The sequence below is a fragment of the Dendropsophus ebraccatus genome, chromosome 7, assembly GCF_027789765.1.
Source record: "Dendropsophus ebraccatus isolate aDenEbr1 chromosome 7, aDenEbr1.pat, whole genome shotgun sequence".
Lineage (NCBI taxonomy): Eukaryota > Metazoa > Chordata > Amphibia > Anura > Hylidae > Dendropsophus > Dendropsophus ebraccatus.
In genome coordinates this window covers 9063886-9135974 of record NC_091460.1, presented here as the reverse complement: position 1 = coordinate 9135974, position 72089 = coordinate 9063886, and the positions used below count along the sequence as shown (strand labels likewise).

At 45.9% G+C, this 72089-nt stretch overlaps 1 protein-coding gene across 1 annotated transcript; it reads left to right on the top strand.

Annotated features, from left to right (window-relative positions):
• The first annotated feature begins 35018 nt into the window (after positions 1-35018).
• LOC138796423 (vomeronasal type-2 receptor 26-like) lies at positions 35019-57685 on the top strand. Its single transcript, XM_069976023.1, has 6 exons — positions 35019-35170; positions 35453-35460; positions 41040-41095; positions 46071-47111; positions 51920-52043; positions 56778-57685. The coding sequence occupies exons 1-6, from the start codon at positions 35019-35021 to the stop codon at positions 57683-57685; spliced, it is 2289 nt and encodes a 762-aa protein (XP_069832124.1).
• The last annotated feature ends 14404 nt before the right edge of the window (positions 57686-72089 follow it).

Sequence of the window (72089 nt, the reverse complement as noted above, 5' to 3'; positions counted from 1 at the left end):
ACACTTTTTATCCCCTGTCACCAATCATTCATGGTGACAGGGGATAAAAAGTTGCTGGGGAGAACATGGTACAAGCGATCAGCGGTAAATAGTATATACCGCTGATCGCTTGTATCGGGACCCCACAGGGGGGGTCCCGATGACTGCCCCATGCTCTCCGCTACCTCCGGTGTCGGAGAGCATGGGGCTTTCATTCATTTTTAGTACTAGATCACTGTGAACAGATATACTCTGTTCACAGTGATGGCGGCGGCCATCTTGGATCCGATGGCCGCCGCGGGAGGGGGGATTAGTGACTGGGGCACTAGGGGGGCTGGTCTGGGGTCTGATTTTACTTATTTCATCTCCCCCCACCGTGGATTCACGGTGGGGGGAGATGAAATACAGCGGCGGCATCGGACCATTAGTGACCGCCGTTTCGGCGGTCACTAAGGGGTTAATGGGGGTCAGCTGCAGGATCGCAGCTGATACTCATTATCTCCGGTGCTGTGCTTAGATGAGAGCGGGATCGCTGTCCCTGCAGCGATCCCACTCTCATCGTAAAGCCCCCTAAAGTCAGGAACGTATATGTACATTCCTACTGCACGGGGCATGTGCAATCGGAACGTATATATACAGATGGCTGACGTGAAGGGGTTAAAGATGGAGCTCAAAATGACCTGAAGGACCCGTAGCCAATTTTTTAGTTTTGCATTTTGGTATTTCCCTCCTCACCTTCTTAGAGCTATAACTTATTTTTTCAGCTACAGGGCCATGTGACGGCTTTTTTTTTTTTTCAGGAACAGGTGTACTTTGTAATGGCGTCTTTCAATCTACCATTAAATTAATGATGAAACCCCAAAATATAATTTATGATGTGAAACCGGGGGAAAAATACAATTCTTCAAAAAAAATTTTTTGTGGGGGTTCCGTGTTTACGTAATGCATTTTACGGTAAAACGGCCATAATAACATTATTCTATAGGTCAGTCTGAATACAGTGATATGCAGTTTATAGCTTTTCTAATGTTTTACAATTTTTTTTTTTTAACAGTAGAAACTTTTTTTTGCAAATAAGTGTGATTACAACGGCCCTATTGTGACTCCTGATTGTAACAATTTTACTTTACTTTTTATACATTTTTTTTTAATATGTAACCCTGGTGTTTTGTACTGCTTTTTGTTTACCGTTCACCGTGTGTGAATGATATTGTGTTATTTTAACAGATCAAACAATTGCGCACACTACAGTATATAATATGTTTATTTATTTATTTTTATATGTTTTATTTTTAAAATGGGAAAATTTAAACTTAATTAATTTTAGGTCATTTAAACTTTTATTAAGGGAGGGGCTATTGTCAGGATTGTGCAGTAACCTGGTGTGAACTGGGCCTGTGCTTTTGTGTGACACGCCCACTTGCTTCTCAGCTTCCTGGGAATGCAAGAGTTAAGCTGAGAAGCTGTTAGACTTGATTTATACAGCTGAGTGGTCTGTTTGATTGACTTGTTCCTCTGCCTGTCTGGAGCCTGGAGGATCAGAGCGCCTGTCCAATGAGGATCTGAACTAGGCTCTAGGTCAGCATAAAAACAAAGCTGAGGCGGTCTTTCCCTGCTCACTATTCAGGTTTCATACCCTGGTCCCAGCTCCCCTGTCTATTCCTGCAATCTTCGTCCTTACCCCCTCCGTTTGTTCGACTTCGTAACCTGACCTCTGCCTGACTTTTGACTATCCGATTGTGTCTTCATTTTGTACTGCCTGTTTGGTTCTGACATTTGCTAGTTTACTATCCGTAATTGTGTTTGTCTGTCTGTCTTGTTCTGTGTGCACATACCCAGTGCAGGGAACGACTTCGTGGTTGTCCGCGGCTGCCTAGGGCCGTGTGTGGCAGGTAGGTAGGGACAGTTGGTCCACCGGGGCATGTGCGATGACATTGTGTAAGGCCCCGTTCCCACTGAGCAAAGCTAGCGGAATTCCGCGACGGAATTGTCCGCCGCGGAATGCCGTTAGCCTCCCGCTCATAATGGGACTCTATGGGAGGCGCGCGCTCCTGCCCTGTCCGCGCTGAAGAATGAACATGTTCATTCTTCAGCGCGTATAGAGCAGCAGCGCGCGCCTCCCATAGAGTCCCATTATGAGCGGGAGGCTAACGGCATTTCGCGGCGGACAATTCCGTCGTGGAATTCTGCTAGCTTTGCTCAGTGGGAACGGGGCCTAATTGTGTGCCACTGGTAGAAGACCTGCTCTGCTTTGACTTACAGGAGAAGGAAGAGGACTGGGCCAGCACTGAAGCGAAGGAAAGGGGGGTAGGATGTTTTTTTTAATTATTATTATTATTATTATTATTATTTGATACAGACCAGAGCCACCACTGGAAAGTAACTCAAGAACCAGGGCACCATTGGGGATTAGCTCAAGGACCAGGGCACCATTGGGAATTAACTCAAGGACAACCCCCCACTGGGGGTTAACTACAGGACCATGGGTATTGTTGGGGGTTAACTACAGGACCAGGGGTGTCTTTGGGGGTTAACTATACGACCAGGGGTATTGTTGGGGGTTACCTACAGGACCAGGGGTATTGTTGGGGGTTAACTACAGGACCAGGGGTATTGTTGGGGGTTAACTACAGGACCAGGGGTGTCTTTGGGGGTTAACTATACGACCAGGGGTATTGTTGGGGGTTAACTACAGGATAAGAGTGCCACAGGAGGTTAACTACAGGACCAGTGGTGTCATTGTGCAGTGGACCGTTGTGGGCCGTAACCAGGGTAACTCTGGTGATAGTGGGGCCGCTATGTGGGTGAGGGTCACTTGGGCACTTATCACAGTAGCCTGGAGTAGTGTTGTTACCCACCCCTGGTTATTTGGCCTCTGGCTCTGCAAGTCAAGGTACAGTAGCGCAAGTATACATTGGTGTGTTGGTGTAAATAAAGTGACAGAGTCCAATGACTTAATCAAGATAACATCCGTTTACTTAAAGGGGTATTCCGGGAAAAATTTACTTTTTCCCTTTTCACAGGATAGGGGAAAAGTAGGAGATATCTGGAGGGGGGGACACCCTTGGCTCTATTATCAATCAATCCTATGGAGTGACGGAAAGAGCTGAGTACAGCGCTCTTCCAGCATACTTGGCTCTTTCAGTCACTCCATAGGAATGAATAGAGCCGCGGGTCACGTGTCGACTCGGGGCTCTATTCATAACAGAGTTGGAGGGGTCCAATACGGAAATAACCGGGGGTTCAGGGGTTGGACCCCCTGCGATCTCCTACTTTTCCCCTATCTTGTGGATAGGGGAAAAGTAATTATTTCCTGGAATAGCCCTTTAAGACTTCAGTGCAATGCACAAGAGTAAGTTTCTGCTTTAACAACAGTAGGTGAAAACAGCAGAGTGAAGAAGTGTTAAGCTGTAAACTGAAGGAATGGGAGTAGCGGAGCGTCTTGAGGGCCCTGCCCAATGTAGGAGTGTACTCTGCCTGGGATAGCGTAGCTGGGTGCAATACAATAGAAGAAGAAGAGAAGATCCTTGAACTCACATTTACTGGATGGCCTAATGCCCTACATTGTTGAGGTACCCATCCTGTGAGGGAAGTACGAGGCCCCAGGTCCCTACGCTGGGTTGAGCAGACTTCCAGGATAATCACACATTATGCAGTGGAATCTGTCGGCTAACTGCAACTTTGTTCCACTGGGGTCATTGCCTAACTGGATCCAGGTCACTGCCCTCTACTCAGGGCCGTCTTAACAGCATTATGGGCCCCTGGGCAGAGGTGCGAATTGCCCCCCCCCCCCAACCGCCGCCATCAAATCCCCCACATCTTTGCATATAGTGCCCCCCATAGTAGCCAATTCCCCCATATAGTGCCCCCATAGTAGCCAGTACCCCCCATAGTAGCCAGTGCCCCCCATAGTAGCCATTACCCCCCATAGTAGCCAGTACCCCCCATAGTAGCCAGTACCCCCCATAGTAGCCAGTGCCCCCCATAGTGGCCAGTGCCCCCCATAGTGGCCAGTGCCCCCCATAGTAGCCAGTACCCCTATAGTAGCCAGTGCCCCCCATAGAAGCCAGTACCCCTATAGTACCCAGTGCCCCCCATAGTAGCCAGCACCCCTATAGTAGCCAGTGCCCCCCATAGTAGCCAGTGCCCCCATAGTAGCCAGCGCCCCTATAGTAGCCAGTGCCCCCATAGTAGCCAGTGACCCCCAAAACAACAAACCAGTTACTCACCCGTCCGCCGGCCCCAGCAGCTGATGTCTCCCGGCAGCGCGTCACTCCCGACATCCTCCGGGCACAGGCAGCGGGGTGCAGAGAGACTGCCTGTGCCAGAAGTGTCTGGCTGCACGACACATCCAGGACACAGGCAGCGTCTCTGTACCCCGCTGCCTGTGCCGGAGGATGACGGGAGTGGCACGCTGATGGGAGACATCAGCTGCTGGGGCCGGCGGACGGGTGAGTTCCTGGACTGCCCGCCCCTTCTATCGCCACTTAGCTGAGCCGATCAGAAGCCCAGGAAAGTGCTGCTCATTGCACTTTCCTGGGCTTCTGATCGGCTCAGCTGAGAAGAGATAGAAGGGACGGGCGGAGGGGGTCGCTCTGGGCCGCTCACTATGCATATGCTTAGTGAGCGGCAATACAGGGGGCGGGCGGGACGGCTTCCTTGCGGTGCTCAGCACTGCTTGGAAGCCGTCTTCGCTTTATAGGACGCACTTAGTTTTATAAGTGCGTCTTATAAAGCAAAAAATACAAGTGTGTCCCAGAGGGCAGGGGCCCCCTAGGACGCAAGGGCCCCCGGGCAGCCGCCTACCCTGCCCAATGGGTAAGACGGCCCTGCCTCTACTGTGTGGCTAGTATCCATGGTGTGGGCAAGAATTTCCTCAGAGGATGTCTGTTTTCTCCTGAGGGGGTTCTAGCACTGCATGCTAGTGGTTGTGTGCTGCAGAGACTCCCTGTGTGTGTCTTGCTCTCTCTGGACGAACTAGATGACTCCCTCCCACCAGGAACTAGACTCCTTTTCTAGGGGCAACTAAGCCTCCCTGTGATTAGTGGTGGTTGTGTGTATGTGTTTATGTGAGAGAGATAGAGAAGGGAGAAGAAAGGATAGAAAAAGCAGGAAAACAATCTGCACTAGTGATGAGCGAACGTGCTCGTCCGAGCTTGGTACTCGATCGAGTATTAGGGTACTCGATGGTACTGGTTACTCGGACGAGCATCTTGCGATACTCGAGAAAATCTCATCATCCGTTTCCTGTAAGTTTGGGTGCTTTTTATGAGCCAATAAACATTCAGGAGACTCTTTGGTACATCCTGCGATGACGATGGACCCATACATGTCGATAGCAGCGATTGGTCGGCCAGATCAGATGACCCTGCCATATAAAACTCGGTGCTGGCAGTGCTCGCTTCAGACGCATGCTGTGAGAGATTAGGGACAGAGCTGCTGCTGGTCAGGGAGAGTGTCAGTGTAGGATTTAGCGTTCCAGTAGGCAGGGTATATACTAGCAATACAAACAAACAGACCTTTTCAGGGCTTCAAATCGTTTTTTAATAGTATTACTACAGACTGCTGGCTGGGGCTTGCAGTGCTGCTACCGCGATTACAACCAGCACACTGTGGTGATCGGCTGCTGGCAGAAAGGGGGCATTAGGTGTTGAATACAGACCCCTAAGAAGTGCTCAGTGTACTCTTTTTTGATTTAGGGGCTGGTGGTCCTGCTGTACTACACTGTATTGTTGGGATTTGTAGTACACCCGCATAGAACTTCCCTGCTCATTGGACGGGGGTATCACAGCGTGTATCTAGGTCCAGCCACTACCAGATTGTACCATACATCCCCCCCTAAACTAGTAAGTACTACACTGTATTGCTGGGATTTGTAGTACACCTTTAGAAAACTTCACTGCTCATTGGACGGGGGTATCACAGCGTGTATCTACAAGAGGTCCAGCTGCTACCAGATAGTACCGTACAAACCCCCCCCTAAACTAGTGGGAACACAAGTATTTTTCCTGATTTCTGTATTTCATACGCAAGGCCTATCTAATTTCAATCACATCACAACTGCTTTCACAGAGTAAAGGGTGTGTCAGAGAGTGTGTCTAGGTCCAGCCACTACCAGATTGTACCGTACAGCCCCCCCAAAAATTTTGAGAGCACAAGTATTTTTCCTGATTTCTGTAGTTCGATACTGTGCAGTGTCCATAAAATGGTCAACCCAGGGGTAAGGGTCGAGGACGAGGGCGTGGGGTTCCAAGTGAGGCCGTTGCCGGAGGCCATGGTTAAGGGCAGGGTGACAAAGCAGCACCTGTTGAGGAGGTAACAGTGGCACACCGCAGACGTCCACTCCCTAGCATGTTTTTCCAACTTATGGGGTCTCATGGTAGATCAATATTGAAACCGCAGCTATGTGAACAGGTGATCACGTGGATAGCGGATAATGTGTCCAGTAACTTATCCACCACCCAGTCTTTCACGCAGTCCAGCCACGCTACCCAAGGGAGTGTAACCCTTGCTCCATTAGCTCAGCCTCCTTCCCCACAGCCTGGCCCCTCCAGGGAAAGAAGTGATTCAGATCCACCACCATGCTCCCAGGAACTCTTTTCTGGACCCTTCCTTGAGTCAGAGCAATCGATCTGTCCCTATGCCAAAACTATGCAGGTCACGCAGTCAGTGGGTGATAAGAGTAGGGACTTGCAAGCGCGGTTGGAAGAGGTGTCTGATGATGACGATGAGACCCGGTTGCTAGACAGTGAGGTTGTTGTCATGGATGTAACTCAAAGTGAGGAGGAGAGTGAGGAGCTGGTGGATGAGGACGAGGTGACTGACCCGAGCTAGGTGGATAATCCTAGTGAAGACCGTGCTTCTGAGGGGGAGGCAAGTTCACAAGCAGAACCGGATGGAAGAGGGGTGGGCAGAGGAAGAGGCAGGGGCAGAGCGAGTAGATCAGCAACTGTTTCACAGAGTCAAACTCCTGTGGCCAGGGCTAGATATTCCGGAGGTTTTTTAAAGAAACCGGACGACCGACGGACTGTAGTGTGCGACCTGTGCCACGCCAGAATCAGCAGGGGAGCCACCACTACCAGCCTAACCACTACCAGCATGCGCAGGCATATGAGTGCTAAACACCCCACTCAGTGGAACCAAGGCCGTTTAGTGACTGCAAGTCGCACACCTGCTCCTTCCCCTGTGTCACGTGCTGGCTCTGTCAGTCCCCCCGCCCAGGCCCCAGGCACGAAGGCCTCCCGCCCTTCATGCACCCCTTCACCTCCACTATGCTCCACACCCTCCAGCAAGGTGTCCAAGCGCAGTGTTCAACTGTCCCTGCAGCAGCTGTCCCTTGCCTCTATGTTGGCTACTTCTGGGCCTTTACTGGCATCCATGTTGACTATTGCTGTGCCTGCCCTTACCTCCATATTTCTGGGCCGTAACTGGCATCCATGTTGACTACTGCTGGGCCTTAACTGGCATCCATGTTGACTACTGCTGGACCTTTACTGGCATCCATGTTGACTACTGCTGCGCCTTTACTGGCATCCATGTTGTCTTCTGCTGGGCCTTTACTGGTATTCATGTTGACTACTAGTGTGCCTGCCCTTGCCTCCTTGTTGCTGGGCCTTAACTGGCATCCATGTTGACTACTGGTGTGCCTGCCCTTGCCTCCATGTTACTGGGCCTTTACTGGCATCCATGTTGACTACTGCTGGGCCTTTACTGGCATCCATGTTGACTACTGCTGGGCCTTTACTGGCATCCATGTTGACTACTGCTGGGCCTTTACTGGCATCCATGTTGACTTCTGGTGTGCCTGCCCTTGCCTCCTTGTTGCTGGGCCTTAACTGGCATCCATGTTGATTACTGGTGTGCCTGCCCTTGCCTCCTTGTTGCTGTGCCTTAACTGGCATCCATGTTGACTACTGGTGGGCCTTTATCGGCATCCATTTTGACTACTGCTGGGCCTTTACTGATATGCATGTTGACTACTGGTGTGCCTGCCCTTGCCTCCTTGTTGCTAGGCCTTAACTGGCATCCATGTTGACTACTGCTGGGCCTTTACTGGCATCCATGTTGTCTACTGCTGGGACTTTACTGGCATCCATGTTGACAACTGGTGTGCCTGCCCTTGCCTCCTTGTTGCTAGGCCTTAACTGGCATCCATGTTGACTACTGCTGGGCCTTTACTGGCATCCATGTTGTCTACTGCTGGGACTTTACTGGCATCCATGTTGACGACTGGTGTGCCTGCCCTTGCCTCCTTGTTGCTGGGCCTTAACTGGCATCCATGTTGACTACTGGTGTGCCTGCCCTTGCTTCCTTGTTGCTGGGCTTTAACTGGCATCTATGTTGACTACTGGTTTGCCTGCCCTTGCCTCCTTGTTGCTGGGCCTTAACTGGCATTCATGTTGACTACTGGTGTGCCTGCCCTAGGCTCCTTGTTGCTGGGCCTTAACTGGCATCCATGTTGACTACTGGTGTGCCTGCCCTTGTCTCCATGTTGACTACTGCTGGGCCTTAACTGGCATCCATGTTGACAACTGGTGTGCCTGCCCTTGTCTCCATGTTGACTACTGCTGGGCCTTAACTGGCATCCATGTTGACAACTGGTGTGCCTGCCCTTGCCTCCTTGTTGGCTACTGCTGGGCCTTAACTGGTATCTCGGGTTTGTGTGTAATTAGCAGTGAGCTTGGTTTGCGTGTGACAAGGGGCGGAACCTGGTGGCGGCTCTGCAACTCGGCAGCCTCACACATGTACCATGCCTGGCCCACATCTTCAACCTAGTGTTGCTGCGGTTTCTTAAAACTTACCCCAATGTGGCTGACTTGTTCACAAAGGTGCACCGCATCTGTGCGCATTTCCGCAAGTCAACCAGTTAAACTAACCCCAACTGCTACAGTCAAATTCAAAGTCAAATTCAAACTCAAAACAACAGTGGGGGGAGAAGTGGGGAGTCACATGATGCAGGGAATGTTACCCCAACTGCTAGAGTCAAATTCATAGTCAAATTAAATTTACCTTCTTTGTCTTGTCCATTTCGAACCATATTATCTGTGGATGTCATCTTATTTTACCTTCTAACATTTTTCAATGTTGTAGCCGTTTTGAAGGCAGGATTGACCAGGTCTCTTTTTTAATAGACACTTGCCCTCTCTTAGAGACTCTTTAAAGGATTGAAAATGTATTCATTTGTTCAAATCAAATTCCGGGGCCTCTTAAGAAGACTGTATTGTTATTCTTCGTCCCTACTTTCAAAGAAATGCCTCTCACGCACAACTGTATGTGGGTGTGAGGCTAAATCTAGCCATAATTGTATTGTCCATCTTAGTCTGGGTCTGTGGTGTCAGGCTAAGTTTTTGGGTGGTCCATATGCTATGGTTCCATGTGTTCTCACCGCCATGCTGTGTCAGGCCTAATTTTTGGGAGGCTCACTTGCTACATCACTTTTAATGGTTCTCTGTGTCCTCACTGTCATGTTCTGACATCACACTACGTCTGCGGAGGAACGGGACTGGTTCCCAGGGGCCCGCCGATCACACCCTCGCCAACCAGCCAGCTGTTTTATTTTATTTATTTTTTTGTCTAGCCGTGGCTGGGGCCTTACCATCCACCGATCGAGAGGCATCAGGTGTACCCTTGATGGTGCCTGACAGCTGGCCTAGCCAGTTAACTGTCAGCACCTAGTTTCGTGTCCACTAAAAATCCCAGCCCCTGGACTCACTCCAATTTTTGGGTGGGCTCACTTGCTTCCTCACTCACTTTTAATGTTTCTCTGTGTGCTCAATGCCATGCAGTGTTTGGCCTCATTTTTAGGAGGCTCACTTGCTTCCACACTCACTTTTAATGGTTCTCTATATGCTCAATACCATACTGTGTCTGGCCTAATTTTTGGGAGGCTCACTTGCTTCAACACTCACTTTTAATGGTTCTCTGTCTGCTCAATGCCATGCTGTGTCTGGTATAATTTTTGGAAGGCTCACTGGATACCCCTTCTACCTCATTCACTCTGTCCTCACCGCCATGCTGTGTCAGGCTGAAATTTTTGGCTGGTTCATGATATGCTACCTCTGTTTTAATGGTTCCCTGTGTTCTCACTGCCATGCTGTGTCAGGCTGAGTTTTTGGGTGGTCCATATGCCTACCTCTGTTTTAACCAGGCTGTTGCACAGAATTAGGAATAATGGTGCCATTAGGCAGCCTCAGAGGCATGCATACATGCTGCCCCTGCTGTTTCCTGTCCATTTCCATTGTGCTTTAATCAATTTCTGAGGTTGACAGGTTTTCACACGACCTTCCCTCTACCGAACTTGAGTCTCCTGCAAAAATGCTCGAGTCTCCCATTGACTTCAATGAGGTTCATTATTCGAAACGAGCACTTGAGTATCGGGAAATACTTGTCTCGAGTAACGAGCACCCGAGCATTTTAGTACTCGCTCATCACTAGTCTGCAACTACAATTGGACAAGAGAATAGCACATGACAAGAAACAGATAACCCAATACTTTTTCAGCTGTGGACAAAATAAGTTATATAGAAAACACGGTAGTGACACCTAGTGGGAAAAACATAGAAGACACTTTAGACCATCTCCTACTCTGTAAACCTGATAGAGAACTTTACACAGGTGCAAACTAAGGAAACTAAGTTCAGCACCTTGTACTGGAAAACTTCAATTGGGGGTTAACTACAGGCCCAGGGATATCATAAGGGGTTAACTACAGGACTAGAAATATCATTGGGGGTTAACAGTACCAGAGGTACCATAGGGTGTTAACAGCACTGCCGGGGGCTTCATTGGGGGTCAACTACAACACCAGGGGCATCACTGGAGTTAACTACAACACTAGGGTAGTCGGGGGACAGAGGAGGCGCAAGTGCGTTGGGTGTATAGTGTATGGCCCTCTGATGATTTTATAAATGCCCATATGGCTCTATAGGGTCAGGGATCTCAGTGTTTAAATCTGACAAATTGCAACATGTACAGTACATAAAGTTTATATTTTCTGCTCATGTTAAAGTTTTTCTTTTTCCCAACCTCCAAAAACCTAGTGATGCATGGGTCAACAATGCTTATAACCTTGTGTCCATCTTCAGGATTTACCTGTATAACCCTGCCACTTACTCTTGAAAACCACAATTTTCTACATCAGGGTTGCCAAACTTAGGCCCCCCAGCTGTTGCTAAACCACAAGTCCCATCATGCCTGGACAACCAAAGCTTTAGCTTTGGCTGTCCAGGCATGATGGTAATTGTAGTTTTAATACAGCTGGAGGGCCTGAGTTTGACACGTCTGTTCTATATGGCTGTGGCCTACACGAGGAGGACAGAGTATATCTATGTCCCAGGGATGTAGCATGTAGACTCGATCTTACTGCTGTACCTGGAAGAGAAGAGGAGACAGGAGCTCGGCAGGTGGTGAGGTAACAGGTAACACTGACCCACAATCAGCAGCAATATCTCATCTTACTTACACAGTGTAGTGAATAAATGAAGCAGGATCTCCAGCCAATCACTCATCTATACATTTATCTTTTTTTAGGACATTTTATCAGGGATTCATACATTCCATGATATTTTTCTTTGCCATTGATGATATTAACCAGAATCCTGACATTTTACCCAACATTACCCTGGGATATCACGCCTATGATTCCTGCTTAGATGTAAGATTGGTGGTAAAACAAGTTATCCATCTTCTGTCTGGTCCGGATAAGGTGATACCGAATTACTCTTATATGAGCCGTGGCCAGCTGGCCGGTGTCATTGGAGATCACCAATCATCTACCACTATTGCTGCAGCACAGATCCTTGGACTATATGGATATCCTCAGGTACCTCATATTTATTGTATTTTATTACGATATAGAAGAGAATAAAAGGAGCAGGGAGGGGAAGACAAACAGGTGCGGTCCTGGTACGGCCATTTTACACGTCATCCCTTCCCTGCTATGTGCTTGTGTCAGATAATAAACTGAAGTAAAAGTTGACATTGGTCTTGTATCTTGTCTCCGCTGGCTGGTGAGAGGTGTGCAGGGCGTGGCTCAGTCAAGCTGCTTGGTCGTGCTTTACCTTTATTTGCCCTTGATGAACATTCTTCAATTGCAGACCCACTCACGTGGTGGGAGGAGGTCGAGAATCATGGTCTGCAGACTTTTATGTATACTCAACAAGGACTGTGGAACTGACAGGATTAAGGAATGGGGGGTGGGTTAGGGAGGGTTGGGGTCGGAGGGTATGCCCTCTGGGGAGTTTTTGTTTGTTAATGAAAAATGCAAATATTTCAATAAAAATAATTTGGATTAAAAAAAAAAAAAGTTGACATTGGTGGTGAGTGGTCGCTTCATTCTCTTCTATATCGCCCATTTGATGTCTGCTATCAGCTAATGCCGCCAGATGACATTTCACAACCCAGGTCCCTGATCAGACTAGGAAGTGGACGGGAAACGGGAACCTGGAGAGAGGGACAGCAGACCCCTACACTGGAGTCGGGGAGGTAAGTGCATGTAGTTATGTTTAGATACCTCCTCCCTCCTTTCCCCTTTAACCGGAAGCCTTCCGAAGCCTCGTGTGTAGATGGCTACTATAGTAGAACAATTAAAGTTCACTTTTTGTATTGTAGTGAACCAGAGTGCAATTCCTGCGACTGGTCTAGGATGACACCTGTTCCCAAATTGGCTGTCAGGAATGTGCAGTAGCCTGGTGTGAATTGAGCCTGTTTTCTGCTTCTGTGTGACACACCCGCTTGCGTCTCAGCATCCGGCAATGCAGCAGGTACTCTCAGAGCTCTGCAAGACTTGATTTATACAGCTGAGCAAGTCTTTTGACTGACTTGGTCCTGTCTGGAACCTGGAGGATCATAGAGCCAGTCAATGGGGATCCGGAATGGGCTCTTGGTCCTCAAAAGAAATCTGAGCCAGTCATTCAGTGCTGGCTATTAAGGTTCATACCCTGATCCCAGCTCCCCCTGTCTATTCCTGTGATCCTCGTACCTAATCCCTCTGCTCGATTTACCTGTTATCTGACGTCCCTCCTGACCTTTGACTGTCCGATAGAATATTGATTTTGTACTGCATTGCCCATTTGGTTTGGACTTTGGCTTGTCCACTCTCCCTTTGTGTTTGTTCATCTGTCTCGTTCTGTATTACACCTATACCAGAGCAGGGACCAACTTTGTGGGTGTCCGTGGCTGCCTAGGGCCGTTTGGGGCAAGTAAGTAGGGACAGTGGATGGGCTCAGCTGTAGGGCTCATTGTTTTGTCTTGTACCTACCTCCCCCGTCCTGACAGAATAGCCAGCAAGCTGTTTTTGCCTCATGGTCACAATTAATGCTATGACCAACATAGTGGACCAAATGCAGCGGCTCAACACTATGGTGCAGGAGCTGGCTGAAAGAGTCCAAAAGCAGGAGACATCCCCCTGTCAGCTTACTATTACCTCCCCGGCACCTCCTGAGCCTCCCATCCAGCTCCAAAAAAAATTAAGGGGTGACAGGAGAAGCTTCTGCACTTTCCAGGAGGGGTGTAGGCTGTTTTTTGGACTGCGTCCTTGTTCCTCTAGAGAAGAGGCTCAGAGGGTGGGTATAGTTTTGTCACTCCTTCAAGAGCCCCCTCAGGAATGGGCCTTCTCCCTGTCACCTGACTCCCCTGACCAGAAAACAGTTGACCAGTTTTTCTCCGCATTGGGCCTGCTATATGATGACCCAGATTGTGCAGCGACAACCAACCAGGTTACGGCAAGGTAAACATCCAGTAGAGGACTATTGTTCAGAGTTACTCTGCCCTCCGGTTCCAATTCCAGGCCGGGATGAGCGACCAACTGAAAGGCATGTTTTGGCCTACCCAACTCCTGAGGGACCATTAGAGGGAGAGGGGTTCCTAAGACCTGACTAGACCCTCTTTGTCCCCAACCTCCTTCCCTAAACCTTCCCCTCCTGTCTCACCCCCTCGGGAATAATCGATGCAAGTGGACGCGACCGATGCCAAGACCAGACGAGCACACCATATACAGAACAACCTATGTCTGTACTGTGTTAAAGCGGGACATAGAGTACGGCAATGTCCCTCCGGGCCGGGATCACCACCAGAAAACTCGAGCGCTTGAGGGACTATCGAAAGGGTCCCTAAGTCGCACAGGTAACCTTCAATCAGAAGAAAAAAAATATTGTTGCTTTGTTTGTTTGGTTCAGTGGGGGCCTAAGTGTGGTCTTCCTTGTGTTGCTGTGTCGCTAGAGGGATGTTCCCCCAGGGAGGGGGAGATTCCAGAATTTTTAAAAGACTATGTGGATGTATTTGATGAGAGTTCAGCAGAGGGGTTACCTTCCCATCGACCCTATGATTGTTCGATTGATTTCTTACCTGGTGCCAAATATCCTAAGGGTCGCATATTTAACTTATCCTGCCCAAAGAGGGAGGCCATGCGGGAGTACATAAAGTAGAGTTTATGCAAAGGTCACATTCGCCCCTCTTCCTCTCCTTTGAAGGCAGGATTCTTTTTTATGGGCAAAAAAGAAGGTGGGCTTGGCCTTGTACTGACTATCGTGAATTGAATAAAATTACTGCGAAAAACAACATCCTCTACCTCTTATTCCTGATTTATTTAATCAAATTGTGGGAGCTAAGTGGTTTTCCAAAATTGATTTCAATTCAATAAGGATTAAGGAGGGTGATGAATGGAAGACTGCCTTCAATACCCCTGAAGGGCACTTCGAATACCTGCCCTTTGGGTTATGCAATGCCAGGCAGTCTTCCAACACTTTGTAAATTATATATTCCGTGAGTACCTTGGTCGCTTCTTGGTTGTCTATCTTGATGATATTTAATTTTTTTCCCGTTACTGGTCTTCTCACATTTTGCCTGTCCGCACTTCATTCATGGAACTTCTAAGAGCTAATCAGTTGTGTGCCAATCTGTCTAAATACCAATTTGGAATTCAGAAGACCTCATTCTTGGGGTTTAAGATAACATCAAACTCATTTAGTATGGACCTGCTTAACACTTAGGCGACCCTGGGAGTACCTGTAAGTCCTGGGCCGCCTACGGGTGTTCAGAGCGTGGCCATGCTCTGATTAGCCACGGTATCAGGTGCCGCATGTAGCCCGGGACCGCGGCTATTAGCGGGCACAGTCCGATCGACGTGCCCGCTAATTAGGTAATTGGATGCAGCTGTCAAAGTTAATAGCTGCATCCCATTACCTTATGCAGCCCTTCCCTGATGTCTAGTGGGGTGGATCTACTGGACGTTGTCCCGGAGGAGCAATCCACACGTCCTGCTTAGGCCGGGATCTGCGCTGTAATTGCACTGATCCAAGCTCGGCACTCGATTGCTTCGGGCTGCAGCAGTCGGAAGTAATCCAGTGCCTATCTCATTGATCTATGCTGTATAACTTTATCGCATAGATCTCAATGAGAGATCAGTACATTTATACCAGAAGTCCCCCAGGGGGAATAACCCTAACCCCAAGGGGAATAACACTAACCCCATGGGGAATAACCCTAACCCCAGGGTAGAATAACCCTAACCCCAGGGGGGAATAACCCTAACCCCAGGGAGAATAACCCTAATCCCAGGGGGACTAACCCTAACCCCAGGGGGGCTTCTAGTATAAGTGTAAAAGAAAAAAAAAAGGGTTGATGTTAATTAAAAAAAAAAAAAACCTCCCCTAACAAAAGTTCAAATCACCCCCCTTTTCCCATGTTATAAATAAAAATAAATGGGGGGCGGAGCTTGACCGCAAGTGAGAGAGGACGCATGTGAGCTCAGCTCCGGCACCGAGCACAGAGTAACTGTCCTCCACAGCTTTTTCACTCCATGGCTTTAGGCAAAACAAGTCGGGGACTGCTCAGAGAACCCATGGGGACCCCCAAGTCCACAAAAACGCAAGGAGATCTAGCTAGATTTCTGACCAAGGGATGCTTCCGCACACCGGCTAAAGCATCTAAGATGGCGCCGGATCCAGCCACGCAGCAAGAAACTGGTGACGACTCCGAAAGAGACAGTGTGGCTGATAGTGAGCAAGGAGAACAACTCCCTACCTCATTCCTGAAGTCATTTATGAAGAAAACCCTGAAGGAAGCACTGAAACCAGTGCTAAAAGAACTTGCCGAAATCAAATCTGAGGTACATGCGGTGGGGTACAGGGTAGAGACTTTAGAAACATCTGTCACAGATATTGCCACACATGCTGCAGCCATGTCAGACCACACGGAGCTCCACACGGAGCAACTGAATGGAGCCATGACCCTAATTGAAGACCAGGAAAACTGCAGCCGCAGAAAAAACATACGTTTTAAAGGTTTACCAGAAACCTGGGCTGCCGATGTCCTACCTAAAATAGCTAAGGACATTTTCACTGCTATATTAGGCCCCGACCGCGCAGACGCTATTGTAATTGAACGGATACATTGCACCTGTACGCCCCAAACCTAAAGATTCCGACCCACCGAGAGATGTGATCTGTGGGCTACTATCATTCCAAGACACACCCGCTATCCTTGGGGCAGCAAGGAATTATGGACAGCTACAATACGAAGGTATGGACATTGCGCTATACCAGGACATAGCCCCTTCCACGCTGGCGAAAAGGCGCACCATGAAACCCCTTCTAGACCTCCTCAGAGCCAATAACTTCCAATACGCCTGGCTCTATCCATTTGGCCTGGCAATTATCAAAAATGGAAGAAGAATCGTCATCCATACTCCTAAAGATCTTGAGAAAGTATGGGAAATATTGGAATTGCGACCTATCGAAGATCCATGCTGGATGCCCTTCCAACCTCAAATTCCCCTACCACCACTCCCGGCCTTCACTCCTTGGTCAACAGCCACTCACTCAAAGCAATCGCTACAGAGGAAGACACCGTGAAAAAACTCCCAACTTGATTGAGAAGTTCTCCTGAGTCGAACATGTTGTTCCTGGACTTCTACAGACGTTTAAGAAACCCCCCTCTGCTGATGGCAAAGAGAACTTAATCCGAGACGAGTATATCCTTATATCCTCCTACATCCCCCTTAGTTACTATTTAATCCATATACAATGATCCCTAAATCACTTAGCAGTGACTTACCTGACAATACACTCCCTAACCCCTCCCTGTTCCTCCACCCCCCCACCCTTTTCTCCCCCTCCCCTCTTCTTGTCCTTCCACTTGCCAGATCCATCAGACAGACACTAAACCAATGGATACTATCTCATTTGTCCACATACCCCCGACTACCCGCTCAACAAACATCTCTAGCGGGCAGTCCACCTGTGCTAATAAGTGGTCATCGCTCATTGTTGTATTTCCATCACTCTCCCCCCTCTCAGCCTCTTGTCCTATACTTCCCACTGATCATTCCTCTGATTGTATCTCATCCCTATAGAGTATTGTAGATACCGCCTTCCCTCTCCCCCCAAACGTCTCTCCTCCTTCCCTACCTCATTCTTTGAACGCCGCTTCTCCTCCCTGCCCCTCAAAATCCTACAACAGCATGAGGACGCTGAAGGCAGGATGCTTTTTCTTAGGGTCACCATTGCTTCTAAACCTTTCACACTAGCAAATTTATATGCTCCAAACTCAGGCCAAGTTCCCTGTATTATGAAAGCCCTAGACGAGCTCCAGTTATTCGCCGTTTGTCCCATAATCATGGGCGGAGACCTAAATATAACATTAAATCCATACCTAGACTCTTCCACAAGACTTTCCGCAACATCCACAAAAACCCTTAGCAGATTAAACATAAAACTACAGGAACTTTCCCTCCTAGACACTTGGAGGTTGCGCCCGTGACTACACCTTCTATTCAAACCCACATTATTCACACCAAAGATTAGATTATATCTTCATTCGCAATTCCCTTTTATCCTCCCTCACTGAGGCCGAGATTGGCCAAATCAGTATTTCGGATCATGATCCTACTTCTGCCCTTCTAAACTTTGCTCATATTCCGGCCAGGGAGTGGAGATGGAAATTAAACGAGACACTCCTAAACTCCACCCAAACGTGTGACAGGATATCCACTCAGTTGGCAGAATTTTTCACCACCAACACGACACCTGATGTATCACCCCCTATTGTATGGAAGTCCCATAAAGCTTTTATAAGAGGACTATTCATTTCTATAGGTTCCAAACTCAAAAAAGAAAAACAAAAGAGATTGAATCCCTCCTAGCGCAAATGGCCACTGTTGAAAAAATACACAAATTCTCAAAGTCACAAACAGCCCAACCCGAACTAAAACTGCTTAGGGAAAAACTAAAAGACATCTTATACACCCGTTCTACTAAAGTTTTCCTACACTACAAACAACTTCTATATGCCCACGGCAACAAAGGAGGAAGACTAATGTCATCCTTGATAAAGAAGGCCAGGGATAAAACCCAAATTCATGCAATTAAGGACACTAACAGGACCACACACACCACAACCCCCCTGATAGCTACAGCGTTCCAGCGTTTTTACTCCCAGCTCTACGATCTCCAATCCTCAGAAAACCTCATTCCCCAGACTGACAGATAAACTAACCATTAAATTTCTACAGGACCTTTCTCTCCCGACCCTTACCCCCGCAGACAGAACCTCACTACTTGCCCCTATTACATTGTCTGAAGTCAGCACAGTGATAAAAAGCTTTCCCCCAGGCAAAAGCCCAGGCCCTGATGGACTTTCCCTTCTCTACTATAAAGTTTCTCCCCCTCTTACTCCCGCAACTAACTTCCACCTATAATTCCCTGCTCCAGGGCTCTCTCCTACCGAGACAAACGCAAGAAGCACATGTGGCCTTAGTTTGGAAAGAGAGCAAAGACCCCCTTCAATGTGGGAGTTATAGACCCATCTCTTTACTCAACCTGGATCTTAAAATCTGGGCTAAGATCCTGGCCCTACGACTTAGGCCTCTGATTCCCACATTGGTAGGAGACGCCCAAGCGGGTTTTGTACAAGGCAGAGAGGGATGGCACAACACTGCCAAACTATTCACTGCCATACATGAATCCAAAATATGGGGTGAGTCGAATGTCCTTCCTGGTATTGATGCAGAGAAGGCATTCAACAGAGTCGATTGGTCATTTATGAAAGCGACTCTGGAAAAACTTGACTTTCCAACCCCTTTTATCACAGCCATTTTTTCATTATATGACCAACCACATGCCAGACTTAAGATAAACAAATCCCTTCCCCCCCCCCCCTTTGACATCCTGAACAGCACCCGTCAAGGATGCCCCCTTTCACCTACACTTTTCATTCTGGTGGTTGAAACCCTGCTGCAAAAAGTCCGCCAAACTGATGAAATCAAGGGAGTGATGGTTGGAGGTACCTCCCTAAAAACACTTGCTTTTGCAGATGATTTACTCTTTTTAGTCTCAGACCCTCTAACCTCTATACCACACATAGAACGTATCCTAGCAGACTTTAATAAGGTTTCTAATTTAAAGTCAATGCTTCAAAGTCAGAACTCCTTGATATCTCACTACCACCAGATATGAAAAATACCCTGAAGACAAAAACCTCTTTCCAATGGACTTCATCGTCCATCAAATGCCTAGGGGTTAAAATCTCCCGAAACCTAAACAAGCTATACCAACTAAATTATGTCCCATTAATCACAGAAATCACTTAACTACTGAAAGAATATGATGTGCCCCTGATATCATGGCTAGGAAGGAAAAACCTCCTCAAGACATATATACTCCCCAAAATCCTATATGTACTCCAGATGGTCCCGATTGCCCTCCCAACACCCTTTTTTCACAACATTCGCAGTATCTTTTCTAGGTTTCTCTGGAAGGGTAAACGACCGAGTACAGCTCACAATTTGCTCATCCAACATAAAATTAAAGGGGGCATAGGATTACCTGATGTATACACCTATTACAGAGCTATTCACTTAAATTGCTGGCTAGACCTTGCTATTGAGAAACAAACCCCAGACTCCCAAATTGGCCCACCTGCGTTATCACTTCACGTCATATGGTTACCCTCCAACTCCCATTTAGAAGATTCTGCACTCCCTCCCACCCTCAAAGGCACACTTCAAGTTTGGAAGAGTCTTAGGAATGTACTGGCTCCAGCTCCATCTCCTATTACACCAGCAGCACTTATACCTTGGCTAGTTAATGATGCCTCACCCACCTATACCTGTATGTGGCTCTCTTTAGGCCAGACCACACTAAAGGACTTCTTGGCAAGTGATGCCACACTGGATAAAGAAGCAATTGCTGACTGCCTACATCATGCTGCACCAACCTTCCTACACCATAGCCATGTAACTAACTGTCTTACGAAATTGTCATTATTGGGCGATCTATCCAGGGAACTAACCGCCTTTGAGAAGATTCTCTTGAAACCCTCCAGGAAATCACGCTCCATCTCCTCCTTGTAACATCTGGTCATAGATATTTCAAGATGCTCCAAACCGGGATACGTGTTATCCTGGGAAAAGGAGTTGAATGTCTCAATCTACGAAACTGAATTACAAATGATACTCTCCAATTCACACGGATTTTTCTGGTGCGTTCTCCTCCAAAAAAACCATTATAAACTCATGTGCAGATGGTACAAGACAACGGAATGGCTCTATGCCTATGGATTATCCCCTACTGACCTATGCTGGAGATGCCTTAACTATAAAGGCTCCCTCTCCCACATTTGGAGAGACTGCCCAGCCATAAACCCATTTTGGAAAAAGGTAGAGGAAGTCATGGGCAGGATTGTTGGGACCCCCATCAAGCTCCCCATGACCACCATAGCTCTAGGCCTTCCCTCTACAGGGTTCACCCCTTCCAAAAGAACGTTAACCATTCATTTATTAGCAGCTGCTTAATCATTAATTCCTTTAAAATGGAAGCAAACTACCCCACCTACACAAGCGTAGTGGCTGTCTAAAATAAACCAAACCTGCCCATTTGAAGAACTTGTTAGTCGGGCCAACAGAACTTTTGACAGATACCTGAAAACCTGGAAACCGTGGTTGGTCTCCCCATATGCTACATCTACAAATTTATTAAACCCAACTCCCCCTCCCAGCCCTCAGCCCAACAATGATGACGAACCTAATACACTATAACAGGGCCCCTCCCCCACCCCCACCCTCCCCCTCTTTGTTTTTCTTTCCTCAACAATACGCCAGTAGACACCGATCAGGTGGAACCCACCACCCCCACCACCCCCTCGCCCTCCCTCTCCCATATCCTCCCCCCTCCTTTCCCCTTCCTTCCCACCCGCCATATACTTCTCTCTCTCCCCTTTTCTTGTCTATAAGTATCTAGCCTTCAACTTTCCTCACTACCTTACCCCCCCCCCCCCCATCAGGTCCTTAGGACTAAAGAGGCTCCCTTCATTAGCGAAGCCCAGTTGTGTCAGGTTCTCCCAGATCACACCTGGCTTCTTGCTGGTTATATATTTTACTCTTTTCTTTACACAACATGTTATGTTCAAAATGCTCGGGTTTAATAATGTACAACTCAAATGTCAGACACATGTTATATGTGAACTTTGTTGCATTCTGTTTTTTGAGCTGTCTAAGCTTTCTATTTTCTCGTTGAAAGCTAGTGTTAACATGTTGAATATGTTCTATACAAAATAATAAAAATTAAATTTGAAGAAAAAAAAATAAATAAATAAATAAACATATTTAGTATCGCCGCGTGTGTGATCGCCCAAACTATTAATTAATCACATTACTGATCTCGCACAGTAAACGGCGTAAGTGAAAATAAAATCCCAAAGTGCAGAATTGCACATTTTTGGTCACATCAAATCTAGAAAAATTGTAATAAAAAGCGATCAAAATGTCGCATATGCACAATCAAGGTATCGATAGAAAGTAAACATCATGGCGCAAAAAATGACACCTAATACAGCCCCATAGACAAAAGGATTAAATCTCTATAAGCCTGGGAATGGAGCGATTTTAAGGAACATATATTTGTTAACAATGGTTTGAATTTTTTACAGGCCATCAGATAAAAGAAAAGTTATACATGTTACATATCGTTGTAATCGTAACTACTTGAGGAACATATTCAACAAGTCAGTTTTATCCCAGGGCAAGCGGTGTAAAAACAAAAACCCTCCAAATAAAAGAAATGCGTTTTTTTTTTTTTTTTTCAATTTCACCCACATTAAAATTTTTCCAGGGTTTGCAGTGTACTTTATGCAAAAATTCAGCATGTCATTACAAAGTACAATTAGTAGCGCCAAAAAATAAGGGCTCATGTGGGTTTCTAGGTGAAAAAATGCAAGTGCTATGGCCTTTTAAGCACAAGGGGGAAAAAAAGAAAATGCAAAAATTTAAATTGGCCCGGTCCTCTAAAGGGTTAAGGTCCAAGCCATTGAGAACTGGGAACGACCCAATAACCTTAAGGCTCTGCAGAGGTTCTTGGGTTTTGCCAATTACTATCCGAAATTTATTATGGGCTTCTCGCTCATATCCAAACCTCTAACCGATTTAAACACAAACGGGGCGGATTTGGTAAATTGGACCCCTGACGCTAATTTGGCATTTGACAGGCTAAGCGGTGTTTCTCAGAGGCTCCAGTGCTGATACAGCCGGATTTTGAGCATCCTTTCATAGTAAAGGTGGATGCATCCGAGGTGGGGGTAGGAGCTGTGCTCAAGGGTCCGCAGCTCTTACCAACCTCCGACCCGTTGCATTCTTCCCGAGGAAGTTCTCCAAGGCAGAGTGCAACTATGACATAGGCAATAGAGAGTTGTTGGCTATAAAAATGTCCTTTGATGATTGGAGACACTTCTTCGAGGGAGCAAAAAATAAGGTGATGGTTCTTACTGATCACAAGAATCTCATGTATTTGGATCAAGCCAAACGTCTCACACCACATCAAGCTAGATGGGCCTTGTTTTTTTACTAGGTTCAATTTTGAAATAACCTACCAGCCTCGTTCCAAGAATTTCGAGGCTGTCCTGCAGCTTTGACATTGAGACTACGCCCAGAATCCAACCTAATACCATCCTATCCTTTGGCGTGGTAGTGTCCATTTTGCAGCCGGACCTGGTGATTCAAATTGCTGAGTCACTACTTTTTGTACCCTCCGGGTCTTAGAGGGGATCCAAAGCTCCATGTTAGCTGGGCACCCAGGGGTGGCAGGAACCAAATACTCTCGCGCCACTACTGGTGGCCTTCCTGGGCCCGATATGTGAAGTCCTTCGTTAATGCATGTGAAAACTGTGCTAGGTCCAAGGTTCCTCGTAGGCCACTGGAAGGGTTGTTACTAGTGATGAGCGAGTATTAAAATGCTCGGGTGCTCATTACTCGAGATGAATATCTCCCGAACCTCGGGTGCTCATTTCAAGTAACAAACCCCATTGAAGTCAATGGGAGACTCAAGCATTTTTACAGGGGACCCAAGTTCGGTAGAGGGAAAGTCGTGTGAAAACCTGTCAACCTCAGAAAATTATGGAAACACCACGTAAATGGACAGGAAACAGCAGGGGCAGCATGCATGGATGCCTCTGAGGCTGCCTAATGGCACCATTATGCCTAATTCTGGTCAACAGCCTGGTTAAAACAGAGGTAGGCATATGAACCACTCAAGCACTCAGCATGGCAGTGAGAACACAGGTAACCATTAAAACAGAGGTAGCATATGATGAACCAACCAAAAACTTTGCCTGACACAGCATAGCGGTACACAGAGAACCAATAAAACAGAGTTAGGATATGAAGCACCCAAAATTTAGCCTGACACAGCATGACAGTGAGAACAAAGTGAACCATTAAAACAGAGTTAGCATATAAACTACCCAAAAACTTAGCCTGACAGAGCATGGCAGTGAGAACACAGTGAAACATTAAAACAGAGGTAGCATATGAACCACCCCAAAATTTAGCTTGACACAGCATGGCAGTGAGAACACAGCGAACCATTAAAACAGAGGTAGCATATGAACCACCCACAATCTTAGCCTGACACAGCATGGCGGTGAGAACAAAGGGAACCATTAAAACAGAGTTAGCATATGAAGCACCCCAAAATTTAGCCTGAGACAGCATGGCAGTGAAGACAGAGTGACCAACGTAGAAGTGGTAGCAGGTGAGCGTCCCAAAAATTATGCCAGAAAAAGCATGGCGGTGATGACAGAGTGACCAAGGTAGAAGTGGTAGCAGGTGTGCCTCCCAAAAATTATGCTACACACAACATGGCGGTGATGCCAGAGTGACCAAGGTAGAAACAGTAGCAGGTGAGCCTCCCAAAAATTATGCCACACAAAGCATGGCATTGAGGACACAGAGCACCATTAAAAGTGAGTGAGGTAGCAAGTGAGCCTCCCAAAAATTATGCCAGACACTGCATGGCAGTGATGACAGAGTGACCTAGGTAGAAGCTGTACCAGGTGAGCCTCCCAAAGCCTCCTGGAGGTTGCGCCCGTGACTACACCTTCTATTCAAACCCACATTATTCACACCAAAGATTAGATTATATCTTCATTCGCAATTCCCTTTTATCCTCCCTCACTGAGGCCGAGATTGGCCAAATCAGTATTTCGGATCATGATCCTACTTCTGCCCTTCTAAACTTTGCTCATATTCCGGCCAGGGAGTGGAGATGGAAATTAAACGAGACACTCCTAAACTCCACCCAAACGTGTGACAGGATATCCACTCAGTTGGCAGAATTTTTCACCACCAACACGACACCTGATGTATCACCCCCTATTGTATGGAAGTCCCATAAAGCTTTTATAAGAGGACTATTCATTTCTATAGGTTCCAAACTCAAAAAAGAAAAACAAAAAGAGATTGAATCCCTCCTAGCGCAAATGGCCACTGTTGAAAAAATACACAAATTCTCAAAGTCACAAACAGCCCAACCCGAACTAAAACTGCTTAGGGAAAAACTAAAAGACATCTTATACACCCGTTCTACTAAAGTTTTCCTACACTACAAACAACTTCTATATGCCCACGGCAACAAAGGAGGAAGACTAATGTCATCCTTGATAAAGAAGGCCAGGGATAAAACCCAAATTCATGCAATTAAGGACACTAACAGGACCACACACACCACAACCCCCCTGATAGCTACAGCGTTCCAGCGTTTTTACTCCCAGCTCTACGATCTCCAATCCTCAGAAAACCTCATTCCCCAGACTGACAGATAAACTAACCATTAAATTTCTACAGGACCTTTCTCTCCCGACCCTTACCCCCGCAGACAGAACCTCACTACTTGCCCCTATTACATTGTCTGAAGTCAGCACAGTGATAAAAAGCTTTCCCCCAGGCAAAAGCCCAGGCCCTGATGGACTTTCCCTTCTCTACTATAAAAGTTTCTCCCCCTCTTACTCCCGCAACTAACTTCCACCTATAATTCCCTGCTCCAGGGCTCTCTCCTACCGAGACAAACGCAAGAAGCACATGTGGCCTTAGTTTGGAAAGAGAGCAAAGACCCCCTTCAATGTGGGAGTTATAGACCCATCTCTTTACTCAACCTGGATCTTAAAATCTGGGCTAAGATCCTGGCCCTACGACTTAGGCCTCTGATTCCCACATTGGTAGGAGACGCCCAAGCGGGTTTTGTACAAGGCAGAGAGGGATGGCACAACACTGCCAAACTATTCACTGCCATACATGAATCCAAAATATGGGGTGAGTCGAATGTCCTTCCTGGTATTGATGCAGAGAAGGCATTCAACAGAGTCGATTGGTCATTTATGAAAGCGACTCTGGAAAAACTTGACTTTCCAACCCCTTTTATCACAGCCATTTTTTCATTATATGACCAACCACATGCCAGACTTAAGATAAACAAATCCCTTCCCCCCCCCCCTTTGACATCCTGAACAGCACCCGTCAAGGATGCCCCCTTTCACCTACACTTTTCATTCTGGTGGTTGAAACCCTGCTGCAAAAAGTCCGCCAAACTGATGAAATCAAGGGAGTGATGGTTGGAGGTACCGCCCTAAAAACACTTGCTTTTGCAGATGATTTACTCTTTTTAGTCTCAGACCCTCTAACCTCTATACCACACATAGAACGTATCCTAGCAGACTTTAATAAGGTTTCTAATTTAAAGTCAATGCTTCAAAGTCAGAACTCCTTGATATCTCACTACCACCAGATATGAAAAATACCCTGAAGACAAAAACCTCTTTCCAATGGACTTCATCGTCCATCAAATGCCTAGGGGTTAAAATCTCCCGAAACCTAAACAAGCTATACCAACTAAATTATGTCCCATTAATCACAGAAATCACTTAACTACTGAAAGAATATGATGTGCCCCTGATATCATGGCTAGGAAGGAAAAACCTCCTCAAGACATATATACTCCCCAAAATCCTATATGTACTCCAGATGGTCCCGATTGCCCTCCCAACACCCTTTTTTCACAACATTCGCAGTATCTTTTCTAGGTTTCTCTGGAAGGGTAAACGACCGAGTACAGCTCACAATTTGCTCATCCAACATAAAATTAAAGGGGGCATAGGATTACCTGATGTATACACCTATTACAGAGCTATTCACTTAAATTGCTGGCTAGACCTTGCTATTGAGAAACAAACCCCAGACTCCCAAATTGGCCCACCTGCGTTATCACTTCACGTCATATGGTTACCCTCCAACTCCCATTTAGAAGATTCTGCACTCCCTCCCACCCTCAAAGGCACACTTCAAGTTTGGAAGAGTCTTAGGAATGTACTGGCTCCAGCTCCATCTCCTATTACACCAGCAGCACTTATACCTTGGCTAGTTAATGATGCCTCACCCACCTATACCTGTATGTGGCTCTCTTTAGGCCAGACCACACTAAAGGACTTCTTGGCAAGTGATGCCACACTGGATAAAGAAGCAATTGCTGACTGCCTACATCATGCTGCACCAACCTTCCTACACCATAGCCATGTAACTAACTGTCTTACGAAATTGTCATTATTGGGCGATCTATCCAGGGAACTAACCGCCTTTGAGAAGATTCTCTTGAAACCCTCCAGGAAATCACGCTCCATCTCCTCCTTGTAACATCTGGTCATAGATATTTCAAGATGCTCCAAACCGGGATACGTGTTATCCTGGGAAAAGGAGTTGAATGTCTCAATCTACGAAACTGAATTACAAATGATACTCTCCAATTCACACGGATTTTTCTGGTGCGTTCTCCTCCAAAAAAACCATTATAAACTCATGTGCAGATGGTACAAGACAACGGAATGGCTCTATGCCTATGGATTATCCCCTACTGACCTATGCTGGAGATGCCTTAACTATAAAGGCTCCCTCTCCCACATTTGGAGAGACTGCCCAGCCATAAACCCATTTTGGAAAAAGGTAGAGGAAGTCATGGGCAGGATTGTTGGGACCCCCATCAAGCTCCCCATGACCACCATAGCTCTAGGCCTTCCCTCTACAGGGTTCACCCCTTCCAAAAGAACGTTAACCATTCATTTATTAGCAGCTGCTTAATCATTAATTCCTTTAAAATGGAAGCAAACTACCCCACCTACACAAGCGTAGTGGCTGTCTAAAATAAACCAAACCTGCCCATTTGAAGAACTTGTTAGTCGGGCCAACAGAACTTTTGACAGATACCTGAAAACCTGGAAACCGTGGTTGGTCTCCCCATATGCTACATCTACAAATTTATTAAACCCAACTCCCCCTCCCAGCCCTCAGCCCAACAATGATGACGAACCTAATACACTATAACAGGGCCCCTCCCCCACCCCCACCCTCCCCCTCTTTGTTTTTCTTTCCTCAACAATACGCCAGTAGACACCGATCAGGTGGAACCCACCACCCCCACCACCCCCTCGCCCTCCCTCTCCCATATCCTCCCCCCTCCTTTCCCCTTCCGTCCCACCCGCCATATACTTCTCTCTCTCCCCTTTTCTTGTCTATCAGTATCTAGCCTTCAACTTTCCTCACTACCTTACCCCCCCCCCCCATCAGGTCCTTAGGACTAAAGAGGCTCCCTTCATTAGCGAAGCCCAGTTGTGTCAGGTTCTCCCAGATCACACCTGGCTTCTTGCTGGTTATATATTTTACTCTTTTCTTTACACAACATGTTATGTTCAAAATGCTCGGGTTTAATAATGTACAACTCAAATGTCAGACACATGTTATATGTGAACTTTGTTGCATTCTGTTTTTTGAGCTGTCTAAGCTTTCTATTTTCTCGTTGAAAGCTAGTGTTAACATGTTGAATATGTTCTATACAAAATAATAAAAATTAAATTTGAAGAAAAAAAAATAAATAAATAAATAAACATATTTAGTATCGCCGCGTGTGTGATCGCCCAAACTATTAATTAATCACATTACTGATCTCGCACAGTAAACAGCGTAAGTGAAAATAAAATCCCAAAGTGCAGAATTGCACATTTTTGGTCACATCAAATCTAGAAAAATTGTAATAAAAAGCGATCAAAATGTCGCATATGCACAATCAAGGTATCGATAGAAAGTAAACATCATGGCGCAAAAAATGACACCTAATACAGCCCCATAGACAAAAGGATTAAATCTCTATAAGCCTGGGAATGGAGCGATTTTAAGGAACATATATTTGTTAACAATGGTTTGAATTTTTTACAGGCCATCAGATAAAAGAAAAGTTATACATGTTACATATCGTTGTAATCGTAACTACTTGAGGAACATATTCAACAAGTCAGTTTTATCCCAGGGCAAGCGGTGTAAAAACAAAAACCCTCCAAATAAAAGAAATGCGTTTTTTGTTTTTTTTTTTCAATTTCACCCACATTAAAATTTTTCCAGGGTTTGCAGTGTACTTTATGCAAAAATTCAGCATGTCATTACAAAGTACAATTAGTAGCGCCAAAAAATAAGGGCTCATGTGGGTTTCTAGGTGAAAAAATGCAAGTGCTATGGCCTTTTAAGCACAAGGGGGAAAAAAAGAAAATGCAAAAATTTAAATTGGCCCGGTCCTCTAAAGGGTTAAGGTCCAAGCCATTGAGAACTGGGAACGACCCAATAACCTTAAGGCTCTGCAGAGGTTCTTGGGTTTTGCCAATTACTATCCGAAATTTATTATGGGCTTCTCGCTCATATCCAAACCTCTAACCGATTTAAACACAAACGGGGCGGATTTGGTAAATTGGACCCCTGACGCTAATTTGGCATTTGACAGGCTAAGCGGTGTTTCTCAGAGGCTCCAGTGCTGATACAGCCGGATTTTGAGCATCCTTTCATAGTAAAGGTGGATGCATCCGAGGTGGGGGTAGGAGCTGTGCTCAAGGGTCCGCAGCTCTTACCAACCTCCGACCCGTTGCATTCTTCCCGAGGAAGTTCTCCAAGGCAGAGTGCAACTATGACATAGGCAATAGAGAGTTGTTGGCTATAAAAATGTCCTTTGATGATTGGAGACACTTCTTCGAGGGAGCAAAAAATAAGGTGATGGTTCTTACTGATCACAAGAATCTCATGTATTTGGATCAAGCCAAACGTCTCACACCACATCAAGCTAGATGGGCCTTGTTTTTTTACTAGGTTCAATTTTGAAATAACCTACCAGCCTCGTTCCAAGAATTTCGAGGCTGTCCTGCAGCTTTGACATTGAGACTACGCCCAGAATCCAACCTAATACCATCCTATCCTTTGGCGTGGTAGTGTCCATTTTGCAGCCGGACCTGGTGATTCAAATTGCTGAGTCACTACTTTTTGTACCCTCCGGGTCTTAGAGGGGATCCAAAGCTCCATGTTAGCTGGGCACCCAGGGGTGGCAGGAACCAAATACTCTCGCGCCACTACTGGTGGCCTTCCTGGGCCCGATATGTGAAGTCCTTCGTTAATGCATGTGAAAACTGTGCTAGGTCCAAGGTTCCTCGTAGGCCACTGGAAGGGTTGTTACTAGTGATGAGCGAGTATTAAAATGCTCGGGTGCTCATTACTCGAGATGAATATCTCCCGAACCTCGGGTGCTCATTTCAAGTAACAAACCCCATTGAAGTCAATGGGAGACTCAAGCATTTTTACAGGGGACCCAAGTTCGGTAGAGGGAAAGTCGTGTGAAAACCTGTCAACCTCAGAAAATTATGGAAACACCACGTAAATGGACAGGAAACAGCAGGGGCAGCATGCATGGATGCCTCTGAGGCTGCCTAATGGCACCATTATGCCTAATTCTGGTCAACAGCCTGGTTAAAACAGAGGTAGGCATATGAACCACTCAAGCACTCAGCATGGCAGTGAGAACACAGGTAACCATTAAAACAGAGGTAGCATATGATGAACCAACCAAAAACTTTGCCTGACACAGCATAGCGGTACACAGAGAACCAATAAAACAGAGTTAGGATATGAAGCACCCAAAATTTAGCCTGACACAGCATGACAGTGAGAACAAAGTGAACCATTAAAACAGAGTTAGCATATAAACTACCCAAAAACTTAGCCTGACAGAGCATGGCAGTGAGAACACAGTGAAACATTAAAACAGAGGTAGCATATGAACCACCCCAAAATTTAGCTTGACACAGCATGGCAGTGAGAACACAGCGAACCATTAAAACAGAGGTAGCATATGAACCACCCACAATCTTAGCCTGACACAGCATGGCGGTGAGAACAAAGGGAACCATTAAAACAGAGTTAGCATATGAAGCACCCCAAAATTTAGCCTGAGACAGCATGGCAGTGAAGACAGAGTGACCAACGTAGAAGTGGTAGCAGGTGAGCGTCCCAAAAATTATGCCAGAAAAAGCATGGCGGTGATGACAGAGTGACCAAGGTAGAAGTGGTAGCAGGTGTGCCTCCCAAAAATTATGCTACACACAACATGGCGGTGATGCCAGAGTGACCAAGGTAGAAACAGTAGCAGGTGAGCCTCCCAAAAATTATGCCACACAAAGCATGGCATTGAGGACACAGAGCACCATTAAAAGTGAGTGAGGTAGCAAGTGAGCCTCCCAAAAATTATGCCAGACACTGCATGGCAGTGATGACAGAGTGACCTAGGTAGAAGCTGTACCAGGTGAGCCTCCCAAAAATTATGCCAGACACAGCATGGCGATGATGACAGAGTGACCTAGGTAGAAGCGGTAGCAGGTCAGCTTCCCAAAACTTATGCCACACACAGCATGGCGGTGATGACAGAGTGACCCAGATAGAAGCAGTAGCAGGTGAGCCTCCCAAAAATTATGCCAAACACAGCATGGCGTAAGAAGAATTGGCAGTTGGCTGAAAATTGAAGGAGGAGAGGGAGGAAGAGGAGAAGGAGGAGATGAGATACCAAGAATCTTCATGTTGAGCTGCTTTCCCCGGGGGGACAGTTAAATTCAGTTGAAATCCAGGCTTTGTTCATTTTTATAAACGTCAGCTTGTCAGCGCTTATCAGTGATGATGGCACCAGCTGCACTGAAGACCTGCTCTGACAACACGCTAGCGTCAGGGCAGCCCAGCACCTCCAAGGCGTAAAGAGCCAGTTCGGGCCACGTATCAAGCTTTGACACCCAGTAGTTGTATGTAGCAGACTGATCGGGAAGGACGGTGGTATGGTCAGCAAGTTACTCCCTCCCCATCTTTCTGAAGGCATCCCCCCTACTCTGTCTAGACTGGGAACGGGTGACATAGTCTTGCTGGGGTGCCATGGAACTGTCAAAGGCCTTGGAGAGTGTTCACCTGCCCCTTGACAAGCTGCCTGCTCAACCCCTCCTTTCCCCGCACTTTGGACCACAGAACTATGTCCTCTGGCGCTAGTGGTGTCAGATGGGAAGTACATTTTCAGCTTCTTTACCTCTTGATATTGATTCACTCTCATACTGGGTTCCTCAGCAGGAATGAGAGTGGAAAAGTTCTGTTTGTACCGAGGGTCCAGAAGGGTAAACACCCAGTAATCGGTGTTGTAAAAAAAAATGTAACCTGAGAGTCACAGGAAAGACAGCCTATCATAAAGTCAGCCATGTGCGCCAGTGTCCCAACACGCAAGAATTCCCTCTCCTCAATAGGCTCAATTTCCTGCTCCTCTTCCACCAATTCCTCCTATTCAGGCCATACACGCTCAACAGCTAAGGATTGAGCATGGATACCCTCTTCAGTAGCGCCAGCTGTCTGCTCCTCTTCCTCCTTTTCTTCCTCCTCCTCATCCTCTACTTCGTGCTGAGAAACTGACGTCAGGGTGGTCTGGCTATCTAGCAGCGGATGTTCTTCCCCTGTCTCCTGAGAAGAAGGCAAAGTCTCAGACTTCATGGTGAGGCTAATGATGGCGGCATCGCCGATGACCATCTGTGTTGACTCCTCAAAGGAGCCCAGTACCTGACAGATAGCAGACATCCACGTCCACTCCTCATTGTAGATTTGATGTAGCTTATTGACCTGGCTACCGCTTCTTACCGAGGTTGACATCTGGCATTCCACAATGGCTCTGTGTTGCTTGTAAACCCTGTCTACCATCTGGAAGGTTGGATTCTACCTCGTGGGCACGTCGTGCAGCAGTCGGTGAGCTGGCAGTTGCAAGTGCCATTGCACTGCCCTTAGGGTAACAGCATCCGTGGCTGACTTGCAGAAATGCGCACAGATGCGCCACACCTTGGTGATCAAGTCAGCCAAATTGGGGTAGGTCTTAAGGAACTGCTGCACCACTAGGTTAAACACGTGGGCCAGGCATGATACATGTGTGACGCTGCCGAGTTGCTGAGCCGCCACCAGGTTTCGCCCATTGTCACACCCAACCATGCCTGGTTTGAGGGTCCATGGAGCAAGCCAAAGATCTGTCTGCGTCGTGATGCCCTACCACAGCTCCTGGGCCGTGTGCCTCTTCTCGCCTAAGCTCAGCAGTTTCAACACCACCTGTTGGTGCTTTCCTACCGCAGTGCTGATGCAGCCAACTATACGAAATGGAGGTGACGTGCTCGTGGAGGGTCATAGAGAGGAGAAAGAAGAAGAGGAGGAGAAAGAGCTATACAAATCATGAGAGACTGCAACCATGAGGTAGGCCCCACAATCCTTGGTGTGGGCAGCACATGAGCGGAATCAGGGTCAGACTCTGTCCCAGCCTACACCAAGTTGATGAAATGTGCCGTCAGGGAGATATAGTGTCCCTGTCCGCCAGCACTTGTTCATGTGTCAGTGGTTAGGTAGACCTTGTCACTGACTGTGTTGGTCAGGGCATGGATGATATTATCTGACACGTGCTGGTGTAGGGCTGGCACAACACATCGTGAAAATTGTTACTGGACACATTATCCGCTATCCACGTAATCACCTGTTCACACTGCTGCGGTTTCAGTATCGGTCTACCATGAGACCCCGTAAGTTGGGCAAAGAACCTAGGGAGTGGACGTCTGCGGTGTGCCACTGCTCCCTCCTCAACGGGTGCCACTGTGTCACCCTGCCCTGAACCATGGCCTCTGCCAACTGCATCGCTTTGAACTGTACGCCCTCGTCCTTGACCCATACCCCTGGGGTTCACCATTTTATAGACACTGCACAGTATGGAACTTATATATGCTTTGAGTAAGAAAGACAGAATTCTGAAAATATACTAGTTGTCCCACTAGTTTTTGGGAGGCTGTGGTATACAATCTGGTGGTGGCTGCACCTATACACTCTGTGACACCCCTTTTAAACTGTGCAAGCAGTAGTGAACTGAGATTTGCCTTGAGTGAGAAATACAGATATCAGAAAATATACTAGTGGTCCCACTAGTTTTTGGGAGGCTGTGGTATACAATCTATTTGTGGCTGCACCTATACACTCTGTGACACCCCCTTACACAGGACAATCAGTAGTGAACTTAGATATGGCTTGAGTGAGTAAGAAAGACAGAAATCAGAAAATATACTAGTGGTCCCACTAGTTTTTGGGAGGATGTGGTATACAATATGGTGGTGGCTGCAGCTATACACTGTGTGACACCCCCTTACACAAGGCAATCAGCAGTGAGCTTAGGTATGGCTTGATTAAAAAATACAGAAATAAGTAAATATACTGGTGGTCAGTGTCACACTAGTATTTGGGGGCTGTCGTATAGAGTCTGTGTGTAAGTGGTGATCTGTGGTCTATGGCACCTGTTACACAGGACAATGAGCAGTGAAGTTCTATGCAGGTGTACTACAAATCAAAGCAATACAATGTACGCCAGCATCACCACCAGCCACAAAATAATAAAAGAGTACTGAGCACTTCTTAGGGGTCTGTATGCAACACCTAATGTCCCCTTTCTGCCAGCAGCCGATCACCACAGTGTGCTGCTGAAATCGTGATATCTGCACTGCAAGTCCCAGCCAGCAGTCTGGAGTAACACAAATTAAAAATGATTTGATGCCTTTACAAGGGCTGTTTGGTTGTTTTGCTAGTATTCCCTGCCCTACTGGAACGCTAATTCCCTCCCTAACGCTCTCCCTGACCAGCAGCAGCTTTGTCCCTAATGTCTTCCAGCATACGTCTGAAGCGAGCCTCGACGGCCGCGCTTTTTATATGGCAGGGTCATCTGATCTGGCCAACCAATAGCTGCTATCGACATGTATGTACCAAAGAGTCTCCTGCATGTTTATTGACTGAGAAATAGCGCCCAAACTTACAGGAAACGGATGATGAGATTTTCTCGAGTATCGCGAGATGCTCGTCCGAGTAACGAGTACCATCGAGTACCCTAATACTCGACCGAGTACCATGCTCGGACGAGCATGTTCACTCTTTACCTGTGACTTGCCCCTGTCCAGGGGAAAAACTGTCATTTGGGTAGTTGTGGATAGATTTTTCAAGATGCGCCATTTTATCCCTATGTGCAAACTACCAAAGGCTCGTACTTTGGCTACATTAATTAATCATATTTTGCGCTTGCATGTGATTCCCAAAAATATTGTGTCCGACTGAGGTGTTCAGTTTGTGGCTAAGTTTTGTAGAGAATTCTGTGGTCGATTGGGTATCACCTTGTCTTTCTTGTCTGCCTTCGACCCTCAGACGAATGGGCAGATGGAGAGGATCAACCAGTATCTAGAACAGTTTCTGAAATGTTTAGTTGCTTATGCCCAAGACTAATGGAGGGACTTTATATCTCTACCTTAATTCGCCTTAAACAATCATGAGCAGCGCTCGCCTAAAATGTCACCGTTCTTTTGTAATTATGGTTTCAACCCTATGTATTCCTCTACTCATGCCGCCGAATCAGTTAACCCCTCAGCCGAAGCCATATTATCAAAACTGTGCACAGTTCGGGCCCAAGCTCATCAGAGCTTGGTCAAAACCCAAGAGCAATTCCAAAAACATGCTAAAAAAAGACGAATACTTGACCATCATATTTTTTAGGTGAAAAAGTGTGGCTCTCTACAAAAAACCTGAGATTAGGGGGGCAGTCTGGCAGGTCCATACCATTGACCATTTTACACCTGGTGCAGCCCCCTAGAAATCTCTACAGGGCCCCCAGAAGAGAGATAGATCACAGGGCAGCACCAGAGAGAAGTATATTCCCGTAAGAAGCTCTCTTATCCTTCTGAGACAGCGAAAAGTCTCTGAGTAAGGCTGGGGTCCTCTCTTTCTTTCCTAACTCCTTTAGTGAGGATAGGTGACTATGCTTTCATCCATTCTCAGGATACATGGTGAGGATATCTTCAACCTCTTTTGATTTTTACATAATAGGTGTCTATCACCTGATCTATACAGGTTGTTTCCTATTACTCTGGTATAGGCCATTTTAGTACCTTTTTGGATACTACCAATTCATTCAGTTTTGTCATGTTCTCAAGTACTGACCTATAGGTATACCACACTTTAAGTCTACGTTCACACAATGTACAGTGTGTGTTAGTAAAACAATGGACTTAAGGACTGAGGCAAATTTTATGAATATGACCTGTGTCACTTTATTAATAACTTAGGAATGCTTTTACCTATCCGGCTGATTCTGAGATTTTCTCGTGACATATTGTACTCTACATTTCGATAGTCGATACTTTCATTTTTTCACGTTCACTGCACAAATGTGCCTGTCATCATGGGTTCCATATCCTCAATGTAACGCTTGTTAGATTCCTTGAGGGGTGTAGTTTTCACAATGGGGTCACTTGTAGGGGGGTTTCCACTGTCTTGGCAGCACCAGGGCTCTGTAAATGCGACATGGCGTTAATCATCCATTCTGGCCAAATCCAACCTCCAAAACCCAAATGCCGCTTTTTCCTTTCGGAGGCTTGCCCTGCACCCACATGGCACTTTATGTCCACATGTGGGGGATTTACGTACTCAGGAGAAATTGCTCTACACATATAGTGTGTTTTTTTTTCTCTTTTAACCCCTTGTAAAAAATGAAAAATTCAAGGCTAGACCAACATTATAGTGTAAAAAATTTTATATTTCATTTTCACGCCAGAGTGTTCCACATTTGTGCCCTTCACCAGTGGGGTTCATATGAACTGAACACTTTGTTACATTCCTTGAGGGGTGTAGTTTCCATAATGGGGTCACTTGTGGGGGGTTTCAACTGTCTTGGCAACACGGGCCTTTTAAATAAAATATGGCCCTCGAAATCCAGCCTCCAAAAGCCAAATAGTGCTCCTTCCCTTTGGATGCTTACCCTGCACCCGCATGGCGCTTTATGTCCACATGTGGGGTATTTCCGTACTCAGGGGAAATTGCTTTACATATTTTGTGTTTTATTTATTTATTTGTTTCTTTTAACCCCTTGTAAAAATGAAAAAAATCAAGACAAGATCAATGATTTAGTGTGAAAATTAAAAAAAATTTACACTAAGGGGGAGATTTATCAAAGGGTGTAAAATTTAGACCGATGCAAACTGCCCACAGCAACCAATCACTGCTCAGCTTTAGGCAGTGCTGAAAGGAAAGCTGAGCTGTGATTGGTTGCTGTGGGCAGTTTGCACCAGTCTAAATTTTACACCCTTTGATAAATCTCCCCCTAAATGTTGGTCTAGCCTTGATTTTTTCAATTTCCACAAGGGGTTAAAAGAGAAAATAAATGCAAAATTAGTACGAAAATACGCCACATGTGGACATAATGTGCCATATGGGCACAGGGAAAGCCATCAAAGGGACAGAGCCCCATTTAGAGTCTGGAATGGAAGATGGAGGCCATGTCGCATTTACAAAGCCCCTGTGCTGCCAGGTCAGTAGAAACCCCCCACAAGTGACCCCATTCTGGAAACTACACCCCTCAAGGAATCTAACAAGGGGTGCAGTGAGCATATGAACCCCACTGGTGACGAGTACATATGTATAACATGTGGTGTGAAAATAAAAAAAATAATAAAAAATATATATATATATATATATATATATATATATATATATATATATTTTTCATTTTCACGCCACATATGTGCCCGTCACCATGAAGCCCTATCCCCCCTGCACCCCTTGATAGATTCCTCATGGGGTGTAGTTTCCAGAATGGGATCACTTTTGGGGGGTTTCTACTGTCCTGGCAACACAGGGGCTTTGTAATTGCATCATAGCAAGCCTCTAATGGGAATGGGGGCCATACCTATTTAGTGTAAAAAAGGGACAATTTTTAATAAATTTTGGGGTGTTAGGCCAATTATTAGTTTAAAAGGTTGAAAAGGACAGGTGTCCATCAAATTCAACCTGTGTTGATAAAGAGGAAGGCAATAAACCCTTGTGAGGCAGACGACAGTAGCCTCATTACAGGGAAAATACTACTTCTCGTCTCCATAATGGCCAATTTTCGACGTGATCCCTGAAACAGGAATAAGGGAAAGAATTTAGAAAATTTAGAACTCCAATGACGTATGGTACGCCTTGAAGCGATCCTGTATGCAGAGGACGGGGTGATCAGTAGAGATGAGCGAACTTTTCAAAAGTTTTTTCGGATTCGACTGAATTTCGAATTTCTTCGAATTTCATAGTTTAAAGCATCTATATGATACGGGGGTAGTGTATTTGGTTGAATTTAGGGCTCTACATGTCAGTAACATCATTATTTTTCCGATATCTCAAAGTAAATTTTTTTTTTACTTCAATATTCACCATTACAGGGTCTATGCAGGAAATTCACCATTACTGGGTCTATGCAGGAAACTCACCATTACAGGGTCTATGCAGGAAACTCACCATTACAGGGTCTATGAAGGAAATTCACAATTACAGGGTCTATGCAGGAAGAAGATCACAAATGCAGTACAGGAGCAGCAGTAGTCAACATGGAGGCCAGGCATCAACAACAGTAGTCAACATGGAGGCAAGGAAATATCCGAACCGGATCCCATACCGGCCGAACCGGTTCGCTCATCTCTAGTGATCAGGACAGGTGTCACACTGGAAAATGGTGTCCTTCCTTATCCCCCTATTACGACACACTCTGCACTTCTTCTGGGGTCTCCTGTTTTCCAGTGTGGGGTCCTTCACCTGGAAAATTTTGCCTTGGTATGATACGGGGTCCTTTATATGCAGAAGCGCTGGGTCCCCTCCATGGCAGTGAGGGACTGAAACAGGGGGTGTTGTTATAAAAGTTATCCCCATACAGGTGGTAACCTTTATCCAGCAGTGGGAAGATCAGTTCCCAAACGATCTCCCCACTAACTCCGAGGATGGAGGTGGGGGATATTCTAGGGGCTAGATTCGGGTGTTCCTTCCTTCATACATTCTAAGGCTATGTTCACACACCGTGAACAACCGGCCGTTCCGTGACCCCGGCCGGGTCACGGAACGGCTGGTCTCTGCCCGGATCATCGCGGCCCGTACCGGATGGATGATCTGTCCAGCCGCAGAGCTCTGATGCGGGCGCATCAGCGCGCGCCCGCATCAGAGCTTCCCCCTGCACACTATAGAGCGAACGGCCAGAGCCGCTCGCTTCATAGTCAGTTATTTGCGGCCCCATACGGGATCCGTGCCGAAGCGCATATGATGTGCGGATCCCATCGAAAGTAAGGCATTGTTCCATCGTGCCAAAAGTACGGCCGTTGTTGCTATCGACAACAACGGCCGTACTTTTACGTAGTGTGAACATAGCCTAAGGGAACGTGCACACCGTGGAATGTCGACAGATAACCTTTCACGCATTCTGCAACTGGCACCCCTGGCGGACTGATGCGGCCACGCTTGTCTCCGCATGTGTCATAGACTCCAGTCGATGCACGGGCAGATTTTACCCTCCGTCCAAAGTATGAACGTGTTCATTCTATGGACGGACAACGGACTCCACACGTGCATAGAATGGAGTCTATGACACGGGTGGAGACACGCCGCCCACATCAGTCCACCGGCGGGTGCCAGCTGCGGAAAGCACGAAGGGTTATCCTTCACCATTCCGCAGTATGCACGTACCCTAAGGCTGGGTTCACACTACGTATATTTCAGTCAGTATTGTGGTCCTCATATTGCAACCAAAACCAGGAGTGGATTAAAAACACAGAAAGGATCTGTTCACACAATGTTGGAATTGAGTGGATGGCCGTCATTTAATGGCAAATATTTGCTGTTATTTTAAAACAACGGCTGTTATATTGAAATAATGGCAGATAGAAAATGTGGCCCTAGCATAGGGGTGTACTCCACCTCCTTACTGGATTCCAGGTTATGCATGTGTGGTACTCGGCCAGTTACTGTGATGTTGTTTGTCATCACGTCAGCACTGTAGCAGTGCACAGGTGGGATGTTGACACCCATTTTGTGTTGGGGATAGTTTATGTCCCCAAATGGCATGTAACTTTCAGGCTTGTTGCGGGTGCCTTGGGCACTTGTCACAGCAAATCGGAGTGGTAGTAGACCCAGGGCCGTATTTACCACTAGGCACCCGTGGTCTGGTGCCTAGGGCAGCACCTTGCAGGGGGGCAGCACCAGGAAGCAGGGGGACAGGAAAAAAAATTATTTTTTAGTTTTTATTTTTTGTTTCCCTCCTCCCGTTCAGACTTGCCAGTAAATCTGGTGTCTTTTCCAGGGGGGTGGGGGGTATGGTGGTTTTGGTCAGGTCTGGTATCGCCAATAGGTGCGTGTAGATGTGGGGTCTCAAGGTTTAGTGCCTAGGGCAGCAGCAGCTGTTAATACAGCCCTGAGTAGACCCACCTGGGATGTCAATACCATCACCCACAGAGAAGGGAAAAAATTACCCAAGGTAGAAAGTGGTGTGTGGGTGCTGTTGCAAGTAGATAAGAGTCCCGTACGTTTAGTGAAAAATAGAAAACTTTACTGAACGAGGTTGCAGGTAAACAGTACATTCAATACAGGTAGTGCAAATCTTGATAAAACGTAGTTGCTGACAACAGAGTAAACCAGTGTTCTGTAGAAGTAGGTGCTTGTTGAAGTAAGTGCTTTGCAGAAGAGAAGGAAGAGGAGAGGAGTTGCCAGAGAAGCCCTGTCCAATGTAGGATATGTGCTCTGCCAGAACAACTTGACAGAAGAGAAAATGAAGACTGACTGTTAGAAAAAGGGCCTTGTATAATAGCAGTGGACCCGCTGGAACTAGCTGTGGACCTTAGGTGGACTCAATAGCCTCCCTGTAGCTGGGCAGAAGCGGGAAGGGATCCTCTTGCCATGGCTGCATATAATCCTCATCCTCCTCAGGCCGCCCCATAAGCACTCAAGGATGCCAGGATTCCTCCTCTTCCTTAGGCCGCCCCATAAGCACTCAAGGATGCCAGGGCTCCTCATCCTCCTCAGCCCACCCACAAAGCACTCATGATAACAAGGGATCCTCCTCCTCAGGCCACCTCATAAGCAATTGTTGATGGCCAGAATCCAGGTAATCAGCTTTCTGACAAGCACCTGCACCATGCTGCCAACCTGTCGGCACTTTTTTTCTCTACTGTTACTCAGGTGAGTAGAAGCACAGAAAGTCGGCACTAAAAAAAATCCTCTTTACCCACTATGTGAGAATGCAGAAACTCATTCAATGTTATGGTACATGTGGTGCAATGCTCCAGCAAAAAGACAGTCCTTGCATATGCAAAACTAAGGAGGACAGGAGGACAGGAGGAAAGGAGGAAAGGAGCAGCAACTCACCAGTAATCCTCAGATAAATAAATGCTTTATTCCATGCAAATTCCTCCACACAATAAAAAAGGACATATGAGACAGATGTCTGCGACCACCGCAAGGCAACAGCCGTTTCACACCATCACGCCTGATGAAGTGCCGTTGATGTGCGAAACGGCTGTTGCTTTGCGGTGGTTCCTGGCATCTGTCTCATATGTCCAATTTTATTGTTTAGAGCAGTGTTTCTCAACCTTTTCAAGCCAGGTACCCCCATTTGATGAGATGCTCCAGGCAAGTACCCCCAAGGATGCAATCAGTAATAATGCTCCCAGGGGTGGACATAGACTGCAAAGGGCCCCTGGGCAAAAAATGTGTTTGGGCCCCCATAACCTATTAATTTTTCCACCTTTCTGCCCTAAAGGTGCACACATATGTACGCCCGGGTATCCAGTACATGTGTTGTGGTTTCTCGGGAGGTCCCTACAGCACAGCACAGATGCCAGGGCCCTCTAAAGGACTGTACTGCAGTATGTGCAGGCCCCAGTGTGGGACTGGGGTACCTGTGGCTCACCAATAGAAGTGATAATGGGGGGCACCCAAATAAAGAATCTATCAGAAGTGACATGCTGACCTAGTCCCATCCTGTACTAATGTATCTGTGACTACAGCTCCCGGAATAACAGCTCTCAGAATGCCTTACACGTATGAAGCTCTCAGAGAATTCTGGGAGTTGTAGTTTCCAAGGGGGACAATCCCTTGAGTTGTATACTCATTTGTACTTCAAATCACAGCATATTCTGAGGGCTGCAGACTGTCAGTAAATGCTGGGAGTTGTAGTGTATAAAGCAGGTTACCCAGGAGATGTTGGGTGCAGTAGTGTATAATACATGGTATGTACAGCAGGTTACCACTGAGATGTTGGGTGCAGTAGAGTATATGATAGGGTATATACAGCAGGTTGGGTGCAGTAGTCCCCAGGCACTCAGTCTCTGTAGGTGCAGGTCCTGGTCGCTTCGCCCCTGGTGGGGCCCCCATGTTGAAGCCAGTAGTGGAGCAGGGGACACAGGTACTTCACTCTGTCAGTTTTCTGGTCAGAGCCCTGGATGGCGCCATCCTCTGGAACCCTCTCTCCCTGCAGCCTGTCCTTCCTCCCTGCTCACCAGCCATGGACACACAGCATTTCTTGCTGTCAGATGTCGGCTGGGCCCCCTAACACAGACACATTGACAGCTGGGCAGAGCTGGTTAGCAGGCCATGCAATGCCCAGGTCTGCTCTACAGCATCTCTAATTGCCACCCCCTGCAGGCAGTGAGGAAAGAGCTGCCCTGGGAACACATGATGTAAATGTATGGCACTCAGAACAGACGTGGGGGAGGGGCCTCTGCCCTAGAGATGGCAGAGAGGTGAGCAGCATCTACAGTGAGCGGCCGGGGGACACATGTGGCGGGGGGCCGGGGCAGTGGAGGGGCCAGCCAGACTAAGGCTCAGAGTCCGAGCCCCGTGGGCTTCTCTGTTGCCCTGGGCCCCTGTGCAGCTGAACCGGCTGAACAGGCGATATGTCCACCACTGAATGCCCCTTTCCCCAATAATAGATGCTACTTCCCTAGTAATAATGCCTCCTGTAGCAATTATTAATGTCCCCTCCCCAACAATAACAGCCCATGTGGCAAGTAATAATGCCCACCCTGTAGCTAGATGCCATGCTTTCTTTAGCCAGGTATGCCCCCTGCAGCTGCGATGCCCTGGCCCCTGGGGGCCACTTCCGCAGTGCAGATGTTGTGAGGGTGCAGGAACCGGGGCAGCTGTAGGATAATGTGGTCACGGTGTAGGCACGAGGGTGCTACAGCTGGAGACCGGGCTCCTGACCATGCGGGAATACTGGGCATGCGATTCTTCGTTGTCCTTAGTCAGGGCACCAATGATCACACCAATGCCAAGGTTCAGAAACAACGGTAGTTGTATATTTATTGTAACGGTGGTAACTAGTAGCAACAGTCTCTCCGGATGCAACCGGGAATAAGGCAGACTTGAATAAAGCAGAGTAATGGGTGATGCTGCAATAGGCTGTGAGAGTAGCGTGCTGGATGATGGGGGTAGTAGTGATACTGAAGTAGAGATGCTGGGTGGAATGAGACTTGAATGAAATACTTGCTGTTGATGATTTGAGAAGATGATGATGAGAGGAACTGAAGAATGACTGAAGAATCGACACCCAGATGAGAATCTTGAGACTTGAGACAGGAACACAGCCAGTGGACTGGAGCAGCAGAGCAAACGCAGGCCTCTCTCTTTTAGCAGGGAGAGAGGACAGATAGAACTTGTCTCCTGAAGGTCTGAAGGTGGAGGACAAGACTCGACTCAACTCACAACCTAACCCCTCTGTGGCAGGGAATAGACTGCGGTAGCACAGGAAATCACATGGTAACCCCAGCCAAAAGCTCGATGACCATTGGTGTTACCATGGAAGCAGGGCACAGTCACGTGACATCCAGCCATTGCATCATCACATCATTAGGCATATACAGAGGAATATACATATGAGAAGTACCATCCTTGAACACTAGGAGGCGACATAATACCTTTAGACACTGATACCTGAATATATATGCAATAAATGACTGAAATAGCAGACCTGAATACTGCAGGGGTGACACAATACACGCAGTTTGCAGTGGACCATAGCTTTCCAGAACAGAACTGTTTACAATAAAAGTATGAGCATAAGAAGGGCTGTTCTGGGACACTGCACAGCCACTTGCCCCTTCCCCCCACCCATTGCAGTAACAGTTTTGAGCAGAAGAATTTTTAGTTCTACTATGTCACATTATTCTCTTACATATGTAAAGATACCAGGTGTACACAGATGCTGCAGAGTATCACACCCTGCAAACTATAGAAGAGAATACAGCAGTGATATCAGATACCAGGTGTACACAGATGCTGCAGATTATTACACCCTGCAGACTATTGAAGAGTATACAGCAGTGATATCAGCTACCAGGTGTACACAGATGCTGCAGAGTATTACACCCTGCAGACTATTGAAGAGTATACAGCAGTGGTCAGACACAGTCACAGGTAGTATACAGAACTATCACAGAGGATCTGTCATCTGTCTTGTCATTGTGCTGTTCCCCTGTTATCCCTCCTGGAAATCTAGGAATAAACTGATCATTGGGTGTTACGGTCTTATTACACAGAGAGATTATCGGCCAAATCAGGCAGATGCCCTTATAATAGGATTTCTCTGTGCCCCCATATAGTTTACATAGCGCCTTTTCTGACCTCATATAGTATATGTAACTCTTCTGTGGCCCTATATAGTGTACAGTACATATACCCCCTATGTAAGCCTATATAGGCCTCTTCTGTGCCCCCCATATGGTGTTTATATGCCCCCTCTGTGCCCCATATTGTTTTTTATATGCATCTTCTGTGCCCTATGTAGTTGTTTTATTCCTCTCTCTGTGCCAAATGGTTTTTCTATGCCCCCTGTGCCCCATATAGTTGGTTTATGCCCCCTCTGTGCCCCATGTGGTTGTTTTATACCCTTCAATGCACCAACTTGTTTTCTATGCCCCCTCTGTGCCCCTTACAGTCTTTTTACGCCCCCTCTGTGCCCCATATAGTTGGTTTATGCCCCCTCGGTGCCCCATATAGCTGTTTTATACCCCACTCTGTGCCCCATATAGTTGTTTTATGCCCCACTGTGCCCCATATTGTTGGTTTATGCGCCTGCTTTGCCCCATGTAGTATTTTTATACCCCTTCTGTGCCCCATACAGTGGTTTTATGCCCCACTTTCTGCCTAATATAGATGGTTCATGCCCCACTCTTTGCCCATATAGTTGGTTTAAGCCCCACTCTGCCCATATAGTTAGTTTATGCCCCACTCTGTGCCCATATAGTTAGTTTATGCCCCACTCTGTGCCCCATATAGTTGGTTTATGTCTCACTCTGTGCCCATATAGTTGGTTTATGTCTCACTCTGTGCCCATATAGTTGGTTTATGTCTCACTCTGTGCCCATATAGTTGGTTTATGTCCCCTCTGTGTCCCATGTAGTATTTTTATGCCCACTCTGTGCCCCATAAAGTTGTTTTGTGCCCCACTCTGTGCCCATATAGTTAGTTTATGCCCCACTCTGTGCCCATATAGTTAGTTTATGCCCCACTCTGTGCCCCATATAGTTGGTTTATGTCTCACTCTGTGCCCCATATAGTTGGTTTATGTCTCACTCTGTGCCCATATAGTTGGTTTATGCCCCCCCACTTATCCTCCCTCTGTGCCCCAATTAATTTTCTATACCCCCTCTGTGCTGTGCTCCCACTAGAAAGAAAAAAAAAAAGATCAACTCACCTGTCACCAACTCCCTAGCAGTGTCTCTTCCAGCAGCTTCCCCATCTCTGATTCTGCTTCTGTACCAGGCTACCTGCGTTGGAACGTCACAGAGGAGACCGCATCAGAGATGGGGAAGCTGCTAGGAGAGACACTGCTGGGGAGGAAGACACTATGAAGGAGGATGTTCTCAGCTCAGCTGCGGGCCTCAGCTGTTGGTTAAGCAGCACAGAGGCGGAGGGCTGAGGACATCCTCCTTCATAGCGTCTTGCTCCCCAGCAGCGTCTCTCCCAGCAGCTTCCCCATCCCTGATGCGGCGGTGCTGTTAGTTTATAAAAATTACGCATCCTGGTTGGGGGCTTTTTTCACTCCTCTCCATACCCCTTCAACCTGCGCTGCGTACACTCTGAGGTATGCGTACTGCAGGTTGAGAAACACTGGTGTAGAGGAATTTGTATGGAATAAAGCATTTCTTTATCTAAAGATTACTGGTGAGTTGCTGCTGCTTTCCCTCTATTTTATGCTTTTTTCTACTGTAATTTCATTTTCATGGAGAGGAGCAAACACGTGAGCAGAGACACAACTCCATAGGGGCGGAAACACACAGGGACAGAGACATACTGTAACTTCATAGGGGCGTAAACACATGGACAGAGACAGAGCTTTCTCTTGGTGTTTCGCAGACTTTTCTTGCACCAATTTTGATGCATTCACCCATAGAAAGCAATGTGACATTAACATTTTTTACAGTAAATAAATACACATTTTGGACATGGTTTTCAGCCCCAATAGTCCAAGTAATGTAGCTGCAATTGGTTAGCTGTTCTAGTGCAGTTCGATTAATGTTTGGTTCTAACAAACCCAAACTTTATGCCAAAATTTGTTGAACCCTGTACTAAATGTTTTTCTGTTTCCTCCTGTGTATTACAGATCAGCTATGGAGCCACCGACCACTCACTATCTGATAGACGCCTCTATCCACATGTTTTCCGCACCGTCCAGAGTCACCATGTCCACAATATGGTAATAACCAAACTGGTGAAGCACTTTGGCTGGACCTGGGTTGGGATTTTAGTATCAGATAATGATGCCGGAGAGAATGAGCTGCAGATACTGACAAAGTACATGAGAGAGGACGGGATCTGTGCCGCTTACATTATAAAGCTTACAGAGGAGAATGCCCGTAATAATGAGTATATTTCACATTTATTACAGAGTCCACAGGTCAGTGTCATTATATTATGCGGCACCTACACAGAGTATGGAGCTATGTTACTATGTCATAATGAACCTATTTTTTTAAACAAAACTCTCATCCTTCCACCATCTTGGGCTTCCCACGGCATTGTATCACAAAAGCAATATCCAGGAATTAACGGGAGTCTAGCCGTGGACTTTTCATCACAACCTTTTCCAAGAGAGGAAGATTTTATGAAAAATTACAGGAAACTCCCCAGTATATGGAATTTTGAGGGGGTAAGGCTAACATTGGATTTAATAGCAACAAATGGAGATAAAGATTCCTTTATTTACTACAATATAACAGATGACTGGACAAATGTGACTCATTTTCACGCTAATCCAAGTCTGAGGAATTACCTCTCCTCCGGGGTCTCTACAAGAGTCTATCATGCAGTAGAAATCCTGGGAAAATCTCTACATGAAATGTTCTTATATATAAAAGACAAATATCAAGAAAATTCTATCCCTGGACTTCTACAATATACCCGGAGGTTACAGCGCTATCTACAGAGGATGAAGTCTCCACTGGACCCAATGACATCTTCATATTACTTCAATGACCAAGGAGAAGCTGCACATCCATATAAGATAATAAACTGGATACTTACAAAAAAGGCCACACGTAAAGATGTACGAAATGTAGAAGTAGGAAATTTTACTTCCTGGGATGTCAGAGGTCAGAAGCTTTACCTGGAACACCAGTCTATAACCTGGAAACATACACAGGAGGTTAGATGTGTTACATTATACATTTAATCACCTGAACTATTTAAATTGTCGTTTTGAAAAACTTTTGACATGTCACAGAGATATTATAGACACTAGAGATAAGCGATCCCTACTCGAGTATTGCACTACTTGAAAGATTTGTTTTCGAAAAATATTAATATTAATAAACGTTACTAAAACAGCTCTCCTATCTGGAGAGTCGAAGCCCACTTGGGAAATCACTGGCTGTGGTGCTGTCCCGTTTCAGTCACTGTGTCAGTGAGCAAGACGCACGCTTGGCCCATGGCACTGCCGGACTGTGTGCTGGACGGCCAGTTGGCTAGGGGTATGGTTGCATTCTTGTTTCTGCAGCGGCCAGGGCTGCCCTGTTGAGCGGCACAGCTGCGCTGAGTTTGTGGTGCTAGCTGGTAACCAGCACCACTAGTCAGATTGCTGTATATGTCCTGGGTCTGGAGTCTCAGCTCCAATCACATCATGGGCTGGGACTCCAAACCCCATAAATATCCTCCCATACTCGTATGCCTCGCCAGCGATAGAGCCTAGTTTACTAGTGTTTCTTGACCTAGCGTTCATTCTTGCATTGTTTATTGGTATTCTGACTTCTGGCTTTTAGACTTTGACTATTCTCTTGGATCACGTTTTGTACTGCGCCGCCCTCTTGTTGCTGAATTGGACCTCTGACCCTGCTGTATTGTGTTGCTTTGTCTTGCCTTTGTTCTGTGTTCACACTTACATAGGAAAAGAGACCTGTTGTCCTCTGCCGTTAGGGCTGTTGAGGCAATTAGGCAGGGACAGCGGGGCAGGTGCCAGTGTCAGGGCTACACCTGTCCTTTGTTGTTCTGGTCCCATATCCTGACACACTGATTGGCTGAGCCGAAGTAATCCTCAGAATACCAATATCAAAACAAAAATGGAGAAAAAGGAGCAGAACACCCATCATTTTGACATGTCTTCTGCACCTTACAGTATGCAGCATCTTTACATATTGCTGCTTACAGTGTGCCACCCAAGGGGTTAAGTGAGGATGCATTACATGCAACATACAGCACCCCCACTTAGCCCCTTGGGGGCCAGACTGATCTCCCACTACACCCATCTCAGCAAGCAAGGGTGTTAATGGACTCTCTCCCTTGAGAGGGTGGGTTCAATGCAGGGGAGAAGGGGGGAACGTTTCTACTCACCCTTGATGTCTTCTCTCTTCACCAGAGCCTGGCTTTGGCTCCTGATAGGTCCGCCCAACCAATCAGTGGCTGATTGGCTAAGCGGACATAAACAAAAGGCCATGGAAGGGAGAGTAAGACTCCCCCCCCCCCCGTACCCATGAGACCCTTCAGATCAGTGGCAGGACCTCTGCTGATCCAGAAACTTGGGTCTTTATGGGTATGGGGTCCATAGAGACCTGACCTTCCAGATTAGCAGAAAATCTCATCGCTGATCCGCAGGGTACTTTTTAAGAATATGTTCACAGGTTGTATGACACCGGCCGTTCTGTGACCCGGCCGTTGTCAGAAAAGATCATCCCAGTACCGGCCGGATGATTTTTACAGCCACAGAATTCTGATGCGGACACATCTGTGTGTACCTGCATCAGAATTCCCCACTGCTTATAATGGAGTGTGCGGCACTGACAGGGTTTTCTGCGGCCCCTATTCGATGAAAAGTAGCCACAGAAAAATGACATGTCAGTTATTTGAGGCACCGCTAGGGAATCCGACCGGAGTGTATACACTCCGTCCGGGATTCCCTTAGCCTGCAACACAATGTAGGTAAAGGATTAATCACGGCTGTGTGATCAATAATTTACGTACGTTGTGTGAACATGGCCTAAGGCTGTGGAAATGCACTATGCATTTTCACAGACTATTGGGGCTATAATAGAATAGATCCTATTGCCGTCTATTCCATTATAGCAGAAAATTAACTGTATATTTAGTTAAAGTAAAAAAAAGTTGTTCTAATTTTGCTATTGTGAATGAAAAACAGCAAAATTAGAACAAAAAAAAGTTTTAATTAAAAATAAACTGTTACCATGATCGCTAATACCGCTAAATACCACTCCCTGTAATAGTTTATATTCAACTAAAACAGGTGTCATTGTGGACTTGGTGACCTCCAAGTGGTCGGATTTAGGTTTCCAAGAAACGAGCATTTTTTTCCCTTTGACTTTAATGGGGTTCGATATTCGATCGAATAGTCGAGCATCACGGTCTATTCAAGTCCAATTTCCAGCTTTTGAATATTTTACTACTTGCTCATCTCTAATAGAGGCAGGTCAAAAGTTTTGATCGGTCTGGGTTTGAGTGTTACAGATCAGGAGAACGAGCAAGGAGAGGACTGTGGTGCAATGCATCCTCTCCTCGCTCTGTGTACGTAAAAAAAAAGAGAGGAGCTTATAATGGAGCTCTATGGAGCCCAACTCTTTTTCCTTACACAGAGCGGGGAGAGGATTCTCCGCAGCATGGTCATCACCTCACTCATTCTCCCGATCTGTACGGGTGTGAAGACTCAGAATGTTCGGGGTTGTATATGAGGTTATAGTGTTGCCTCTGCTTTTTAGGAATCCTCTATCAGAGTATCACATCGGCAGTACTGTGTTGGAAAAGACTTCAGAAGAGAAGGATTTAGGGGTAATGATTTCTGACAGCCTTAAAATGAGTCACCAGTGCAACCAGGCGGTGGGGAAAGCAAATCGTATGCTGTGGTGTATAGCTAGAGGTATAACCAGTAGGAAGAGGGAGATTGTGATCCCACTGTATAGAGCTCTGGTGAGGCCACATCTGGAATACTGTGTCCAGTTCTGGAGACCTCATCTAAAAAAGGACATTGATAAAATAGAACGGGTCCAAAGATGGGCTACAAAAATGGTGGAGGGTGTGAGGCATAAACCATATCAGGAAAGATTTAAAGATTTGAATCTGTATAGTCTGGAGGGAAGACGGGAAAGGGGGGACATGATTGAAACCTTTAAGTATGTTAAGGGACTAAATAAGGTTCAAGAGGGGAGTGTTTTTAGTAAAAAACTGAGCTCAAGAACAAGAGGACACAGTGAGAGGTTAGTTGGGGGAAAGATCAGAAGCAATGTGAAAAAATATTATTTTACTGAAAGAGTAGTAGATACCTGGAACAAACTTCCAGCAGAGGTGGTTGGTAAATCTACAATAACAGAATTTAAACACGCCTGGGATAGACATATATCTATCCTAAGATAATAAGGAAGAAAATACTAAAAGGGCAGACTAGATGGACCCAGTGGTCTTTTTCTGCCGACGATCTTCAATCTTCTATGTTTTCCTCAGAAACAGTGCCAACCTTGTCCATGGCCGAGTCTGGTATTACAGCTGTTTCCCAGGGAGAATAGGCAGAATCTGCCTTTTAATCTCATCCAATCCCATTAAAGACAAAATATAACCTGTAAAGATAAGTTGGTAAGATCATATTTGTGATATTTCTAAAGAAAAATATAAAAAGAGTTAATTTATGTTGGGGTAAAAAAACAGCAAGAAATTTATGTATAAATTTTGCATAATTTCTCTACTAAGGCCTCTGCAATTTGCTGTGGGTGCTTTGATTTCTTTTTACTCTTGTACGCAGCCCAAGTAATGTTCCCCTGAAAAACGTTCTTTCTTTGTTTTCTTTCCTATCCATAGTTTGTTTAAAATTAGGAAAAATTGTAAAGGAAATTTTTAATAAAGATCATTTTTACAGTTGCCTAATTTTGCATTCAGGAAAGAAAAGAACAATATAAAACAATCAGAGCTAAGCTGACCGTTACATAATCCCAAAGGAGAAAAAAAGTAGGGGAAAAAAGTGAAACCTTTTTCAATTTGAAATTTCCTCTTTTATTGCAGTATTTACCTCTTGTCTCTTTAGGGGAGAGGGGGTGAAGTGGATGAAGACTATCTATGATTTTTTTTTACCCAACAAGAATTGCCCCATCTCAACAGAGAGCAGCAAGGTGGGGTGCGGGTATTTCAGTTTCCTCCCAAAACATACAGATGAAGGTGAATTTAGATTGTGAGCCCTATAGGGGACAGGGAGAAATAATTGCTTTTATTTGTATAGAGCACACAGATTCTGCAGCACATTATATAGTTTTGCCAATTATTGCTCCCGTCCCCAATAGATTTTTAAAAGTTAAAACTTTACTGCAATGTATCTAAACTTATAACATTTCATCCACACAGTAGTTAGTAGTTAGAATCCTTATCTAGATTGATTGATGTACAGTGCTAAGTTTCCAGAAGTGGGGAAGTGGGGGAGGAGTATCATTGGAGTATCTGGCTACGGAAGCTGGCGGGGGTCGGGAAGGAAGGGTGGTCATGCGGGGGAGGGGGGGGGGCGTGATCTCTGCCCCCTCCCCATTCTCCCCTGCAGCTGTTACAAGATAGTAACATCGGCAGGGGACAGCGGAGAGGGGGGCAGACACAGAGACATCAGTTTTTGGGATCATAATGATCCCATAAGCTTATGTCAAAACACGACCTGGGCATTGAGGCATCCATTGCCCCAGGTCACGAAAGGGTTAAATTAATACAATTACAGAAAACATCATACCTCAAGCTGTTTTACAGAAAAAAGTGATGTGTATAAATGTTTCCATTCAGTATCTAATAATTATTGTCCATGTAGCCGCCATCAGGAGTTACACCTGGTACAGTCATCCGCTATTGTGGTGTCAGGATGATATACTGTATATGTATGGACACATCACCTCCTGTAGTATACACCCTCCTAGGTCACTATTACATTTATCACACATGCACATTCAGTCTTTGTCATTCTGTAAAGTTTCTTGTCTTTTCCTTCAGGTCCCAGTATCCCGCTGCTCAGACCCATGTCTACCTGGAAGCCGGAAAAAGGCGAGAGAAACAATCCATACCTGCTGCTATGACTGTGTCCTGTGCTCCGAGGGAGAGATATCCAATATATCAGGTATATAGTAGTGTGAGGAATAGTACAGTATTACCAGGGTGGTGAAATTGGTGAAATACAATAATGTTCAAGAATTAAAGGAGAAGTCGGGGGGAGGTTGTGCACTAGCTGAGCTCCTGCTATCTTCAGCCTAAATTGGCACAACCCAACAGCTCTGACCACAAAATCTACCTTCTGGAGACTCCTAAAGGCAAGCTACCATACTGGCCAGTGATAAGGAAGGGGAAAAATAAGAAGAAAGCCCCTGTTAATGTTTCAATATGTTTTATTGAAAGGTTTTAAAAAAAATGTATGCAATAAAACAAATAGCGTGCCCCTGTATGGGGGGGGGAGGGGGGCAAGTATCAAGCAGGTATATAAAACATAAACGCTTTGAATATAGTATGCAGGAGTGGTGCAGGTATATAACAAACAACATACAACAGGTAGACAAACAAACATTGTGTGAACAGCAAATCACCAATGGAAAAATGCAGGGAAAAGAAAACAGAACAATACCATCCATTACATTAATTTGAAGGCAAATAAGGACGTTGCATCTCAATGGTAGAATTAAAGTCATTAAGTCGCAAAAACTAACTGATGAGTAAAGACTTAACATATCATAAGCATCACACCAAACAGACAAACACAACAGTGATATATGCCTGTTGTCAACATGAGCTAACTCACATCACAAGAAATATCAAATAGGCAGTGCTATATTATGCTAAATGTTAGTGTGAGAATTGATAGCCCAGGAACTGCAAAACTGTTAATAGTGGACTAAATCGCCAAAGAGTGATGGACCTGGCAGGCAAGAGAAGTGGAAAGACAGTAACACTGGCACTGACAAATAAACAGGCTGACGACAGGCCAATGCAAAGCAACGTCAAGAAAGAACTGACAAAGGTGGCAAATCCAATAATAGCTATAAGAATACACAAATAGGTCCCTAAACATATGCTATGAGTAAGTAGGGTTATATGGTAAGTGCAGGCAGAAGACCTGTAGGCTATAGTCAGTCTAGAAAGAGCAGTAAACGCAAGCCTAATGGATCAGTATTATAGTCGCATCAATGTAGAGACATAAAAGAAACAACTTAGAGAATCTAAAAGACCTCCACGTAATAACGAGTGGAGATACACAGAACAGGAAATAAACAGTGAACAGGACACGCAATCGAACAAGCACTACGGACAACTCTTCTAGAAAAACAGCATATCCGTAGTTGGCGATTGCCATGGGGAGGCCACAGAGTTCACTATGAGTCAAAAAGCGTTCAAATTAAATATAACAGTAGCAATAAGGATCCACCAAGCTTCAAATAACAATATAAACAAGGAGTTGGAGAATGATGTCCATAGGAGAGCATTATTCAGTAGGTCCGCTCTGCACAGAAGGAGACTGCACGCCATCATTTCAGGAGTCAAAAGGAATACTCCAGTCCTTTAGAAGTTGCAGACCAGCTTCTAAATCCCGAACCAAGAAAGGTTCAGAGTCTCTATATACAATCAGGCGTGCCGGGAGCCCCACTTGTAGAGGACGTTGTTGTTTCTCAATGCAGACGTGAACGGGGCTAGAGATCTACGCCTTTTCAGCGTAGCAGATGAGAGATCTGTAAATACCGAAATCTTTGCATGTGTAGTTGACGACTCAAGAGCCTTCCTAGTAGAGTTGCGGAGTCGCACTATAGTGTCCCGGGGAACATCAGAGTGCAGATGCTTAGGTCTAGGGACCCGTTTCACCCAATCAATGGTAAGTTCCTTGTGAGAGCGGTCAGGCAAATGTTCCTTAAGAAGGCGCTGGACAAAGGAAGGTAGATCAGGAGCCAAAGTGGATTCTGGAATGCCTCATATCTTGACATTGTTGGACTAGGAGCGGTCATCAACTGCTGCTAGTGTATTACGTAGTTGCTGCACTTCTGCCTCCAAGTCCCAGTGTGAATCTAGTAAAGCGTTGTATTGGGCAATAAATTCGGACATGGTCTCCTCTAATTGCAGAGCTCTCTCCTCCATCCCAGATATAGAGGCTCTAACAGCAGCTATAGTGCTTGCAAAGCCAGCATTAATAGAATTTGTTAGTGCCAGAATAATGCTTTTCAGAGATAGGCTGGTTAACGGATCAGAGGATTCAGGCAAAGCAGCTAAACAGTAATTATCAGCTATGCCAAATGCTGCAGCAGGAGAGAGGAGATCTGTGGGCCTTGCACATTGAGGTGGTGCAGGGACAGCCCTTTTGAAGGTACCTGCAGGTTGTGACTCGAGGGGGGAAAAAGCACAGGCAGAAGATGACATGCTGCTGTGTGAGTCTGTCTGGCTCTGACCACGTTGTACCTTAGGCTGCAAATCATCAGGGGTTAATCTCGGCTGAGAGCATACAGATGTAGGGCTGCCCTTTGTCTTACCCACGCTGTGGGGGGTCCGCTGGGATGGAGTCCCGGAGGGAGCAGATGAGGTGTCACCCTGGGGTCTCACTGCTTCTGTTTCTGCCGTCAGAGCCGCCTGCCACGCAGTTCCGACAGCGGCGTTGAGGAGATCCATGTAGGAAGCTGCAGGAGAGCCGGCGCCATTTTTCAGTGCCGGTGCGGTGGGGATGGAAGATTGCAGCTTCCTCCGGGCGGCAGCCGTAGCCTTTTTCGATGTTAATTTCCTTGTACAAGGCATTCGGAAGGTTTAATCTTGAGCAGGGTCTGTAATAAAGGTAGATTAGAGCGTTGGACCTGTTGCTTTCAAGAAGCTATAGCAGGAGCCCGGTGGATGTGCTTCTGCTCTCTTTGGCCACTAGACAGGCCCCCCCCCCCCCCCCCAAGCCCCTGTTAAGCTGATTAAATTTCTCCCGGCGGCTGAGTCCTCACAAAATGGCGCCGGCCTTACTACACCGGAGCGCACCACACCACATAACTCGACCCCACTGCATGCACACACGACCCAGTCCCGGTCTCCACTAGAAACGCTTATGCAGGAGGTAAGCGGACACCCGTTCCTACCCCATCATTGCCTCCCACTCCTCTATTGTGGAAAACACCTTTGCCGAATCGGCTATCACCAAATCACCCCAATTCATTACAAGTGCGTCAGCGCTGAATCCTAATAATATTAATGACGTATCCCTTACAGCAAGAATGATGAAAGCACTACTGGAGGACCTTAAACAATCCATACATACGGATTTTATGCACATCTGCAATAACCTCCGGAAGGACATTACCAACATAGGAGACCGCACTTCTCACATAGAGAATAAAATGGCCGAGCTTACTGCTGCCCACATAGCAGATGTTACTAATACGCTTGAGGAGAAGGTGGAATCATGGAATCTGAAGCTGGCTGATTAGAGGAGCGTCCTAGAAGAAACAACCTATGTCTGAGAGGGGTCCCTGAGACAGTTAAGCCTGAACAACGAAAAGAGTTTGCAATAGACTATTTCTCTGCTTTACTGCCATCAGCAACAGATTCAGATCTTGAGATTGACAGAATTCACAGACTCCCAAAGCCAAAACATTTACCAGCTACAGTACCGAGGGACGTAATCCTGAGAATCCACTTTTTCCATATTAAAGGGGTACTCCGGAAGGGGGGGGGGCATTTTTTCCTGACACCGGGGAGTAGGTGGCTGAGGGAAACGACGTCCACTCACCTCCCCGGTTCCAGCGGCAGGTCCCAGTGCCACTTCCTGGTGTCTGACACGGGCCCAAAACGTGACGCCTCAAGTCCGCTCAGCCAGTCATTGACAGAGGCGGGTTCCATTTCAAGTCCACTCAGATCCTGCCTCTGTCAATGACTGGCTGAGCGGACTTGAGACGTCATGTTTTGGGCCCGCGTCAGACACCAGGAAGCGGCCTGGCACCGGGGACTGGAGCGCCGTGATGCGGGACTTGCCGCTGGTACTGGGGAGGAGAGTGGACGTCGTTTCCCTCAGTCACCTCCTCCCCGGTGTCAGGAAAAAAATGCCCCCCCCCCCCTCCCCCGCCGGAGTACCCCTTTAAGGAAAAGATAATGGAGAAAATGAGAAGAGGTGTTGCTCTCCCTGACCGATTCAAGGACATCTCCATTTTTGCTGAGTTATCAGCTGCGACTATGACGAGACATCGTGCCTTTACTCAAAGCACTAGAATACTCAGGGACAATGACGTGCCATATCGCCGGGGTTTCCCAGTAAAGCTCAACACTAACCACAACGGATCTTAAGTCTTTGCTAACTCTCCCGAACAAGCCATGAGACTTTGTAAAGAATGGGACTTAACCCCTCATATGCAACAACCAGTGGGAGGTAAACGTCCCTCCTTCTCTCCACGTGTAGATCAGGAGTCATCTTCTACCTCATCTGCCAAGCAGTGGGCACCATGAGAATGATCAGAGTTGTGGTATCTGTTTTACTTTCCTTCAAAAAATAAGAAGTTTCACACTGTATTTTTTCTTTTCTGTTATTTCAAGTGTGCCAAGGCCTAAAATAATACCTATTCATGGGCTGTTAGGGACATGTTTGTTGCGAGAAATTCTGCGACCCCCTATGAACAGACACTTATGAAATGTCCACCCGAGGCGTATGCCAGGGAGCAGGTGCAGATTCGCCCCTTCTCCCTGTTTGCTGTGCTGCACAATGTTATAACTGTTTCCTTTGATTGAATAAACCAAACTTCACGATCTGAATTCTACTGGATTGCTGTGGAATATTGATTGAACTAGATAGATAGATAGATATAGGACATATATAATTCTTTTGATATGAATATGTTATGAAATCTTCCTACAGATTCTGAAACCTGCAATAAATGTCCAAGTGATGAATGGCCGAATGAGAAGAGAGACCGATGTCTGCCCAAAGTCCTGGATTTCATCTCTTACCACAATGACACAATGGCTTCTGTATTCTCCTGTGTCTCGCTCTTCGGATGTCTTGTGACCGGCTCCATATTGGGAATATTTATCTCCTACCGGGACACTCCTATTGTTAGAGCTAATAACCGGAACCTGAGTTATCTTCTCCTGGTCTCCATCTTCCTCAGCTTCCTCTCCGTCTTCTTGTTTCTTGGTCGTCCCAGTGATGTCACTTGTAGATTACGGGAAACCAGTTTTGGAGTTTTCTTCTCAGTTGCCGTCTCTTCACTTCTCGCCAAGACTGTGATGGTTTGTGTTGCTTTTAAGTCCACCAAGCCTGGAAGCCCCTGGAGGAAATGGCTGAGTGTGAAGCTTCCCTATGCCATAGTGTTGTTGTGTTCATCCATTCAGGTTGTAATCTGTGTTATCTGGTTGTCTATCTCTCCACCATTCCAGGACCTGGACACTCAGTCTTATCCTGGGAAGATCATAATTCAGTGTAATGCAGGGTCAGATATCTGGTTCTACTCCATGTTGGGGTATCTGGGGTTCCTGGCAGCGGTGAGCTTTGTTCTGGCTTTCATGGTGAGGACATTACCGGACACTTTCAATGAGGCCAAGTACATCACCTTCAGCATGCTGGTGTTCTGCAGTGTCTGGATCGCCATGATCCCGGCTTATCTGAGCACCACAGGGAAATCCATGGTGGCTGTGGAGGTCTTTGCAGTGATGGCGTCCAGTGCTGGACTGTTAGGATGTGTGTTTCTCCCCAAATGTTTTATCATTTTATTTAGATCTGAAATGAATAGAAAAACTGACCTGCTTGGGAAGAGGAAGGAATGACTGGGAAATATCACACTGCCTGATAATAGAAATTTATTGTAAACACTTACAATACCAAGATCCCTGCAATCCCAAGCTCACTTGGAAGATGTCTCTTTTTTTTCTTTGTAGCAAGTAGACTAATTGTGAAAAAATATTTAATACCTGAACTTTCTGACTCATATAAAAAATTCATTTATATTAATTAAAGAAATATATATATATATATATATATGTCTCAGACTTCATATAAATAGATCCCATACACCATTGTTCTATAGTACAGTAAGCTTTAAAGGTGTACTGCAGGTAAATGTAAGAAATCATGGAATGCAGGGGGTGGTGGGTACATAACAATCAAGGGATACTGACCCTTTACCATTTCCTCACACCCATATTGCCACAACTCACTGTTACCCTCTGGTTTTCTAATTCCCCCAGCTTCTTTTGTCATTACAATCCCACAGTAAGTGCCCGCTAAGTCGGTTAATGACTGCAGAGATGTCCCGCCTCAGTTACTGACTTGCTGAGCAGACATTTTTGAGCCAGATTGTGATGTCACATCAACGGGAGACCTAGGGGAGCGGCTGAGGACTATGATTGGTGGTGCTACTGCTACAGAGGTACGAGGATGGGTAAGTATCCCTTAATTAAAATGTTCTCAACAGCCCATGCCCTCCATGTTTTTAAATTTACCCAGTGTTCTCATTTAAGTATTTGGGTAGTTAGTAAAAAAAAATATTTTAATTATAATTAGAGATGAGCATGTATCTATCTATACACATAGTCAGGCAAGTCTTCTGTTGTTGTTTTTTTTTTTTCTTCTTTATTTTTTAGCTTATCCAATCAAGTGTCATAATAAAACAGGTCAGGAATGTCAGGAAAATAATGACAATAACATAGCCAAGGGTATCACAACCAAAAGGAACACAGAAAACAAGAACATAAACTGTAGCTGGAGGATCAGCTGCGGTGTGTGCGTCGGCCTTGGGCGGTTCATGGAATCATTCCATTATCTAGTAAGCACTAAACAGAAGTGACTATATAAGAAGGGATTGGGGTGGGTGCGAGTGGAGGGGTGGGGGTAGTGGGAGAGATATGAAAGTGTAGGAATTAATCATTAAATCATCATAAGGTGAGGAGGCTTTCAAACCAATTGGGAGGGAATAAAATCAATTTGACGAGTTGGTTCGGGGCGGGGGGGGGGATTGGGGAGGGAGGAAGGTAAGGGAAAAGTAAATGGGAGTGTGAGAGTGAGAGAAGCAGCTGGGGGTGGGCAAGAATAGAGGGTAAAGAAGGTAATAAGCGGATAGGTGGAGCACTTCCCTAAATAGCCTCTTGTCAACATCTCTAGAAGTGGGAAAAGAGGGAATTAAGGTGACCTCAAAGGTGAGCGAGGGGGAGATGGACTTGTAGGATGTGAGGTGGAGGGAGCCAATCAAGCAAGATAATACCGAGACTCCATCCATGGTCTCCATGTCTTCAGGAATGCATCATGTGTCCTGCTTGACCAACTAGAGAGCTCTTTGAAGCAGCATATTTGGTTCACTTTCCCTATCCACTCGGTAAATGAGAGTATGGAAGTCTGTTTCGACTTGAGTGGTACGAGGGACTTTCCAGCCGTCAACAAGTGAGTCACTAGATTGCCATTGGAGGGTTTATATGAACAGACTGATTTAGGTACAGGGCAAGCTTAAGAGATAAGATATTGTTTATTGATTTCCTCCGTTTGTTTCCAGTAGGTCCACCATATGTGCAATAAAGAGCCAATATGTGCGAGGCACCGCCAACATGTACGTGAAGGAGACAATTTATAGGCGTATGATCATTCGGGTGTTTTGCACCATCTGGTTAGTAATTTATAATTATTCTCCTGCAGCAAGACACATCTCAATGAACCGTGTGAAATCAGTAAGGCCTCTGGGGAGTCTCTTCTCTTTTAGGAGCCGAGCAAAGGCCCCTGAGAAATGAGCTTTCTGGAGGAAGGGAAGGTCACTTGTTCCTAGGAGCACATGAAGTTTGTTCATATCTACCTTTGAGTCAATGATAAAGAGGAATCTTTGCAAGTTTGGCCCATGTGGGTAAATAAGTTGGCACAGGATTGTCAATGAGCCACGGGGTGAGTGCTACGGGTATAAGAGAAGAGAGAGCAGGGGATAGAGTGGGAGAGAGACTCTTCCATACAGACAGTGAGCCTTCCATCATTGGGCTTAACATGGCTACGCAGTATGGCTACGCAGAGAGCGTGGTGGAAGCCACAGGTCCTTGATGTTGATCACTGAACCTGTAGGGGAGGGGAAAAGGTGAAGAAAGGACAGTGCCTCATCCTGTATTGGGAAAAGCAGGTTCATCGGCATGTTTAGATGAATTGCCCTGCAGTAAGTGAAGACACCAGGGAAGCCAATGGAAAGCAGAAAGAGAAGGTCATCAGCAAATGCTGACATTTTTGTGTCATTGTTACCTACAGTTAATCCAGTGATACTCGGATCTTGTCTAACATTTTGGAGGAGAGTTTCAACTACTAAGATAAATTGGTGCTAATAGGGTATCTGCAGTGGATGAGTAAATCACGGGGAGGTTTAAGTCAGCTAAGAATTTATCCACTAAGGGTTCCTTGTTTCAGGAGGGGTTACGTTTTCAGATGTTTGTAAGTTATAGAGGGAGGAGTAAAAGTGTTGGAAAGCCACAGCTATGTCAGGATTGGAAATTTGTATGTGGCCAGATCTATCCTTTACCACCTTGATATTAGTCTTTTTACTTGACTTTCTTATTAGTGAGGACATAATTCGTCCTCTTTTATATCCATGGGCGTATAGAGTATGTAGTAACGCAGTAGTAATGCAGGGAAAAAAAGAACTTTATTTGCATTTCATGTACATAAAAAGTGTATATTGGGGATTTCTATAACTTTTGGGGGGGGCAATATAATACTTCAATAAAAATATTCGCTGGACTTCTTCTTTTAAACACTGGGTTGTGGAGTTGCAACTATGGTAACCCAAGGATTACATCTGTTGCCAGCCTGTCCATGACATTGTGGAGACACCCAACATCCCATTTTTCTGTGTTTTTGTGTGTACCCAACTCCCATTGTCCCCTCAAGGGTGCGAAACTTGGTTTTACCACAGCTCAGATGAGTAGAGTCAGCACCTGCAACCAAAAATGGATAACATATGGGAACAAATTCCAGTCCTAAGGACACTGCAACTGAAGTGCGAATGAAACTTAGGACGGCACCTGAGTTCCCCATAGCTTGACAAGAAAGAATAATATTTCCAGAACACTGGTGTTTCCCGGTTGACAAAATGCCCTGAGTTCCCGCAGTAAAGACATAATGAATGGTCCAATTGGTGTTTCCTATGAGCGGCAGCAGAGGACAACTGGATGGCAAACCCTCTACTCAGCTAGGTGCAAGACAGACCAAAACAAGATAAACACACAATAAGGCAACATCAGAAGTCTGGGTCAATAACACATGAGCAGCGCAGTACAATACGGAATCCAAGAGGGTAGTCGAACAGTCAGGAGCCAGAAGTCAGATAACCAAAAAATCAATGCAGGAACATTGCTAGGTAAAGATAAACTAGTAAATTAGGCACTATCGCAGGCAAGGAACTAAGGACGGGAAGGATACATGTGGAGCCTGGAGTCTAAGTCTGCAGGTCCTGCAACAGTCTGACAGCTGACTGGTGATGTTACCATCACTGTAATAAACTGCACCATTGCCTAACGGCCGGGAGCGGTAAAGCCCCCCCATCTTCTGTCAGACCAGTCCCCCACTATGAAAATGCCTCTCACGACGACCTTTTGCAATTTACTGACTACAGGAGGAGTGGTATCCGGCAAAGAGTTGATAGAGAAAAATTACACTAACTGCTTCTCAACCAACCCTATTACTGTGGACGAATTCATTTAGTCTACATCTACACTCTCCAGGAGGGCGGTTTGAGAGAGAGAGAGAAGGACTGAATACGGAGTGTGGCCTGAGATGTAATGTACCCTAGTGAAGCCTCTGTAAGAGTTGGGATCTGGGAGTTGCTAATTAATAGGTAATCCAATCCAATAGGAGTTGTGGACATTTGAATAGAATGTGTAGTCTAAAGCATTCGCATGGTGTAATCTCCACGCATCATGGAGATCCAAGTCATGAAATTTGGAGTGAAGTCTCCCTAATGCAGCAAAGGATATACTAGAGTGCTTAGAGGAAGTGTCAGTAATGGTATTTAGAGCTAGATTAAGGTCACCTCCCAGTATAACAAGTCCCTGTTCGCATAGTTTCAAATCATTTATGACTCCATGTAGCCATGTGACCTAACCTGACTTAGAGGTGTAGATATTTGCCAGTGTATAAACCTTAGATTCGATATTCACTCTGAGGAACAAGACTCTACCTACAGCATCAGAGTGCTGCTGGAGGATTTTGTGCGAGAGGTTCTTGTGACCCCTTTTGAAACCCCTTTGGAGGCAGAGGCCGGTTGACAGTCTGTAAAATACCGCTCCAGAATTTTGGGAACTTGGGAGGGAAGGGGAGAGAAGAAAGTGTGGAAGGGGGGGGGGGGGGGGCAAGGAAGTAGAAAGAAAGGGAATGGAGGAGAAAAGGAGGAAGGGCAGGACGGGTAAGGGGAGGTAGGGTAGAGAAGGTGTGGGAAGGAGGTAGTTGGAGTATATATAATGACCACCTAGCTGGAAGATCTCAGAGTAGAAACCCCAGAGGGTGGAAGCAAAAAGGACTAGAGGTATAAAAGCGGCTTATCCTAAGCAGAGGGGAGAGAGGTGGAAAGGATTTGTAGCCTGACCTATCGCGCTGTGTCAAGATACCTGCTTTGGGGTTCCTCAAAAACAGAAAAAGAGAGAGATGATGAACAATGGTTGGCCCCAACAAGGGGGTATAGGATCCACAGTGCCTAGCTCTCAGAATCCACACTCAATCAGGGTACAATCTGGGGAATGATGATGCCCAGTGGAGAGGAAAGAGACTAGTCTGAGCGTGGTGGGTTTACAATATGCTGTATTAACAGAAACAAGGGAGATATTTGTCCTTATTAATAAGAAAAGAGGGGTAAGTTAGCAAACTGGGAAAGATGGGGGGGGCATGGGAGAGAGAGGGACGCGGGGGGTTGAGGATTCGGGGGAGTGCACCTGGAGTGGTTAAAGATGCACCTCAAGAGTGCTGTCATATTGACTGTCTGTTCAAAATTACAAGTTATAAGTTTATAGTGCGCAATGAGAATTAAACACCCTGACACAATGATGGTTAAGGTGTATATCTATTATTCAGAGATGGCAGCCAGTTTATATACCCTGGGGGCGTGTATAGTTCTACTAAGGCTCGTGTCAGTACTTTATTGGCTGAGGTACAGAAGGAGTTAGTTAGGTAGCACTAGTATTACTAACGTAAGCTGTAAGGAATGTAAGTATCTGTACTTGTTTAGAAGGTCAACACCATATTGTAATGGCTTCACATGGTACAATGGGGGTGATAAGTGTGCAAAGAATAAAAGTGGGGTAGCCCTGATACAGTGTTTTAACCAGTGAAAGAAGATGAGTAAAAAGTCTTGTTGTAGTAACTAGGTACTATCTCAAGTGAAGGACTGAACAATTCTAACCATTTTTGTAAATACCGATATGATATGGTTATTGTAGTTCTAGTAATAGTTTGGACTGTGGTCAGGTAATGCAACCACCACACAAAAAGCAGGACAGGGAGTACACATAGGATTATGCTTGAGAGTAGGATTGGGGGGTTGAAGAGCTACAGCCTATACACATTAATAGAAAAGGGGGGATAGGGAAAGGTGAAGCAGAGACGATATGAAGGAATAAAATGGTAGATCTGAAGGACAGAGTAATACTTTAAACTTTCAAAATTATTACTACAGTTCCAGTCCAGAGGCCTGTGTGCAGGGTTTCAATAATCAGGAACCGGAGCAGCAGCTTCTCAGTAAGACAGTGCCTCTCTCATGGAGGGTTGGTAGACTTGGAGTTTTCTTGTTCCTCGTCTGCTTAGGGTACTTAACAGTTGTCCACGGAGTGAAGGAGGGAAGTATGGTTGACAATTCTTCCGCCATTCTTCATAAAGCAGATTTCTGTCTCTCAAAACATCTAGCAGCGGCTTCATGGTGCGACACTTGGCTAGTGTAAAGAAGGCTATTTCCTGGTACAGGGCAGTGTTGTTACCTCTGGAGCAGGAGCTCCTAGGGGGTCCATCGGCCGTGGTTTCGGTCTCAAAGCCCTGTTGATCCTTTCTATCACAAGGGTCTCAGCTCGTTCCTCACCCAGCAGATTAGTAGAAAAAAATGTCCCTAGCTACATTCTGCAGGGAGTCGGGCGCCCATGTCTTTGGCAGGCCTTTTGCAGAATTATGGTGGAAGATATCTACAGAGGTGACTGATGGAAAGTTGAAATATATTGAGAAAGATGGGCAATCCAAACTTCTCTCCTTCCCCCAACTTCAATTCCAAATGGCATACCTTCCATGGTACATACTGGCCCACCCCCACATGGGAGGGGAGGAGTGTAGTTGTAGAAAAAGGAATCCTGAATGGCAAGAGATTTGTTGCAAATGTGTTACTCCTAAAAATTGGCCAAGTCCTGTTATAGTTCCCAGTACTGGTGTCAGAAACTTACCTGACCCCGCTCCAGCAACATTTCCCCCGGCTGGAGCACAGTCCCACCTTCCTGGCCGGGGCCATGTGACGTCACGTACACCACGGCTCCAGTTATGCTCAGGCTGAGTGTCAAACGTTGCTGCCACCCAGTCTGCTGCTCTTACATGTGTTTGTGATCAGGACTCATGAGTCCGGACAAATTCCGGACTTCATTTCCTGATCGCTGGCTATTAAGGTTCATACCCTGATCGTAGCTTCCCCTGTCTATTCCTGCAATCGCCGTTCCTAATCCCTCTGCTTACCATGACCCCCCTGGCACCTCCTGAGCCTCCCGTCCAGCTGCTACAAAAATTCAAGGGGAAAGAAGAAGCTTCTGCACGTTCCAGGAGGAATGTAAGCTGTTTTATTTTTGTTGAGTCCTCGCTCCTCTGGAGACAAGGCTCAGAAACTGGGCATAGTTATGTCCCTTCCCAAGGGTCCACCTCAGGAATGGGCCTTCTCCCTACCACCGGACTCCCCTGACTTACAGACTGTCAACCGGTACTTCTCGGTATTAGGTTTACTGTATGACGACCCGGACAGTGCAGCCAATGCCGAGCGACATCTGAATATGTCATGGCAGGGCAAGTGCCCAGTGGAAGACTGCTGTTCAGAGTTTAGGCAGTGGAGTGGTCCTTCCACCCTCCGGTTCCAGTTCAGGGCTGGGTTGAGGGAAGAGGCTGAGAACGAGCTACCACAGCTAGAATATACATTTTCAACAACAATTTATTAAAAACTGGGTGCAAAAGGAGATAATCATGTAGTTGCAAATTAAATGAGACAGGTTTATCAAAAGGATCAATAAAACACGAGCAAAATTGGCTGATGGAACTCGAAGACGAAGATTTTTAGTCAAAAGCAACATTTTGTCACTTACAGCATAGACAGGACCAGCACAGCTTTTTTATTAGCATACTTAATTTTTTAAGTTGGGCACATTTAAGACTCGTTTTCAAAACTGTGCATAGTCCGTCGGCCACATCTTTGACAGTAAAAGGGACAGCCGTGTCAAGGAACTTTCATGGTCATTGAGGGCAAATTTGGCCATAGGTAAATACTCACTCCACTTCTATTGGCAAACAGAAACATAGCACCTAAGATATTGTTCTAGGGACTGGTTAAGTCTCTCAGTTTGCCCATTGGTTTTGGAGTGAAAGGTGGAGAAAAAGGAGAAAGAGATATCCAACTTGCCAGTAAATGCTCTCCAGAACCTCAACACGAACTGTAAAGTGTTCCTGTCATTATAACTTTTAAAGTCAATAGGGAATGTGATATAAACCATGTACTCAATTTACACCGGGAGTCCCCATCATCTGCGCTCACAAACAAGGCAGTCATGTGATTGATGGACACATTGAGCTGTGACTCTCTGTACTGGCAGGGAAGTCATGTGTTTAGTCTCTTTTTTTTTAACCAGCACAAGATTAAAAAGCTTCAGGAGACTGGACCTGGATACAAGTAAGTATAGCTGTTATATAACTGTCTTCAGGAGACTGGACCTGGATACAGTTAGTATAGCTGTTATATAGCAGCCTTCAAGAGACTGGACCTGGTTACAGTAAGTATAGCTGTTATATAGCTGCCTTCAAGAGACTGGACCTGGATACAGTAAGTATAGCTGTTACTGTATATAGCTGCCTTCAGCCTTCATAATAGGTGTACCTGTTATTACAACAGGTACACCTTAACTATGACATTCCCATTCTTTTCTTATCCTCCAAAAAAATACAGATTAAAGATGCAAAATGGACGAACTACGATCACATTTTTTGCAGATTGCGGACATGATGTCAGGCTGGGACCAAGGACAAATGCAGCGATATTGCTGGCAAACGTCCCGCTATCCCTTCCTTTTGGAGTGATTGACTCCTAAGCAGGCCGGCCCCAATCTGAAGACTGATCACTGTACTAATATAAGTGGTACACTAGACAAAGACAGGACAAAACAAACACAATAATCTCAGGGGCAACAAGCCGGTTCAGGAACGTCACCATGCAAAATCAGAAGTCAGGGGAATAGTCAGGAAGTCAAGCCAAAATCAGAAAAACCAGGGAATAACAATCAGGATAAAACGCAAGCTTAGTCACACTCAAAGAGGCTCTATGGCAAGCAAGGAATCATAATGGAAGTGGTAGTTAAATGGATGCTGGAGTCCCTGCCCCAGGCGTGATTGGGGCAGAGACCGTAGACTCCAGCACACACTATGAAGCTGACTGGTGATGCCAGCCGAGTAGATCGGCCAGGGGTGGTGAAGCCCTGGCAACAACAAAATGACACTTTGCCGTTGTGCCCCTAGCAGCCAAGAGGGTCGGGATCCGAGCATGACGACCGGCTCCTGGCACATGATATACAATCCTGAAAAACTAGTGTAGCCTTAGGGCCCTATCACACAGAGTGATAACCTGCCAAATCAGGCGGATCATCTGTTGCCTGTGCTTTTAAAGAGGAACTCTGGGCCCGGGGGGTATTTGTGAGGATCGCCGGGTAGGGGGTGGAAATTGAAGCTGGAGGTCGGCCGCTGATTGGCAGAGCTGCCTTGAGACATCACGTCTCATGTGGCAGCTCTGATCAGGAAGCGGCCGCGGGACGGGGCGTGATCCAGGCACCAGCACTGGAACGGGGGAGGTAAGTGACCTCCAGCTTCAATTTCTACCCCCGCCCCGGCGATCCTCAAAAATAACCCCCGGCCCGGAGTACCCCTTTAAGCCTACGTATAAGTTATGTGTAATAGTGATGTGCGGCCGAAGGCTGATGAATCTGTAAAGAGAATAATAAACTACAAAGACCTCTCCGTGCACCGATATCCTGATAGCTATGGCTTACTCCCGACAGTGTCAGAAATGACAGGTCACTCAACCAATCACTGGCCGAGACAGGACTGCAGTGCCATGTGATTGGCTAAGGGGCTGCAGGGAGCCAGGAGAAGACAGGAAGACACCAAGGAGTGTGGAGAGGGAACATTTGGACTTTTTTTTTATTACACTTTTAAAGCAAGGACTGCATGATAATCGAGCCGTGTAATACGGCCCTAAGAGTGTAGATTGTAATCCTTACTGGAGACAGGGGTTAATGTGAGTGATGGGAATCTGTGTACAAGGCTGTGGAATATGGAAAGAAATCCATCTGTATAACACAAGGACGGCTGAACGTTATTTCTGCTTCTTCATCTTTTTCTCCGATTCTCTATTGTAAAAACGGTTCAGGCCACAATCATCAGGGATCAGATCCAGAATAATGTGTGATGTAACCAGACAGTGTAAAATATATCCCATTATACTGTATAAGAAGAGGAGAGATGAGAGCAGCCACCATAATGTCACTGATCCTATGAGCTGCCGCACGCTCTGTGTCCCTGCTGTCCCTGCTGCTTCCATCATTATATATTACTTAGACCAGTATACGCTTCTTCTCTATCATCATATTCTAATAAGATGATCATTTTCCTTATTGTACTGATACTTCCATGGCTTCCTTCCACACAATTACTCTGTGATCTCCAGATCAGAAAAAATTATGGTGATGTAGAGGAATGTTACCAGGATGGAGACCTCATCATCGGGGGGCTGTTCACTATCTGTCATTATTCAGAAAATATACAAGAGCCAGGAGATCCTTATACAAGTATATTATGTGGCGAGTAAGTGATAATGTCCTGTGTGTTGTGTCTATTAGAGAAGGGGAGAGAATAGTGTGACGGCTGCAGACACAGCTTCCCCATCTATAGACACAGTACAGGCTTCTATCTGTAATATTCCTGTAATAGATGATGGGGGTTATGGCTCCAGAGATGACAGGGATCTGCAGATTCCTGGACAGTCCACACAATATAGAACTCCTTCCCAGATTGTATAAAATAAATGATGTGTCCGGGATTTGTGCAGGTTATTGGGATAGTAATTCTCCTCCTATCACAGGTCATAGGAAACGCTGCTAATGTCTCCATATCACTATTCTCAGCTATAGACAATAGAGATGAGCGAGGGCTAAAATGTTCAAATGCTTCTTCCTTGAGTATTTTCTGATGCTGGAGTGCTCGACTGGAGGAAGGAACGCTATTAATAGCTGGGTTCACACTACGTATATTTCAGTCAGTATATTTCAGTCAGTATTGCAACCAAAACCAGCAGTGGATTTAAAACACAGAAAGGATCTGTTCACATAATGATGTAATTGAGTGGATGGCCTTCATTTAATGGCAAATATTTGCTGTTATTTTAAAACAACGGCTGTTGTATTGAAGTAATGGACATTATTTACTGTTATATGGCGGCCATCCACTCAATTTCAACATTGTGTGAACAGATCCTTTCTGTGTTTTTAATCCACTCCTGGTTTTGGTTGCAATATGAGGACCACAATACTGACTGAAATATATGTAGTGTGAACCCAGCTTAAGCTGACTTTGTGCAGACTACGTATGAGATGGGCCGTTCCGTGACGTGGCTGGGTCACGGAACGGTCGGTCTCAGAAAAGAGACATGGCATACAACTCATGGCATACAACTCATGGCATACAACTCATGGCATACAACTCTTCTACGGATGCCATGAGGTAAAACAGGTAAAGTGACAAGCGAAGCAGAGATTGGCCACCAGAGCTGGAATGACCTAACTCATTCCTTCATGCCCCTATGTACCCCCAAAAAACCTATTCCTCACTTACTATGACCCAACCAATCCCCTTTCTACAGTCCTCCCACCTGACCAAGAATTGTTACATTCCCCTCACTAACTACTCCCCCTCCCATCTGATGTCTGAATGACCAATCTACTGGTCACCCTGACTCTAGTCCCAACTAACCCAGTCATGTAGGCCTCCCTCCTAGGCTCCCTCTAGTACAGCCTAACTAGACACAGACAAGACAAACAAAATACACAATAATAGAGAGATTAGCAAGCCAGGTCAATAACTATCGTACAATGAAGTACAAAGTCAGTGGTCAGAGGCATAGTCAGGAGAATGATAGCCAAGGTCTGGAAACAAGGTATCAGACAAAGAAAATAGCAAGAGATAGCTAACTTAGTCACTCCAAATGAAGGCTATAGCAGGCAACTAGAACATGGTGGGGGTAGTAGTTACATAGGGGCCGAAGTCCTTTCCCCAGAAAGAGATTGAAGCAGAGACTCCAGCCCCTCCTCCAGAACCAAATCTGACTGGCAGGAAAAATCTGTCAGTCAGGAATCAAATGCAAGGTGATTAATGCTTCAGGACAAGCGCTGCAGCTGCCGCCAGCTTCTGACAGAACTTTTTCCCTGAGGAGGGGCCTACAGACCCTCACCAGGACCTCCAGGCTTGGAAGGATAGGATTGATGAAATTTCCTCACTAACCTGGGAGCTTTATCTGGCACCCAGGTCGGCTCCTCAAGGACGTAACCTACTAATGTGTGAGGTACTGTAGAGAGTTCTGTACTCTGCGAGAGTCAATTATGTGTTTAATTGCAAACTCCAACTCTCCCTTAATGACCATAGTAAGAGGCGGAGAACAAGCTACCACGGCTGGAATATACTTTTTCAACAACATTTAATGAAAAACTGGGTGTATATGGAGAGAACCAGGTAGTTGCAACTTAAATGAGACAGGAATCTCAAAAGGACCGATAAAACACGGAGCAATATTGGCTTGAAGATGAAGATTTTTAGTCAAAAGCCACTTTTTGTCCCTTACAGCATAGACAGGACCAGCACAACATTTTTTTATTAGCATACTTAATTTGTTTAAGTTGGGCACGTTTAAGACTTCTTTTCAAGACTGTGCACAGTCCATCAGCCATATCTTTGGCAAACAAAAACATAGCACCTAAGATATTGTTCTAGGATGATTAAGTCTCTCGGTTTGCCCATTGGTTTTGGAGTGAAAGGTGGAGGAAAAGGACAATGAGGTGCCCAACTTGCCAGAAAATGCTCTCCAGAACCTCAACATGAACTGTACTTCAGATACAATGTTAGAAGGTATTCCATGAAGACGTAAAATATGATGGATAAATAGCCTTGTAAAAGTTTTCGCACAACCTTTTCAATGCAATAAGATAACATTTTAGAAAAACTTTCTATTAACACCCAGATAACCAACTTCCCCTTGGAAGTAATAAGGTCCTTTGATAAGTGAGTCCAAGGCCAATTGGGTACTGGGAGAGGATGTAATAGTTACTCCGGTAATGACCGAGGAACTTTGGTCTTGGCACAGGTCTCATAAGCCATGACAAATTCTTTAACATCACGTTGACAAGATGGCCACCAATAGGTAAGGGACAACAAATATTCGGTGCCCGTGATATTTGAATGGCCAGACAAGACAGAAGAACCTTAAGCCAAAGACCTAGTACAAAAAATAGGGCCTAGGACAAAGGGTAAGGGCAGAGGAGAATAACCTTGAGAATAAAGAATTAAAGAAACAAGATCAGAAGTCAAAGTAGCAACAACAACCCTTGGAGAAAGGATATTTTCAGTTTCCTCTTTTGGGACATCATTAACACTAAAGCTTCTGAATAAAGCACTGACCTTAATATTTTTTGATCCACAACAGTAAGTTACAACAAAGTTAAACCTGTTAAAAATCTCGAGAATAAAATCTGGAACATCAATGTCATTATTACCATTATTACCAGTACAGATCAGAGGATAAACAAGGTTCAGATGAGAACTACACGAGTCCCCCCATTTGATATAACTCTGAAGTTCTCCATTCAAACACACAGTTATGGAAACTGAGCCATGGTAAACCAAGAAATAAATCTGCAGTTAAAATTTTTTCGTTATGCAGACACCCCACCTTCAGAATGACTTCAGAGGTATGAAACCTTATTTTACCTCCAGTCAGAGGGGTAAAATCAGGGCCCTAGACCGAAAAGGGAGAACACAGAGGAATAACTCTAATCCCAGTGACAGAGCAACAGCAGCCCCTGAGTTAACCATAGTCTTGCAAGCAAAAGTATTACGGTTAGAAACCAACGTAACTGGTAACAAATATTTATTAATAGAATTAGGAGGTACCTGTAGCCTGAGTGACCTTCCCGGAAATCACTCAGTGGTTGGCGTTTTCCCTGTGGCGACCTAGGTTTGGATGGACAATCTGTCAGGATATGGACAGGGAGACACAAGGACAGGTGAGCCCTGAAGCTGGCACCCACCCCACTGGCCCTACCTGCTTTCCCCAGATGCCCTAGGTGGCAAACGGACAACTGGACGGCATTCCCTGTACTGCTAGGGTGCAACACAAAACAAGACAGACACACACAACAAGAGCGAGGTCAGAATTCCGGGTCAGCAACAGTCTAGCGGCGAAGTACAAAAACGAGTCCAAGGGATAGTCAAAATACAAGCCAAAAGGTCGGGTAAACAGGAATAGCTAAGTCATGGAAAACGCGAGGTCAAGAAACACTAGGAGTACTAGGTTCTATCGCAGGCAAAGTACTGGGATAGGGGATGATACTTATAGGGGCTGGGCTCCTAATCCCAGGATAACAGGACTATCTGATTGGCACTGTTAACTGTCAATCTCCCTTTGATTACATAGCTGTGCCGCTCAGCCAGAGAGGCAGGGAAGCCCTGGCTGCAGCAGATAACTAGAATGAACTGACACGCCCCTCAGCAACCTGGCCTGCCGCTAGGGACGCCGTTGGCGCGCCATCAGCAGCCGGCCAGGCTGGTCGCCAGGGACGTTGTCGGCACTGTCAGAGCAGAAAGCAGAGCGCGCAGCTTGGCCGCTGACACAATCCCTCACGAAGTCACTAGGCTTTCCACAATAAAGACACAGAGCATGCTCTACTAGATATTTTC

Excerpts from the sequence above, each read along its gene's own strand:
- LOC138796423 (XM_069976023.1), top strand. The coding sequence starts at position 35,019 with ATGCCGCCGAATCAGTTAACCCCTCAGCCGAAGCCATATTATCAAAAC. Across the intron at positions 41,096-46,070 it reads CATTTGATGAGATGCTCCAG|ATCAGCTATGGAGCCACCGA; the intron begins GCAAGTACCCCC and ends TGTGTATTACAG. Across the intron at positions 52,044-56,777 it reads AGAGATATCCAATATATCAG|ATTCTGAAACCTGCAATAAA; the intron begins GTATATAGTAGT and ends ATCTTCCTACAG.